The 72,089-nt window shown below is 43.7% G+C and overlaps 2 long non-coding RNA genes across 2 annotated transcripts; one reads left to right on the forward strand and one right to left on the reverse strand.

The window, feature by feature from the left end:
- The first annotated feature begins 26,800 nt into the window (after positions 1-26,800).
- LOC116637470 lies at positions 26,801-37,916 on the forward strand. The gene is made up of 4 exons (XR_004300485.1): positions 26,801-27,062; positions 36,216-36,276; positions 36,642-36,691; positions 37,271-37,916. It is a non-coding gene; the product is annotated as an uncharacterized LOC116637470 (long non-coding RNA).
- Positions 28,403-47,846, reverse strand: LOC116637471. Its single transcript, XR_004300486.1, has 3 exons — positions 47,504-47,846; positions 33,427-33,464; positions 28,403-30,013 (listed from the first exon to the last, which is right to left on the reverse strand). It is a non-coding gene; the product is annotated as an uncharacterized LOC116637471 (long non-coding RNA).
- Between the last annotated feature and the right edge of the window lie 24,243 nt (positions 47,847-72,089).

Below are 72,089 nucleotides of genomic sequence, written 5' to 3' on the forward strand. Positions count from 1 at the left end.
TCCCTACCTGTGGAAACTAAGACATGGGCACAGGACTCGAATGCAGCTAAGCTGGTCTTCACGCCGGGTTTCAAATCTCAGGAGAGTGGTGATGCCTAGGGGCAGGGACAGTTGCAGCTTTCATGGCCGCTCTGGCACCGTGGAGAGGACAGGAGAATGCTGGTAGTATCTAAGGTCGGGGCCGTTCATCACAGCGATGGTTGCCCAGTGGCGGTGTTCTTACCAGCGGCGGGCTGGCTGACATTGGGCCAGTGTGCAGACTACTCCGTGATTCTATCTGGGTTGTGTTTTGCCTCCTGTTGGTCCGGCTGAAGCTGAGTTGGGCAGCCCATGTATCAGTGCTATTGGCTACCTGAAATTCTTCCCCAAAATGTATTTTCCGCTTCAGTTAAGCAGAGTTGTCTTTTATTTTTTGCAGCCAAGGACCCATAACAAAGAATTTCCCTGAAAACCTAAGCTAAGGCAGCCACTCGCCTACCCTGGTTATTCTCTGCCTAGAGTATTCAGTTCTTTGTAGCATGTACTGCTATCTGAAATAATTAAATTGTGTATCTGTTTTTATCTGTTACTTGTGTATTCCCCCCACTCCCAAAATGTCAACTCCATGAGAACAAGAACTGTGTTTGTAACCCCTATATCAACTCGAAGATTTGGTACTGACAAATATTCATTTCATCGTGAGATAGACAGTAGAACGGATGGTAGATACAAGATTCGAAAAGAGCCAAGGACCAAAATCAATATGAAAAAATTTAACAGAGTAAATGTGAGAGCTGACTTTAAGTTGATCAATCAATTGTATAAGTACAAGATCTAGGAGAGCTTACTTTTTACAAATTTGAATGTTAAAAATGAAAACCCTATGGGTTGTGATAGATGGCAAGCTCAGTAAAACTTGACTTCTAAAGCGGGTCAAAGCATTCTTAGTCTACACTAATAGAAACACAGGAGGGATTGATGCTTCTGGCCAAGATGAATTAACAAAAACCAGATTTATCTTCCCACCTCAAATAACCAAAAGCACTGAACAGAATACGTGAAACAATTTTTTTGTTATATAACCAAATAACCAAAAGCACTAAGAATGCTTTGACCCGCTTTAGAAGTCAAGTTTTACTGAGCTTGCCATCTATCACAACCCATAGGGTTTTCATTTTTAACATTCAAATTTGTAAAAAGTAAGCTCTCCTAGATCTTGTACTTATACAATTGATTGATCAACTTAAAGTCAGCTCTCACATTTACTCTGTTAAATTTTTTCATATGGAAAAAGACTTTAAAATTCTCAATAAAATTTTAACAAATTGAATCCAATAATACATAGAAAGGATAATACATCATCGTCAAGTGGAGTTTATCCTAGGAATACAAAGTTGCTTTAACATACAAAAATTAATGTAATTCACACTATTGACAGACTTAGGAAGAAAGAAAGAAAGAAAGAAAGAAAGAAAGAAAGAAAGAAAGAAAGAAAGAAAGAAAGAAAGAAAAAAAAAGAAAGAAAGAAAGAAAGAGAAAGAACCATATGATCACCTAAATAGATGCATAAAAAGCATTGGACAAAATTCATTTCTAAAAAAAATTCTCAGCAGAATTCTCAACCTGATAAAAGGCATTTACAAAGAACCTACAGGTAAGACCATACTTTATGGTAAAAAAAGGATTGCTTTCCCCCTAGGATCAGGAATAAGACAATAACATCTGCTCTCACCCCTTCTATTCAGGATGGTGTTGGAGGTACTAGTTAGTGAAATAGGCAGATTGGGCAGGAAGAAGTAAAACTGTCTTTATTTGCCTACAACATAATCATCTATGTAGAAAATCCTTAGAAATAATTAAAAACCATATGCTTTTACTCATATGTAGAATTTAAGAAACAAAACAGATGAACATAGGGGAAGGGAAAGAAGAATAAAACAAGATAAAAACAGAGAGGGAGGCAAACCATAAGAGACTCTTCTATAAAGAACAAAACTGAGGGTTGCTGGTGGGGAGGTAGGTGGAGTGTGGGGTAATTGGGTGATGGGCATTAAGGAGGGCACTTGTGATGAGCACTGAGTGTTATATGCAAGTGATAAATCACTAAATTCTACCCCTGAAACTAATAATACACTATTATGTTAACTAAGTTGAATTTTAAATAAATAAATAAATAAATAAATAATTTAAAAAATTACTAGAACTAATGAGTGAGTTTGGCAAGTTTTAAGATATAACATTGAAGGTGCCTCGTTAGCGCAGTAGGTAGCGCGTCAGTCTCATAAGATACAACATTGATAAAAAATCAATTGCACTTTCATAGGTACTAGCAACAAACAATTAGAAGTTTAAAAAATGGTACCATTTACAAGAGTGTAAAAATACATACACTTTGGAATAAATTTGGCAATAGATGTGCAAGACCTGTACTCTTAAAAATATAAAATATTGCTGAAAGAAATTAAAGACTTAATGAAAGGAGAGAAATACTATGTGCATGGATTGAAAGAGTCAACATTACTAAGACATTAGTTATCCCCAAGTAGTCTAAATTTAATGCAATCTAAGTTAAATCCCAGCAAGCTTTCAAAAAACTAGAAATTGGCAACCTGGTTCTGAAACTTATACAAAAATGCAAAGGACCTACAATAACCAAAACAACTTTGAAAAATAAGGATTTAGTCTATATCATTTTAAGTCTCATTGTAAAGACAGCATAATTAAAATAGTGTGCTATAGGTATTAAAAAACATATAGATTGGGCATCTGGGTGGCTCAGTCGGTTAAGCGTCTGCCTTCGGCTCAGGTCATGATCCCAGTGTCCTGGGATCGAGCCCCGCATCGGGCTCCCTGCTCAGCGGGAAGCCTGCTTCTCCCTCTCCCACTTGTGTTCCCTCTCTCGCTGTCTCTCTCTCTCTCTGTCAATTACATAAATAAAGAAAATCTTAAAAAACAAACAAACATATAGATCAATAGAACAGAATATAGTCCAGAAATAAACCCACAATGGGCATTTAATTTTTGACAAATGTGCAAGGCAATTCAGTAGAGAAAGGCAACCTTTTCAATAAATGGTGACAGAACAATTGGATAACCATACACAAAGGGAAGAAATGAAATGAGAAAGGAAGGAAGGAAAGAGAAAGAAAGAAGAAAGAAAAGAAAAGGAAAAAGAAAAAAAGGAAGGAAGGAAGAAAGGACTAAAGAAAGAAAGGAAGGAAGAAAAACGGGGTGGGGGGAGGAGGAAGGAATTGAAACATTTCCTCACACCATATCTAAAAATTAACTTGAAATGGATGAGGGACATGGGCATAAGAGCCAAAACTGTAGAACCTCCAGACCAAATAGGAGAAAATCTTAGTAACCTTGGATTTGTGAAATATTTATTAAATAAGACACAAAATGTACAAAGTATAAAAGATAAAACAAATTAAGCTTTATTGAAATTTAAAACTTGTTCTTCAAAGTCACTATTACGAAAATTAAGGAGAAAGCCACAGACTTGGAGAAAACATTTGCAAGGCATATATCCAAGAAAGGACTTGTATTTGGAATATATAAAAGACCCTTATAACTCAATAAGAAGAAGAAAAGCAACCCAATAAAAAGAGGGCAAAGATTTGAATGGATATTTCTCAAAAGAGATTTTCAGACGGCAAATACGCTCAATATCATTACATTAGGGAAATGCTATTAAAACCATAATATGATACTCAATACACACACAGTAGAATGGCTAAAATTAAAAAGATGGATGATATGAAGTGTTTGAGGTGATAAAGAATGACTGTGAATAAAGAACAACTGTAAGAGAAGAATATCTTGCCATTTGCAACATGGACCTCGAGGGCATTATGCTAAATGAAATAAGTCAGACAGAGAAAGACAAATACTATTTCATTTCTCTTATATGCGGAATCTAAAAATAAATAAATAAAAACCAAAAACTAAATATGCAGATACAGAAAACAGATTGGTGGTTGCTAGAAGCAGGGGGTGGGGGTGAGGCAAATGGGTGAAAAGTGTCAAAAGGTACAAGCTTCCATAAAATATTTATAAAATAAGTAAGTCATGGGGATACAATATACAGCATGACTGACTATAGTTAACAATACTGTATTGTATATTTGAAAGTTGTTAAGAGAGTAGATCTTTAAAGTCCTCATAACAGGAACAAAAATTTGTTATATGTGTGGTAATAAATGTTAACTGTACTTACTGTGGTGATCATTTTGAAATTTATATAAATATTGAATCATTATGTTGTATACTTAAAATGAATATAATGGTATATGTCAATTATATCTCAATAAAAATATGCTTATACATGTGTGCATTAAAGAGTCTGAAAAGATATTTGCTAAACTGTTAACAGTATTTAAAAAAAAAAAAGAACCACTATAATTCTCATTCAGGGGTGCTGGCAATGTAAAATGATACAATCACTTTGGAAAACAGTTTGGCAGTTTCTTAAAAGAGTAAACATCTATCTATCACAGGACTCTTCCATTCCACTCCTAGATACTTACTCGATGGAGGCGAAAGACATGCCCACACAAAGATTTGTGCTCGAATGTTTCCAGGAGCTTTACTCGGAAGAGTCAGAAGCTGGAATCAAGCCACATGTCCGTCAACAGATGAATGAATAAACAAAATCTGCTCTATCCATACAATGGAATACTATTCAGCAGTAAAAAGAACAAAATGCTGATACACGCAATACCATGAATGAATCTCAAAATAATTATGCCATATGAAAAAGGCCAGGCAAAAGAGAATGAGTACATTTGATTCCATGTGTGCAAAATTCTGGAAGATGCAAACTAAGCAGAAAGGGCTTAACGACAGAAACTAAGTGACAGAAAGCAGATCAGAGGTTGCCTGGGGATGGGCTGGAGGATGAGAAGGTAGGGAAGGAGGAACTAAGAGTCATGAGGAAGCTTTTGGGAATGATGGATACTTTCATTATTTTGATTGTGAAGATTTCACAGATTTATACATATGTAAAAGCTAATCAAATTATACAATTAAAAATGTGCAGTGTACTGTACATAAATTATACATCAATATAACTGTGAAAAAGAAAAAAGCAATACAGCGTGCGAAGCAGGAAACTGGCGTCGTGGCGCCCCTCACAGGGAATCCTTGTCCAATCCCTCACATGAGGTATGCGCGCTTCCGAGTAGAGAACAGCAGGGCTAGGCTCGTGCGCAGGTGACTGAAAGTCCGCTACACTCACTCAGGGATTATTCCTGCACAAATGTCAACTCAATATTTGTTGAATGAGTGCATGGATGATAAATGAATGTACTCCTCCACTGAAACCTGTAGAATTCCAGTTTGTGCCTCAAGAAAAGTATGTCACGAAACTTCAAACAAATTCGAGAATGCGGATATAACTCCTCACATGGCAAGGGTCTACTGCGCTAACTTGTGGGCACCACAGTTTAGGAGGTTGACATCTACAAGAAAGAAGGGATGAAGAGTCTGGAAAATTATGTTATTTAAGAAACTGGTGATGTTTATTTGGGAGAAGTCTTAAGAGACCCGAACATTTTCTTTCTTCTTTTTTTTTTCTTAAAAGATTTTATTTATTTATTTGACAGAGAGAGAGAGAGAGTACAAGCAGGGGGAGAAGCAGACAGAGGGAGGGAGAGAAGCAGGCTCCCTACAGAGCAAGGAGCCCGACGTGGGGCTCGATCCCAGGACCCTGGGATCATAACCCAAGCTGGAGGCAGATGCTTAACCGACTGAGCCACCCAGGTGCCCCAAGAGCTGAACATTTTCTTCAACAGACAGGAGGAAAGTAAATTACACACATTTAGGGTAGTTCCAGAAGACAGAACTGGGACCAAGTTAATGATGGAAGATGGATTTTAACCCAGAAGTCAGCCACAAAGCTGGATTAGGTGCCCATCCTCTCTACTTCTCCACACACCCATAATACCCTGCACATGTTATTTTAACACTTAGTACACTGTGTTCCTAGTTCTCAAAAATGTTTTCCTGGCTAAACTGTGTACTTTTTGTTTTAGGATAACAAGACTAAATAATATAAAGATGTGAATTATCCCTAGAGTGCCTGGGTGACTCAGTTAGTTAAATGTCCAACTGCAGTTTGCAGTTCAGGTCATGATCTCAAAGTCGTGAGATCAAGCCTTTCATTGGGCTCCATGCTGGGCATGGAGCCTGCTTAACATTCTCTCTCTCCCTCTTCCTCTGCCCCTCCCCACGCCACCCCCCAGCTCATGCACATGCTCACTCTCTCTCTAAAACAAACAAAACTGAATTTCTCTAAATTCATCTATCATCTTAATACGATCCCATTCAAAACGTCACTAGGTTTTTCTCTTCCATCTTGTTACTGTTTTGAACTTGCAAAAAAAAAAAAAAATGTGTGTGAAATCAATTTGAAAGAAAAGATGTGATAATTCAAGAAAATTCTAAAAATGAAGGGGAAGAATAATTCTATCATATTAAAATGCATCTATATTAACTAAAATACTTTGATTCTGGGACCCAGATAGGCAGATCAATGGAACATAGTGGTGTCTAGATGAGTCAACTTAAAAGAATGAAATATATCAGTAAGTAGTTACTGATGTAATGTTCAAGACACTCAGTTATGCATAGTATAGTTGTTGGGTTTTTTTGAGGAAAAATACACAAATTACAAAGTGTGTGTGTGTGTGTGTGTGTGTGTGTGTGTGTGTAGAATATGGTGGGATTTATTAAAAAAAAAAAAAAAAACTGTCAGTGAGTGGTTTATTTCAATAAGAACCTGGGTGGGCCAGAACTGCAGTTAGGAAGTCAGAATGGATGAGATGGGCATTGTTACTTTTCACTTTATTCCCTTCTATATTTTTAAAAATATTTCTATATGTTACATGTATAATTTTTAATAAATTACAGAGAAAAAGAGAGCAGGGGAGAAAAGGAGAAAGAAAAGGGCACAGAATTAAAAATTGAATTATCATAGGATCCAGTAATTCCACTACTGGGTATTTACCCAAAGAAAATGAAAACATTAACTCAAAAAGATACATGCACTTCCATGTTTATTGCAGCGTTATTTACAATAGCCAAATTGTGAAAGCAACCCAAGTGTCCACCGATAGATGAATGGATAAAGAAGATGTAGTATATTTATGCAATGGAATCTTATTCAGCCATAAAAAGAATAACATCTTGCCATTTGCAACAACATGGATGGAGCTAGAGAGTATCATGCTAAACGAAATAAGTCAGCCAGAGAAGACAAGTACCATATGATTTGACTCATATTTGGAATTTAAGAAACAAATGAACAAAGAGAAAAAGAGACAAACAAAAAAACAGACTCCAAACTATAGAGAACAAACTGGTGGTTACCAGAAGGGAGGTGGGTGGGGGATGGGTGAAACACGTGAAGGGGATTAAGAGTACACTTATCATGATGAGTACTGAGTAATGTATAGAGCTGTTGAATCACTATATTGTATACCTGAAACTAATATAACACTGTATGTTAATTAGACTGGAATTAAACTTTTTTTAAATAAGGAAAAGAAAAGGTCACAGAAATAACAGAGAATGGGAGAGATCAAGGATAGGCTTTGAAGTCATAACGACAACTTATCTTTTCTCAGCCTCAGTTTCTTTTCTGTAAAATGAGGATCATAATGTCTCCTTCCAAGAGTAGTTTTAAGCATTTAATGAAATAATTTATGTAAAGGGCTTAGCCAATAATAAACAAGCATTATAAAAATCTGTAATAATTATTATTTGCTACTACTATTATTTATATTCCAAGGAATTTTCCAACAAATGTGCAATTGAAAAGTTAAAAGAACACCCACATTCGTTCACAATAACCCGAAGGGTAAGCTCAGGGAAGCATGGTGGTTATGAGATTATAACCAAGAGAGCTTCAATGTAATCAATTGCATCATGCTCTATCTGAAGGAAGAATGTGTTAACGGAAGTGTGTGTATGATCTGTGTGGAACCTGGGAGAGAGGCTATTAGGGAAAATGAGAGAGCCTTTCATCTGCTAGGAAATGAGTGTTGAAAAAAACCTTGGGATTAAATTTTAACTCCCTGGGTAGACTTTGCTATACAGCAAGAATACTCTGATTAACCAATACTTTGGCCTTTATATGTATTATTTTGGTGTAGATATCAACCTCTTTTGAGTTTGGTTGGTATGATAACCCTGACGGTCTGATCTCATCTGTGCAGGCAGAAAACATTGAGTCTTTGGATCTGAAAGCTGAGGTCCAGACCCTAGAATTTTATAATTCTCTATAAACAAACTTGCTCTAAGAGCCTGGTATGAATGGAGGGAAAGCAGTTTTCTGTTTTGGAAAACTAAAACTTCAACATGAATGGACCAGTGGATGGATGAATGAATAAATTAGCACTGGAAGGAGTTGCCACTGGAATTGTAAACTCTGTATCACTGTGTTGTTTGTACCTGTGAGATTGTGTTGTCCTTGTGTCTAGTTGACCATCCTATCCAGGTGATCAACAAAAGCCCACAGGAGCTGATCTTTGTTGATCTCTCCCTCTTATTCTTGCCATTTTCCCTCAACCCTGCACTCTAGCCTCTCTGGCTTTCCCATGTCAAAATGCAGTCCCCCTGGCTCCCTGCATGGTTCTCACCTTCCCCTAACTTTACACCCCAACCTCGCAGTCACTTCTTAGTGCCTAGGATCAATCTCACCAATGCCTTTTCCAACTGCCATATGTAAAGTAGTCACCACCACCCCCACCATCACCACCACATGACTCTCCATCCCAGCATCCAGCATCCTACGTAGAAGCCTAGATGGGATTCAACATGCAAGAGATTTCTTGGGGGAATTGCCTGTGGAGGATAAAGGGAGAGGGAGCAAGAGGAAGTGAGGAGAGCTAGGTCTGACATCTGTGAGGGGGAGAACAAAGGAAGGAAGGGGAGTTGGGGAGGAAGAGCCTCGAACTACAACACAGTTCAGGGAAAGTCTTAGCCAGGCCCATAGGGAATCGTTGAACCAAAGTAATCTATTGGAGGAATTGTGCATCTAGAAGGAGTGGGTCTTCATTAGTCCCCTGCCATGCTCAGTTATGGGTTGGGAGCCCACAGGTTTGGTCTTGGTGCAAGTCTAATAATGGTGGGTCCAGAAGGGAAGCAGCTGGGACCATTGGTCACTCATGCTCCCTGCAGTTAGTTAACTTAGAGGTGTGTTCTCATGGTTGTCAAATGTGATGGATTTTTGGGGTGCCTGGGTGGCTCGGTCGGTTGAGGGTCTGTCTTCAGCTCAGGTCATGATCCCAGCGTCCTGGGATCGAGCCCCGCATCGGGCTCCCTGCTCAGTGGGGAGTCTGCTTCTCCCTCTACTCCTCCCTCCTGCTCGTGTTTCTCTCTCTCTCAAATAAATAAATAAAATCTTTTTTAAAAAATCCATGGCATTTTTAAAAAAGATTTTATTTATTTATTTGAGAGAGAGAGGGCAAGGAGGGGCAGAGGAAGAGGGAGAGAACCCCAAGCAGGCTTCACACCCAGTGTGGAACCCGACGTGGGGCTTGATCTTACAACCTTGAGATCATGACCTGAGCTGAAATCAAGAGTCGACCCTGAGCTCATGACCTGAGGCTTAACTGACTGAGCCACCTAGGTATCTGAATGCTGTGGATGTTTGTGAATGTTTGTGTCCCTACCCAATTCACATGCTGAAGACTTGATCTGCAGTTTGATGGTATTTGGAAGTGGGACCTTTGGAAGGTATTAATTAGGTTTAGATGAGCTCATGAGGATGAAGCAGGAGCAGTGGACCAGGGAGCAGTAGATACGGATTTGCAGCATGGTGGAAATGCCACAGATATGCCAACAGAAATGAGGAGAGATAGAAACCCTATGGAAACATGTTTCTCCTGGGATTTCTGCCTTAACTATCAAGAGATTTCAAGTATTCTTCCCCCAAATTTCCTTTTTTTTTCTTAAAGAAGTTGGGATTGGATCTGTGGGTCCTACATACTATACTCTGGAGATGTTAGAACACAGGGTAGCTAGCAGCCACCTGGCCTTAGTTCTTTTAATACAGGGGGGCTGTGCTGAGGGGGGTTTATAGAACTAGAAGAAACAAGAAGAAACTTTTAGAAATGGCTAACCCCTGCACTCCAGCAGTCGGGCTGGATACAAAGGACAGAGGCCGGGGATCCTGCCTAAAAGAGGAGCCAGCAGGAGCCTCTCAATGCACATCAGCCTCCTTTGGGGAGCTGAAAGCATTGTTAGCACTCCAAGTTGCCTGGCTTAACGTGCCCTGTCCTGTCAGGCAGAGGGATTATCCAGTCACGGGAGGAGTCACGTGCTGTTTTTTCCACTGAAGACTTCTTGGGACACCACCTAAACCAGAGGATGTAAATTGACATTTGCAGGTGATTCTGTGATATAGTTATTCATCATGTATTAAGCATTGCTACGGTGAAATAAAGGAGGATCCAGTGAAAGGAAGAGAGTCTGGACCCCAATGAGCATAACAAACTGCTTGAGGTTTCCTCCAGAGGACAGGAGACGGGGGGAGTGGAATGCAATGGAAAGGAGAGTTCAGTAGAGTGGAATGATGAATGCGAGATCATTGCAGGTGGTGTGAATGGTGTCCAATGAGATACAAAGGCTAGAAACAGATGAAAGGGGCAGAAAGATACTCTATTTTTTCTAGATGGAGAAAAAGGAAAGAGAGACATATGTATGTATTTAACCATTCATCTTTATTCGCAAGGGTCTGTGAGCACCTACTCTAGCCAGGTACCCTTCAGGTATTGAGGGTACAGTGGCGAACACAGCAGGCAGAGGCTTTGCCTTCGCACAGTTGACTCTCTTGTGGACCTATTTGGGCAGAGCATAGCTTGTCACCACTCCCTCCCCGTGGTCAGCAGAGGGCTGATCTCACTAACACTCCAGCAGGCGGGCATACAGGTCTGTCTCCCAAGCCCCGATACCATCTTTAGAGAAGCACTGAATGTGGAGTGAGGGCTGGGATGGGCAGATACCACGGCATATTAGGGACTCCATCGTGAGGATAGAAGCAAGAGAACAAAGGAGAATGGCCTTTACACGGGCCCACCGTGGCAGAGAAGGCTAGCTAGCCACTGAAATTTGCCCTTCCCTCAAAGCAGAGAAGCAACTACTCAGCCAGAAACTACAGTCCTCCCTGTATCTGTGTGTAGCCATTGTGATGGTTACCACAGGAATATGAAGACCAGTGAGGTATGTTACTTCCAGGACAGGAGTTTTTAAAAAGTCAGAGGCTCATCTTTCATATTTTAACATTCTACATACTCTTATTTAATAATGCGCAGCTATATGACAGCAAGTTCATTCCACTACTAGTTACATGATGATGTAATAATTTCAAACAATTTTTCATACCTTTATTATATTAATTTTTACCATGAAATTGAGCATATATGTGTATTTTAAAATTGCTAACTACTTTCAGAAATAATATATAAATACTCATCCCTCAACTAACAAAGATGCATGGGATTCCAACAACAAAAGCAAACAACAATTGCCACTGAATAAACTCATATGCAAAAATGACAAATCACACAAAGCAACGATCCACTGTGAAAAAAAGAGTCAGCAGAAGCATCAAATAGGGACATGAGATCATGCAACAATCTGAAGGAGGCATAAATTAGCAACATTTAAAATTATGAAAGAGATAAGATATGGAATAAAAATCATAAAGAAAGAAAAGGACTTGGGGGGGACAAAGAATTAATAGGAAAGAAGGAAATGGAGAGAGGAGAAAGGGACATTTTTAGTTAGTTAATTCAAAAACTACCATCTTAGGGGCACCTGGATGGCTCAGTCAGCTGAGTGTCTGACTCTTGGTTTCGGCTCAGATCATGATCAGGGTCGTGGGATCGAGCCCGTTGTAGGACTCTGGACTCAGTGCCTAGTCTGCTTGAGATTCTCTTTTCCTTTCTTTCTGCCCCTCCCCCCACTCACGTATGTGCTCTCTCTCTCAAATAAATAAATATATATTTTTTAAAGTACCATCTTAGGTTCAGATAGAAAAATGAACAAGACATAAGAAGACAGGAAAATCAAAAAGTAAAGAGGGTGAGGGGATGAGGAAGATGGGGGGAGAAAATTCAGCACTAAGTTAAATTAGCAGCTAAGTCAAGAAGAGAAATACACTGGACTTATTGCCAAAAAGTAAAAGAAAAGATAATAGTTCACCAAGAAAGATGAATGGTTTCTGGCCCTGACACCTAAGAAAAATTTATTTGAAAGCATTTTTATATAAGGTGAATTGAGTAACATTGTGAACTCTGCCCTCAACAGTAGATTTACCAAAAATGCAGAGGGTTCTGCATTTGACTTTTGGTTGATTAGCTGTTGGTGAAGACTGAGGACATGACTTAAGTCATAAAAGAAATTCTCCAGAAAATAAGGATGATACGGCTTGCTATTAGGATGACAAAGCTTACTAGAAGAAAAAAAAGAAAACCTAAACACAATGACATGCTTGTACACAATACATAATTGTAATAATGTATATATTATGAAAATGCCATAAAATTTGGGAACAATAGAGAAAATATCACTTTAATTCTGGGTTTCTCAACCTTGGCTCCAGTGACATTTTGTACAGGACAATTTGTTGTCGAGAGCTGCCCTAGGCACTGTAGGATGATTAGTAGAGGTCCAGTAGAGGACCACCCCATACATCCCTTCCAGTTGGTTGCAACAACCAAAAATATATCTAGGTCTTGTCCAAAGTCCCTGGGGGCAAAAATTAACCCTAGGTGGGAACCACTGTTCTAATCATACCAAGTAAATACAATTTCATTCATATCTGAGTAGTCCATGGCAATCTTTTGTGTGTGTTCTATCTATGTGTATACATATATTGTATCCTGTGTTTTTCATTCAAAGAATGTTGTGGACGGCTAGAGCAGACTTCCAGCATCCGAGAAGGATCCCCAAGGCCTTTGTAAATCCCCAAATCAGTAAATACCACTTTAGTATATAACATCTCCCATAATTTTGCTTGAGAATAGAAAGAGGGGGTGAAACTGCTCCAAGGTTCAGACCATGAGCTGTTGGTGAGGTTCATTCAGCAGCTCAAGTATCTGGGTGTCCAGTTTCCAACCTTGCAGCTCACTTTAATCAAATTTGTCTCAGCTACACTATAAATCGGTATAAGTCAAGGGTCCCCAGGGTCTCTCTGGAGTAATTCAAGCAGTCAATCGAAACTCTTCAAACGCCAAGGGACCACTGTGGATCCCAGGGCCTGTGCTGCAGACATATAACAGTCCTGGGAAGAATGATGGAGGGCCATGAGCTCTTGCAGGGTAAAGCCTGATAGGGCATTCATTTATGTAAGATAAGGCCATAAGACCTATACATTTTTAAAGGGGTTTGTTTTATAGATAAAAATATTTCAAACTATGGGTAACAGGTAGAAGGGTGAGATTTAGAGGTTAGCATGCAAGCAGGACCCCCGTACTTGATGTTTTGCATCATCTCCAAGGCTCCTAAGACTTTGTCCAGTTATGGAGCGCCTCGGTGGCTCAGTCGGTTAAACCTCTGCCTTCGGCTCAGGTCATGATCCCAGGGTCCTGGGATCGAGCCTCGCATCGGGCTCCCTGCTCGGCGGGAAGCCTGCTTCTCCCTCTCCTTCCTGTTCGTGCTTTCTCTTGCTACTTCTGTCTCTCTCAAATAAATAAATAAAATCTTAAAAAAAAAAAAAAAAAAAGACTTTGTCCAGTTAGGACCCAGCTCTGGGGCTGCAGACCCAGCCTGGGAAATTCACTGACTGTGCAGAGGAAGGCTCTGCAAATCATTTCTGTTCAGGGAGGAGCTTGGTGGGCCGCTGAGATTCTGGACCTCAGAGACAATCTGAACATAATCTCAGGCAATGCCATACGTGAAAATACTCTGGTGTAGACAGAGCATGTTACAAAGGAGAAGAAAACAGGATTGGAGTAAGAAGATCTTTGTTCCAACAAGGGCTTTGCTCCTGACAACCTCGCCTCCCTGAACAGGTGTTTAACTCCTGCCAAGTCCAGGTTCACCTCGGACCCAATACTACCTGGGAAGTCTGCTGGGTTGTGAGAAAGAAATGAAAATAAAGAGCGTGAAAGCATTCTGAAGGCTTTGGAATGCAAGGCCTGTGTGGCAGATTGATGACATCGCTAACATCCCAGTGCTCCGAAGTCATAGAAAGTAGGTTCTGAAGGAGCTTTTCACAGGACGATGTAGCAGCTTGGCGTGCTGCTTCCCTCTTGAGTTCTAGAAGGCCAGAAGCAAGGGTGGCTTGCAGACCTGGGGATTAAATCAGAATGTGTTTGTCTTTGTACTCACACCCAGAGGGTAAAATAAGATGATGAAATATCAGGAAAGCTGTTCACAAACTTTTCACATCATTGAAGGCTTTCGTCCCTTCTTGTCCCCACTTCCCATCGCCCAACACTTGATGCGGAGGAAAGAGAAAACCACTGCATTTTGTGCCTCTCTGCCACACAAAAGGGGCCCCTCGCAGTCACCTCATGTCCCAGACCTCCAATCCCTCACTTGTCAAACTGGAAATTTGGGGCATGCCTACCTCCTACTGCTGCTGTGTGTATTCCATTCGATGGTATGTTTGCATGCCATCAAGTGTAAAGCCTTTTGCAAATATCAGGTATTATTTGGCAAATTTATTGTTCACTATGGGCTTCATTGCGACTTAGAATAAAAAGATGGGCAAGGAATGTCAGAGATACGAGTGAATAAAAAGGAACTCGAGAGTTGTCTATACATTTTCAAATTTTGTGCTGTTTTGTCTCTCTCACCATGAACTGAAGTTTAGCTGTAAGTTGAAGATCTATTTCACTGCCAGGAAAAAGAAATGTTTACACATCAAAATGGATGAATCCCGATATGTTTTGTGCATAAAAGAACGTCTCAAAAAAGGACACAGAATACAATTCCATTTATATAAAATTCAGGGACACGTGCACACCAATAACTGCTTAGTGGTATGCACTTCTGTGGTAAAATTAGAAATAAAAATGCAGGAGTGGGAACATGTTAGGGAGGGTATAAAGGGTATCTTAAAAGGTACAGAGATGTATTCCTTAATGTGGGATGGTGGGTACAAGTATGACCATTTTATTATTTTCTTTTAAACTTAGTTTAAATTGGGGCACCTGGGCGGCTCAGTCAGTTGAGTGTCTGCCTTCGGCTCAGGTCATGATCCTAGGGTCCTGGGATCGAGCCTTGCATCGGGCTCTCTGCTCTGCAGGGAGTCTGCTTCCCCCTCTCCCTCCGCCTGCCACTCCCCCTGCTTGTGCTCTCTCTCTCTCTCTCAAATAAATAAATAAAATATTTTTTTAAATATATAAACTTAGTTTATTTATTTTATTGTTTATTTTTTTAAGGTGTATTTATTTGAGAGAGAGAGAGTGCGAGGGCAAGCAAGGAGGGGTAAGGGAGGGGCAGAGGGAGAAGGAGAGAGAATCTCCAACAGCTGCCTGCTGAGTCCAGGGCCCCATGCCAAGGTCAGGTCCCCGAGCCAAAATCAAGAGCTGGAGGCTTAACTGACTAAGTCACCCAGGCGCCCCTAAACTTAGTTTAAATAACAATAGTTTAATAAGGATAATAGTTATTTAAATGGTACATATCAGCATATATGTATATACACACACACAGTATCTGTAGTATATTATATATATATACACTCAGTGTTTATGATATACATGATAAAAATTTTTTAAAAGATTCTCCCGCAATTTAAATTTTTAAAAGATTGGAGAATCTTTTTTTATACTATATTTTTATATTATTATTATCATTTACTATATTTTTATACTATAATGACTATTAAAGTATAATCATACTATAATAAAATATATAATATATATATTTTTATATATAATAATAAAGATAATATAATAAAATCTGATTGACATAATTCTTGTTTTTCCTCCTAGTTTGTTGTTCATGGCTCAGCTTGGGCCATAAGAAGCCTCATCTTGCACCAGTCCCCCCCTCCCCGTATACGCCCCACCCATTAGGGAGGCCTCAGCTTCTCGCATGGGCCCAGCACTTGCTGCCTACCCCAGGGACCTGGCACTGGCTTGGCACCTGGCTGCTGCCCGAGGGGCTCCCTACCCAGTCTCTCATCCTTTGGGTCTCAGTTAAACCGTCATTTCTTTGAGGAAGTCTTTCTGATTCCTCTGACGGCATTCGGTTCTCCTGTGACAAGCTTCCAGAGTTTCCTGCATGTCTCCTTCCTAATATTCATCACACTTGTAAATACTTAATTTATGTCTCTCCAACAGACTGTAAACCCTAGGAAAGCAACGCCACAACTGTTTGGCTTACTGCTGAATCAGTAGTGTCTAGTTAGTGAGCATCTAGCGAGCATGCTATAATATGTGTTGAATGAATGAATAATGAATGGATGGATGGATGGGTGGACGGATGGATGGATAAATGGCAAATCCAGAGGATTCCCACTGGCAGGTATGAATATGAGAGTATAAAATAAATTTTATCGGCTACACTTTGGGCATTGATTCATCTGCTCTTTTCTAGGAGCTCAATGAACAATTAGCACCAGCTCTAAACAGCTGAAAGAGTTGTCACCAAGATTTACCTTCATTGTATTTAATCGGGTCTAGCAGTTGCTTCTCACTGGTTGCAATGAGTTGGGGTTGGCATGGTGATGTCACTTTAAATGCCTCTGTGAGGTCTTTCTTTCACTGCTCTGTAAGAAAAAAAATAGCAGGTTCCTCTCAGAGAGGGGCACGGGATAATGTATTATCTGAGTTATCACTGTTCAATCAAAAAGTGCATGAAGGAGCCGCATAATTCATTTGGACAGCAATCACCACGGAGTTATGCAGGTCTCTCATGTAGGTGATGAAACAGCCAAATTCCCTGACAGTGGTGAATTACTCCTTGTGTCACTAATAGCAATGCCAAAAGAAGTGTCAAGGCTATAGACATGGAGCATGGGGGGCTCTTCAAACTGCACGAGTAAAAATGTGATATGTTTTATTGCTTTCTTTTAATCTTGATCATTGAGGTTTTAAAATGAAATTACAGGGATGCTAAGCCTAGCCAATGGGTAGGGTGATTCATTTCTACTTGGCAATGGTATTAGGATGGTGGCTCCTGTCCAGGCCAAACCTGGGCTGAAACCCCTGTGCCTCCCCATTCCGCCACCATCCCCATGGCTCAGCTAGCACCTCAGATCCTAACAAAGGGTGCGTCACATATGGGATTTTTTTTCCTTTTTCATCCATAGTCAAACAATTCAGCAAGTATGTCTCTTTCTCTCTTGCAGTTAAAATACTGACCCGATGTAATAAAATCTCTGATTTTTAAAAGCCTTGTAGTGTGAGAGAGAGAGAGGCTGACATGAATTTGAAATCTGGTGATCAGGGAGTGTTTTGAATGGCCTTGAGAACTGCAGGTAAAGCATTAAATTATACTAATATTCTTGTTTAGTTAAACTTTTTAATGTTTTAAAAAGCCCTTCATAATATTATGGATAAGTAAATTCTTGGGCCTGATTTCAATTTGAGTCAAATTCCAACTAATAATGTTACACCCATAAACCTTCTCCTTAACAGCCCATAACATTAAACTGAAAACAGAATTCTTAAAGCACGCTCTTATGCTGTCTATCCATGAAATAAGCATTATGGACTTTCAACAGATGTCTTTAATAGACATTGTTATTAAAAAGAATATTAAGCAAAATAAATTTAGACTGCTAGTCTAGCATAATTACTAAAGGAATACTGCTGCCTGTTCTGATAATCTCATCTATACTTAATTGGGAAAGAAAAAAGTTCTGTGGACATTCTTACCTTTTGGTAGTAGACACGTACTCATTTACCTACCTAGCTCATTATCCCAGATTAGGATTTGTTAGTGCCTTCTCGTATGCTCCAGCATAAGCCCTAATTTTCAGGAAATTAAAAGTTGGTCAGAAAAAAAAAAAAGAACTCCAGTTAACAAGCATCAGTCTAAGAGCAAATTCCTTATAAAAATCTTGGGGGAAAATTTCAGCTCTTTTTCAGTTATGAGTGCCAAAAAAAAAAAAAAGTTTTGTGGTTTCAGGCACTTTTAAGTTTTATAATTTGAAAATAAGTTAGGCTTTCAGCAGAAAAAAGAAAGTTCCAAGTCCATAATATGGATTAATGCCTCTGGTATGTTTTGAAGATGACACAAAGCTGGTAAGAACAACCAATCTATTTGCTGGGAAATATGCTGTATTGTGCATGAGTATTTCAAAATAACACTATCTGTGCCAGCATTGGATTTTGGTGTCTGCCTTCAGGCCTGTAATATGAAAAATATTATCCACTCTAGTTAATTAGGTAGTAACTGGAATTACATGACATCTCTCATTCTGGGGTATTAAACAAAGGGGAAAATGTCCACTCGTCTGGTCAATGGTCTGTGTCTTCAGTGGCAGGCTCTCAGGGAGGTGAAGTAGAGTAAATGGTTATGAAGATGGCCCTGGTATTGTCATTCTTTGTTAACAGAGGAAGAATGTGAAGGGGGCTCTTAACCAAGATTATACAGCATATCAAACAGGAAGCTCACGTCTTTCCCAGGTGAGAATATATTTGCAGTGTGGTAGGCTGTGGCTTCATCGTCTTTACTTAGATTCTCTGCATTGGGGCAGGTCTGCGAGAATGGGTGCATCAGTACTTATAATTGGGGCGGTCCTGTCAGTAGCTGAGCCTGCATTCGGGAGAAGAACGCGGGACTTGGATCAAACAAACCTCCATGTAATCCTTGTTCTGAAACCTATTGGTTAAGTGACTCTGGAAAGCTACCTGACCCTCTCTTCATTCATCTGTAAAATGAGAGGAAAAGAAACATATCCCTAATGAATAGTTGTAGGGGTTATGTAAGGAAGAGAGTAACAATCAATAAATGTGGGCCATTCTTCTTCCTCTCCCTTTCTTCTTCTTCCTCTTCTCCATTTCCTCCTCTTCCTCCGCCTCCTCCTTCTTCGTAAGTTCCAAATCTTGCTTCCCAATAACCTGTAAGTTACATTTCAGATGAACGATCTAAAAAGGTAGATCTTACTATTTTATATACATAGGAAATGGCAAGCAATGAGCCTTTACTTGCAAACATTTTATGAAAGCTGACCACAGAGTTCATTATGTAGGATTCAGAAAACCTGGTTTCTGACCCCAGCTCCACCATTTACAATCTAAGCAAGCTGCCTGAGCCTCTCTGAGCCTCACTTGTTTTTGTTTTTTATTTAATTGGCAACATTGGCTGATAAATCTTACCTACCTCACACAGTTCCTGTGAGGATTGACCGGGAAGATAGATGTGAATACATCTTGAAAACTATAAAACACTTAGTTGAAATAAAATAGAGTATTTTTATAATTTTCATCATGCTCAAAGTCACTTATGATGACAGATTTCTATATCCATAATTTTTCCCTGGAAGTTTACTCATATTTGGAACAATTGTTATTTATTACTCATTTATTAACAGACATAAAATTAGTTTTGATGACAGCCTTTTGCTAACAATAAACCAAAAATGGATTCAGGCTTTAGTAGTGCTGAAGAGCTTTTCTCCTTTTTTGAAAAGTTGAGACTTCACAATGTGTTAGAGCAAAGTTGTTGCTTAATAACTGTTCTACTAAAGTTCACCAAATCGTACTTGATGTTCTGGCTTTAATTGCTTACACAGAATATGTGCTTTCCACCTGGCCTTATTAAACACACACACACACACACACACACGCGCGCACGCACGGGCACACACAAAATTTGCTTTGACCAAAATGGTCATACTAGTATGGGGAGAATAACTATAGAGAAATTCAGTTTGTCTGGAACTTCAGGGCTTCAAGAGCTAATCCCAAGTGACAGAGCTATTGAGACATTTGACCAAGAGAAGAACCTTACCTTAGGAAAAGGACAAACATTTTGTGTAAACATACTGGTTCCTTCCGTTGGCAAGTTTGTTTATGCTTAGTCATCGGGAAAGTTTCAGCTGCACTTTGATCAACACGGCTCAGTAATTATCAAGACATTGACTACCTACAGCCAAGGTAGAAAACAAAAAGCTTGACCTACTTGCAGCACAGACACCGGAAGGAATAACTCAAGTTGATGAAATGCTTTCCTTGGGGGATGCCACCCCTTTATCTTATGATCACAACCTAGTACAGCCCCTCTGATATCAGGTCTGCTCTACCCAAGAAATAGGAATTTTGAAGGTAGAATAGACATATGATTCAGCTCTCCATGCATTATTCAATGCCATCCAAACTTCCATGGCTTAATACTCTCACTGTCCACTGATCTTCAAGGAAGCAAACAATGCACGCTGAAGTGTAATCACTGCCCAGTTAGGAAGGTATTGTCTCTCAACTTCACACCCACCCTCATGTATTTGGCTTTATGACGCTGGAGCTGGGACCCTGTAACCCACACTTCTCCTTTGCTAGCAGCTCCATGTTAGGCTCTGGAAATCAAGGGCACTGGAGGGAGCCTTCAAGGCTGGAGGAAAAGAGACTGACTCCTTCCCCTTTGCTCCCTGTTGGCTTGATGTCTGCTACCAGTGCTCAGAGCCCCGGCCCTGCAGCCCCACTTCCTCACTCAGCAGAAGCAGTTCTTTCCCACAGCAGTAAGGGAATCTGCTACTGAGTTTGCCCAACACTTGCAGAGCCTGCCTATGGTTTCTTTCTCCCAACTAGACCCTCACTGATACATCTGCTGACAACCTGAATTCATGGGTTGACATTCCCATATTTTCTCTTCCGTAGTAGCTTGTAGTCAACATCTATTGTATTTGGGTGCCCAGAAAACAATCATTTTATTTTGGCAAACCTCCCCAAACTTACTCCCTGCCGACGTAGTTTAGGTGGGACTGTCTCTACCCTTCGTTCCAGGGGGAGGCTGGTGGCTCAAGTGGAACACAGGAAATTATTACCTGTACCACCCAGAGTGATTGGTTTAGTGGGTGAACATGTGCTCCAGATGTACTTGAAATCAGTGTCGTCTTTTTAAACGTGCAAGTTACATAGAGCAATAAATTCTCATTCTTTAAAAAAGCTAGCCTAAGTTGTGTGTTTGTCACTGACAAGGTTAAACAAAAAGAGTGAATCTTTAACATTGGTACTTGAGCAGAAATTGGTGCATGTGTTGGTGGGTGGCAGACAACACTCTGTGGCCTTCAAAACATACACCAAAATGGAGCTAGTAATGGAGGTAGGTACACACCTCTCATGGTCCTCCCCAAGCCTGGAGGCTGGCTGGGACTTTAGCTGCCAACTTCCCCACAGGACTAATTGCATGTGACCATTTGCTGATGAATAGCCAAAGAGCCTTGGGGTAGTGGCTGAGGATTTGACATCTACAACATGAGACCAATAGAACTTTCTAGATGCCACATTCTAATTGATAATTTAGCTTACTTACCTTACATGGTGATGGAGACAAGACTAAAATACTTCCTCATAAGATCTCTAAATATGGCATATCTGAAACTGATAGCTAAGTTAAGACAGAACTAGGAAAAGAGTAGACATTTATTGAATGCCATTGTAGATAGATACTGGGCTAAGCAATTTCATTTTACAACCAACTCAGGAAATAATGTGTCATCACCAACTTTTCAAAGATGAGAAAAGTGAGGTTTGGGAAGGGTAAGCAACATGTTCAAGGTCACAAACTAATAGATTCAAATCTAGTTCCCTCTGACATTGGAGTTCACTCTCTCTCTCCACATCAGGAAGGGAAGTCAACATATAGTTTGAAGAGAAAAGATGATTGCTGAAAATGTCTTGTCTCCTACCTTTCTCCTTGTTTTTCCACACCTAAAGCCCTGAAGCAGAAAGGTAGCTGGAAACTTATTCTAAAGCATCACCACAAGTAGGAATTTACCCTGTGTATTGGGGGGAAGCAAATCCAAAAGCAATCGTACTTGGAATGTTAGAAAAGTCTTAGCTTGTTTCTAGTCTAGCCACAAATAAATAGAGGTTTATCTGGGCAAAATGATTTACTATCATTCATTAGTGTATTTTATACTTCACTGAACTTGGATAGGCAAATTATATAAACATTTTGCATACAAGCAAAACATGTCAGATGTCAGGACTCAAAATATGTATTTAATTAAAAAAATACATCTCTTAAAACCAAAGCCCTAAATACATATTAAATGATACCCTAATCTGAAGGTAAATGAGAGATGCCACCTAACAGGCATGAAGTGACCCACATATACGGGAATACCTCCATTAATGAGGCAAATGCATTCCACCAGCACACTTCAGTGTCAGAAACTTCATTAGTCGATGAAGCAATAACACAGAAGTCCTAAGGACCCATCCAAAGAGGACAGAGAAGAAGTGGGTATGGTGTGAAATTATTAAATATTAACCAAAATTATATCAAGTAGGCTGCCAGAAAACAAGATTCTGGAAGTTCTAAGCCAGAGAAAGGATTAAGAGGGAGCAGGACTCCAAGGGCTCATCTGCGCTGAGGCACAGAGGTGGGAAAAGGTTTGCAGGAGAAATCTGCAGAGCAGCGTGGACTCAGCCTGATTGGGTCACTCCAGCTGCCCCTGGAAGGGCCTTGAGGAGCTGGTGCGGAGCCCACCTGCACAAGTTCCTGCAAGGACACAGAGTATCTGGAGAAAAGAGATGACGGCCCCTCCGATCCCCCAAGAGCCCCCAGAGCCACCAAAGGCAAGCTCAGGGTTGGAGTCACATGCCCATGATTTCATTGCGTTCCATGTTATTGCCCTATCGACCCTCAAGGCCTTTTATAAAAGGGGATTCTCTAGGCTCCTAAGGGAGGTAAGATTTATCAGCCAATGCTGCCGATTAACATTCCTTATTCCATTAGAATTCAAAGACCAAGTACGTTCACCTGGTTGAGGTTCCGCATTGACTGAAAGAGTCGCTTATCAATGAATAAGACCACCAGTATATGAAAATGACACTAATCACACCTTTTTGTTTCCTCTCAAAGGCAAGGAGGCGGGGGGGCGGGGGGGGGTTGACATAGGGCAGCTGCAGGGACGGAGGAGGCAGCCACGGGGCTATGAGACTCAGAAACGAGAGGCTGGGGAACCCCTACATTTCTGCTGATTTCTTATTTATACCATAAACCATGCAGGACAAACACGCTCTATTCACTGAGGTATTTTTGTCCCGTGCAGCTGTGTGGCTTAGCAGGAGCTTTGCTGTCGAGCCATATGACTCATGCCAACTTGCTGCATATGATTTATGAAGACTTAAAGGGAAAGAAAACAGCCAGCTTTATTATGAAGGAGCGTCATTTCCAGAGTATTTGTTCATTGAGGATCAGGCCTTGCTTGTTCTCTGAGTGAGACAGTGAGTCGGCCTCAGCCAGGGTTGGGCTGGAGGACGCCCTCCTGCTCTCCTGCTCCCCACTTGCCCTAGTCCCAGCTCACGTGAGGACACCTCAAGTCCAAGAAGAGAACCGGTGTCCATAGCCAGAGCTTCTGTGGCCTTCAGCTGCCACAGGAGGCTTACTGACTCTGACTGGCCAAACCCCCCATCAGACGTGTCCCTTGGGGCTGAGACTGCTTCCCTCAAAGATGGAGTCTGCAGCCCAAGGCATGGGGAGGGGAGAAAGGTTGAAAAGGGACCATGTTTGGCTAGTTTGCAGGCTGGCCGCTCCTGTCAGGCTGCCTCCCTGCCTCGCCGATTAGGAGACCATTCCCGGCTGATTTTCTGAAATGCACCACTGAGAGCATTTCAACAAGGCATTTCCCCAGTCTTACCCCAGGCTTTCTACAGCAGGGGGTGGGGGGTCGGGGTTCAGAAAGGAAAGGGCTAGGATCTCTTACTCCCAAAGGTTTCTGACTCCTACCTTGGAAACTTTCCAAGCTGGATTTGATGGGTCTTGTCTTTTCTTACTTTCCCTCCCTGTTTCAGCTTTCCCTTTCAAACAAGGCCAGGCCCACATTTATTCCTTGAAAAATGGGAAAATCAGACCAGTTGATAGCCCGGCTTTGTGGCTGTAACACAGAACACTGCTTAGTGATAAGGTAGCTTGGCTAAGAAAGCAACTTTGGTAATATCCTGTTTATCTCCTTCCAGAAATGCTCTGTTACTCACCGATACCCTCACCACAATGGGGCAGAAAAAAAGTTCATAAGAATTTGTGAATAGGGGTGCCTGGGTGGCTCAGTTGTTAAGCGTCTGCCTTCGGCTCAGGTCATGCATGATCCTGGGGTCCTGGGATCCAGCCCCGCATCGGGCTCCCTGATCTGCAGGAAGCCTGCTTCTCCCTCTTCTACTCCCCCTGCTTGTGTTCCCTTTCTCGCTGTGTCTCTCTCTGTCAAATAAATAAATAAAATCTTAAAAAAAAAAAAAAAAGAATTTGTGAATAATAACATGGTCAAAGAGTTTGCACTCTAGATTCTTCGATTGTAAATTAAATTGTGAGAAGCTCAGGATAAAGTTTGTATTCATGTGGTCTAACTTGTTAATAAGATATATAGTTGATCTTATTCCCGTGCAAGAGGAGAATAAAGCAGATTTGGAAATTTTCTTTCTTTTTTTTTTTAAGATTTTATTTATTTATTTGACAGAGAGAGACACAGCGAGAGAGGGAACACAAGCAGGGGGAGTGGGAGAGGGAGAAGCAGGCTTCCCGCTGAGCAGGGAGCCCACGCGGCAGGGGGCGGGGGGGGGGGGGGGGGCTTGATTCAGGACCCTGGGATCATGACCTGAGCCAAAGGCAGACGCTTAACGACTGAGCCACCCAGGCGCCCCTAGATTTGGAAATTTTCTAAAAAGGAATATGAAATGATAAATTTTAAATATGGAAGGTATCTTCCAACTGCCTGCAAGGTTTTTATCTTAAACTGGAAAATTAAAAAAAATAAATAAAAGTTTTGGTACAATGCTTTCTTTTCCAGCAAAAGTGTCAAATATCCTCTCCTTTATTTCCCTTGGTTGTGGTCAGTTTGGGTACAGTGCTCCCGGTGTAGCTTTTGGTTTCTTTGTTTAATTTTTGTGTGGCCCGGTCCCTGCCCCCACCAACACACACACACCAAGGACCCGAACAATTGGTTACAGGTAGTTGCTGTAATCTCTCCCCCTGGAAGCTTTGAAGGTGCTTCCCGCTGCATCAAAGTCCTTGATGGCTCCCCGCATCTCTGCCCAACTTCAAAGCCTCCCTGCAGGAATTCGCAGTGTGGTATACTATGTAGTTCTCAAGGAGCTATTACTCTCTATTTATCGTGCAAATTTTTATGGAGATGCCCTGGTATCTTTCTTGACTCACTACTTAGTCTCATAGTAGCCGTGATTAAGAACTGTCTCGAAGGGGGTGCCTGGCTGGCTCAGTCGGTGAAGCACGTGACTCTTGATCCCAGGGTTGTAAGTTCGAGCCCCACGTTGGGTGTAGAGATTACTTAAAAATGAAATCTTAAAAAAAAGAACTGTCTCAGAAAATGATCTAAAGGAATAGGTTAGGGTCAGACTGCCTGAAACTAATCCTGCTGACTCTTGTCCTTTCAATGCGTGTGATACCACGCCTTGTTCAGGGCACTATAAGGTTCCACCGGCTCAGTAGCTGGGGAGCTTTCCCTTAGTGAGCCTAAAGAAAGCGAATTAGTTCTGACTCAAGTTGTGGTTAAAGACAAAAAAAGTTTTGCCTTTTACAAAAATCATCGGTAGAGGATTCTGAAAGGAACAGAAGGCCTGGGATATGAGAGCAAATAGATGCTGTGAGGGGGACAGCCTGTCTCATAGAAATGTCTGCAATCCTAGAAAGGTTCTGTAATTCTGTGCTGTCCAACACGGTAGCCCCTAGCTACACGTGGCTGCTGAGCCCTTGAAAGATTTCTAGAATGACTGAAGAATGGAATTTTCAGTTTTGTTTAATTTTAATTAATTTCCAGCGTTATAAATGGTCAGTGTCTATTGTATTGAACAACATAGTTCTAGGAGTGACCGCTGTGTGTTACGTGTGGGGGTAGAAAATCCAGGACTTCAGGTGGAGAGAAGAGGACAAGGAAGAAAAGGTATTGCCTCCTTGCATCTTCCGGGGAAAATCCTTTTGACCTGTTGCAGTAATAGCTCCACCCAGGCAATAAGGAGAGCTTAGCAATCAGACCTAAAAAGAATAGTGTCATCATCATTTATTTTCATTAATCATTAGGGAACAAGGCTGCGGTGCCCACATACAGACTGGCACTTCCCCGCATTCACGCCTACTGATTGATGGCATTTCAAGTAATCTTGTGGTAGGCAGTGGACAAGAGGGAAAGGTAATGAGATTGCCTCCTCATTTAGCAGCCCAAGCCAATAATGTGTCATTGTGCGTGGCTGTCACTCTTACCCATCCAGGGTGCTCTGTACCAGGTAGGACACCCGCTCTTTCAAAGCGACATAAATCGGGAGTTTGTACAAGTGGAGCGGGGTCATCAAGAGGCCACGGGAATCTCAGGCCTGTCCACTTGTCTGATCCGAGGCCTTGACATTGTTCCCTGAGCTGGCAAAAACTTGGGATTCGGAATCCTTTGCCAGGAGCGCCGAGCCCCATGGATGAGGCAGGTGACCTCCTCACAGGAGGGAGGAAGGAGACAGGAGAATGGCCACGTATGTGAGAGAAGGTCCCTGCTGGTGTGAGGCCCCGGAGTTTCCAAACACAGCAGCAGGGAAGACGGACCCCCAACCTCCAGTTCCCACCCCCCCCACCATGTTCACTTTCCTGCTATGTCCTAATTAGAAAACACAGAACGTATAAAAAACTAGACATTAATAAGTTTTTCTCCAAACAGGAAAAAAAAAAAAAAAACCGTTAATTAACCCACAATTCACTTCTGTAAAGTTGTCTTTTTTTTTTGCTTTGCCACACGAAGTGGCGTCTGGGCACAGCCTTTAGCAAAGGCACTGAAATGCGGCCCCGCCGCTGCAGGACTTTCCAGTCCGGAGAGATCTGCCTTTTTCCTCGTGAATTCTTTTGTTTTTCCCTGTGGTCAGCTGCTACAAAGATGCCGTCAGTTGAGATGAAACAGGCGGAGGAGTGCTATTCCCTGCGTCAGCCAGGCACGCTTCTCTAAATCCAGGGTTCGGCAGGTACAGTTTAAAAAAAAAAAAAAAAGTCCGGGGGCTGTTGACAGAGGGGCCCAGACTGTTGGTCCCCTGGGAACAAGAGCAGGGGTCCTGGGAGCGCAGAGCCGCTTCCCCGGCGGCGCGGGCAGCAGCGCGGCCCTTTCTTTCCGCCCGTCCTCACCCCTGTCCCGCTCCTCCCCTTTCCCGGCTGCACACGGGCTGCCGTCTCCATTGTTCCCTCCGCCCGGCAGCCAGCGTGCGGCCAGGCCCGGCGCAAGCCCCGCAGCCAGCAACTTCCTCTGAAGCCGCGGCGCGTCCTCACGAGCAGCTGCTCCGGGCTGTGGGCCGGCCAGCCCTGCGGCCAAGCGGCCTGAGAGCCCGAGCGCCAGGGAGCCACCGGCCTGCTCTCGGCAGCGGCCCGTTCTCCCTGGGAAGAAGGGGGAGCAGCCCTGCGCCCCTCTTCCGCGGGTCCGACAGGCAGTGGGTTCTCCGGTTCATAGGAAGGTGCCTGCTCTGTCACCTGCAGCTTCCCTTGCCCTGCCGGTCTATTGTGGGGGCTGGCGCCATCTCAAGCAGGAAGGGGGGGTTGGGGAGGGGTCCTAGGCCCCCCTTGGAGGGGGTGCGGGGCGGGGCGGCATTCGCACGAGGAACCCAGGCTTCTGGGGGGCATCCCAGCTGACAACAGTTCTCGGGAACATGCACAGAGACGGGGGCGGGAAACCTGCCCTGGCCTCAGCCAGCATGAGGCAACAAGACTCCCGATGTGGCTTTAAAGAAAATACCACTGGCAATCCAAACAAGGCTAACTTAACCTCTGTCAGGAGAGCAGTGTGTGGGCAAGGGAGCCGAGGATCTGCCCATTCCCCGCCTCGGAGCTGTGGGTTCATTTTGGGGCCTCAGTGATCTTTCAGGCTTGGCTACAAGTATGACTCTGATCCAAAATTAGGCTTTGAACGTGTAAGACAAGGCTCCCCGCCCCACCTACCGCCTCTCTCTGCCCTCTGCCGTTTCTTCCGAGCCTGGCTCTGCGCCAGATCTGGCCCTTCTCGCTCCTGGGGGAAGGGCACGGCAGGGTTCTGCATGCAGCCAGGGCGCTAGGGTGGGTGAGGGAGCACGGCACGATGCAGGGAAGAAAGGGAAGACTGATAGGCTTGGGAAGGGCACCCTAGCCTCCAATCCCCCACGCCATCGCGCCAAAGCTGGGGAAGACCACGCAGGTGGGAGGGCAGAGGTGCCACGTTGGCGGCCTGCGTGGCTTCTGCCCACCTGTGCCTTGCAGCTCGGGCTCCTAATGGGCCTCCGGCAGCAAGCGAGCCAAGCCGGGCCGGGCCAGCTGCTCTGTCGTGCCCAAGAGCAGCCTCGGAGGTGGGGAGCAGCTGGGAGTCTGCCGTTGAAAAGGAGCTGCTCATTTTCCAGGGCAATTTCCCAGGGATGCTGGCCCTAGCAGAAGCCGCTCAAGTGGGGCAGACAGGGAGCATCATTGAGAGGGTTCCTTCTTTCTGTCTGAGCGTCAGCAGCTGTCACGTTGGGGTTCCCCTTGGCAGATTTCTTTGTTTCGCTGTTTAAAAATCTCAGGAGAACTCTCTTTGCAGAGTGGTACCGTGCAGGGGATACTTCCTTGCAAGGAACTGTAATAGCAACCTGTGCCGGCCAAGGGCACGCCAAGGGCACGAGGAGACCCGAGGTCATCAATGAATGTGTGTAAACCACGGAGTTCGTGCCTCATCAACTGTAGCTTTTCTGTGTTTCTGCATCAGTCTCTGATGATCTTGGCAATTTAATTCCCCCTCCAAAAAGAAAGACCAGTTTAAAGTGCTCTTTTGGTGTTCAACCCCTGCTTTCCGTTCTGATTCTTAAGCCTGCATACACTTTAGAAGCACATACAAAGCAAACGCATGACTGTAATAGCATCACGATGCGGCTATTTCGGCCTGAGTATTACCTGTGCAGCTTGACTGGCTCCTCCACTTAGAGCAGTCTGGAGGTCCCAGTGACTCAGTAATGTGATTTTTGGCAGGTTTTTCTTCGGGCTTGCGATGAGGAACAGGCTTAACAAGCAAACAGATGTGTCTGGGTTCTCGCGTTGCCGCAACCCTTACTTGAGAGCATGGGGGATGAGCGTGTGGCCTCAGAGGGCCCCGCTCCCCCGAGAAGGAGTGTGCAGACAGACCCCTCCGCCCTGCTGTACCAGCAAGGAGGAAAAGAGACGCAGCAGAACAGCCATTGAACAAAGTTCAGCCTCCAGGATTATCCAAAATGAAGTTGAGAGGGACAAGCTCCAGGTTTTGAGACGAAAGACTTAGATTATTTTCACAACTCTGCCCCTAATTATCCGTGCGGACTTGGCAATCCACTCACTTCTCCTGGTTTAAGTTTTCTCATTAGTAAGGAAACGCATCCTGTGGGTGAAAAGTAACCTAGTAGGAATATTAACGGCCTTGTGCGCTCCTTGTACGTGCCTATGCTTATCTATTATTTAAAGGAAAATTGAGGTCCAGCCACTGAAGTGGGTTTCATGGAATACCATTCACTGATATGTGAAGAAATGCAAACACTTTTTCAGGGCAGAAGATCATCTTTTTGTTTAAAAAAGATATTTTCTGTAATGTTTAGACCATCAGATGGGGGTTTATTTTACTACCTAAAGGGAGGCATGAGTCTTTCAGGCTCCTTCTAGCATCTCCCAGGGCTTTACAAAGATGTTCATGACACGCTGAGAGCAAGGGATCATGTATCACTCTTTCCACCAACAGATGGAGAAACTGAAGCATAAAGAGGTGAAGCAAGGTCACTGAGGGAGCAGGTGATGGACTGGCTTCTGGTCTCTTGATCCAAACCCTGCTCCACTTTGTCTCTCTCGTAAACAGCCATCGATAACTTCATTTCCAGGCCCAACACAGCAAACGAGGGCCCATGGTGTGCAAAGCATTTGTGTGCAAACGGGATCTCCACTATCCTGGGCAGAACACAGAGCCCTGAACAGAAGTAGAGTGGAAAGAAACAATTGTTACCACGGGAGGCAGAACCTCCATCAAAGGCCAGTCTCACAGCAACAGGGCAGAAACAAGGAAGTAATGAGTGGGAAGCTCATTATCATCCATCAACCTACCACTAACATATCAAGATCATCCAAACCTAATGGCAGGACCTCCTAAACATTTACTTTATTTAAAAACCTGCCTTTGACACTATACTTCTACATCAAGATTTTCCTTCCTTAATAGCAGAACTGTGCAGAGAAACAGCCTGATGACAAAATATGAAAATTTCAGGCTAATGTTCATGTGTTGTGAGAATGCATATCATCATGTATCAGTCAGCCAAATGCTCAGGTTGACTGAACATTTCTATTTAAAGTTTAAGGTTGTGACCCATTTTCTTTTTACATCCTGTATACTCAAACACACACCTTACTGTTTCAGGTTTTCAGCCTGGCTCTGCCTCTCACTAGCTTTGTGATGAAGAGCTTTAGGCAAAAGCTCTGAGCCTCAGTTTCCTCCATGGTAAATGAAGCGATCATGCCAATCTCACATTTTTTTTTTTGCTAAGACAAATTGACTTCATGTTTATAAAAGTATTGAGCACAACTCCCAGTTCACAGAGAGTGCTTAGTAAATGCTATTTCCTTCTTCTTCATCTTTGAATATATTCCTTATAAAGCGTTTTAATTTTTGGAAGTCCTTTCCTATATATTGCACTTAATTCAGATGGTTAAGGAACATGTAGTGATCCCTTTCAAATATGTGAAAAAACTCGATCTCTGAGAGGTTAAGCGATTTGCTCAGAGTTGCACAGCAAATTGGTGCAGGACTAGAAGCCTGGCACCTAGTCCTGTGATCTTTCCAGAAACTTCTGTCTGTTGTAGCCATTGCCTCCACACGAATGAAAGCAGCTAGTGTATAGTCCACCCCAAACCAATTCCAGATCTTCGGTGACTCCTCCCGGCCCTCCCTTCCCTGAAGCCCCCGCTCCAATCCCATGTCACTCCTCAGGAACTTCCCTCTTCCCCCACCTGGGGCTGGATGTTCAGGGACTAATAATCTACATGGCATATGAGTTGAAACGAATTGGGAGGGAATGTTCTTTTAAATGAAAGAGTTGGATTAGACACCACCATACACATTATGTTGTTAAATATCTACAGCATGATAAAATCATCCCAAATGTCACCAATCCCTGGGGGACTTATTAATAATTAAGCATTTTTAGTTCACTTAGGAATGCAGATTCCATTTAACAAGAGAACGTACACTAAATATGTCCATTATATTGCAGCTTGCAACAGAATATGTTAGAGATCGCAGCTGGGTTTCTCCAGGACAGATGACAAAGTTAATGCAGGGATCAGTCTTTTCTAAAGGCAGCATGTAAGAGCCAAGAGTAGCATCCTGGATTGGTTTATAGGGTTTGTGTTTATTAGAAGTGTTTATTAGAATGACTAATAATGGAAGAGAGCCGACTTGGCAAGGGTTCGGGGAGAGCCAGGAGAAGCCCAAAGGAAATGGGATGATCTCGCAGAATATAGGGCAAAGCAGAGACCCAGGGCCGGCAGTGGCGTGAATCATCTACCCCCACACTGTCGTTGTTCAGGTTTTTAAGGACCGGAATAGGCAAAGAAGGTGTCCTTCTATATGTTCCACTTAATGGGAAGGCCATTTACGTTTTTATTTAGCTTATTCCCAAAAGATACATGGCCCTGGTCCTACACACACACACACACACACACACACACACACACACACACAACCACTTTTCTTTCAAAAGCAGTTTTCTTTATTTGTTTTGCTTTTAAAAGATATCTGATTCTCTCTTTTTTTTTTTTTCTTCTCTATTTCCTGGGCAAAGTCAGAATACTAAATATCTTGAAAGAAAAAAAGGGAAGCTTGCAAATAGGTTGCCAATCTTCTTTGTGTCTTTCAGAGATTAACTGGTTTGTTTTTTTTTCCCTAGGCCCACCAAAGACAGTCCCTTTTGAAGATGGTCAAGGGGGAGAGAGAGAGAGACAGAAACAGAGAGAGAATGAGAGAGAGAGAGAGAGAGAGAGAGAGGTGAAATCTGGGGAAATTGGTTGATCCAGCCTTTAGTCCTGGGGCTCTTCTAACTAGCTTTGCAATGTGTGATCTTTTGGGCATGTTATTTAAACTTTTTCTCTAGGCTCCTTTTCCTACCAATAGGAGTTTTCATGATCTAGAAAACCCTTCCAGCCTTAACATACCCGAAATCTAGGCTTGAAGCAGGGAGGAGCCTCCCTCTCAATGATACCTGAAGAATTTTGCAAACTTTTAGCAGAAAAGGATTGTGGATAAATTTTTCCATGTCCTTGTTTCCTGTATTGAGCTACATGCAAATCGTGCTGCTCCTTTACTCCCTCACTTAAAGCACCTGCCAACCTAATAAAAGAGCCATAAATTTAGTCATAAGGGCCCCAACAAAGAAGGATCCTCTCCTGACCAAGGGAGGTCACTGGGACAGGCTGTCACCAGGAAGCAGAAACCACAGGGAAGATTGTTGTCATGTCTATTGTAACCAACCCGGGTGCCGATGGACTCGGCAAAGCTGAGAAGCAGCAGGACTTAATATGGAGAGCGGACTTGGCTTGTTTTGCAGCCCCTTCACTTTCATCCTGACGTCACTAAGGTTCAAGGTGCAGCTAGGGGACTTCTGAGCTGAAAAAGGTGTGTGTATGTCTACAGGAATCATTCCCCAAGAGTCTCTAAAACCACTACTTCCTGTTGTTGGATATAGGGTCCAGGCAGGTGGGCTGTTGAATAGAGATTCCCACCCAACTTTCAGGAAAGAATGGACATGGACAGAGAGGAATGTGAGCAGGAATGGGGGAGAGAGCAGGGAGGGCACAGGATGCTATTTATCATAGAGCTAGCAGCCTTGGGAGAAGCAGAGGAGGAGGGGCTGAGTTTCAAAACAAGTTGTGGACTTAGAGACTGTAAAAATGGTGGAGAAAAGATGACTTAAAGGTTTTCTTTCGCCACTGGTTTACTCCTGCTAATAACCAGCTTGTCCCCAAATGCCAACGGTGTATATTCTATTCCACCATTTATAGTAGCAGATGGTAAGGTTTCACGTTTTCTGTCATAAACACACACACACACGCGCACACACACACACACACACACACACACACATCCCATCACCACAGACCTGATAGTCCGAGGAATTACTTTGGCTCTCTCTCTTTAAAAAAATCTAGAAAGCTCTTTGGGTATTGTCAAGGCTAATCAATCAGAATTATGCTTATAACCAAGGGGAACCCATGGTTCATAAGTTGCTTTAGATAGGGACTGAAGGGTCATATCCAATAGGGCATGGCCTTGCTCTTCAGCAGACGAAAAAATATATGTGTACATGCGTGTGTGGTGGGGGTTGTTACCTGGTTCAGCTGCTGTTAATGTCCCAATCTTCCAGCTCCTGGCAAAGAAAAGCATGTTTAAAATTTCTAGGGCTCTAAGCACAATCACAGATTTTCCAAGCTTATAGGGAGCCTAACCAATTCACCGCACAGATGATTAAATTGCGGCCCTGAGAAGTTAGTCAGATTAAGAACGGGTCACCCAGCTGGTTAGCCAGAGACCCAGAGAAGAAACATGGGCCTCCAGGCTCCTTGTCCTGTGCTCTTTCTATGCAGGGCAGATTCTAGAAGATCTGTTTTGCAGAATTTCCTTTCCACTTTGTAGTCATATGATGGGTTTATCATGCGAAGTCTTTCCCAGTCCTGCTGTCCCCAGCACTCCCCCTCCCCTGCTCGCACCTGCCCCTCGCAGGCCGCACATCTGCAAAGGGATGGGGCGGGAGCACTCTGCTCCCACAGGACGCTTGTTCTTTGGCATTAAGCCCTTTTTCTTTGTCCCGAGGTTAATTCCTCTTTTCCTGGCCTCAGTTTCTTTTTCATCTCTGTCTACTCACTTATAGTAGTTTGTATACCAACACTTCTATACGTTACCTTTAAATGAGGGAGATACAAAATAGAGCTAAGTGCAACCCACGGTACCTAAAAAATAATCTAAGATTGTGTAACATTTCTTATGTTCTCCCTTTGTGATCATGTGATGGGTGGGACTTCTGAGTCATATCAGTATCAAATCTCTCCTTCTGGAAATGAGCTTAAGTGACTTGCCCAAGAACAGTAGGCAGAGCTGGAAACAAAACAGTCCCCACAGAGTCACTGACTTTTCTTCTTTCTATTATCCACCACACCGACCTGCCCAAATCGCATTTTACATCCTCTTTTCACTCTTGTCCAACCCCTGGCGGAGATACTCACGGGCAACAAGCCACGGGAACAGACAGGATATGAAGAGGACAGACTGAGGCCTAAACAACGAAGTCTGCACCGTTCAACACATTAGCCCCACGCCATAATTGGGTAGTTTCATTAAAATGAAATGAAATTAAAAATTTAGTTCTTCAGTTGCACTGGCCACCTTCCAAGTGCTGACTAGCCACAGGTAGCTAGTGGCTACCATAGTGGGCAACCCAGGGAGCATTTCTCTCATCACAGAAACTTCTATCAGACACCTCTGCCAGACCGTCGGCCATCAGGGACTAATAACAACATTTATGGAGCCCCAACAGAATACCAGGCACAACTGTTGGTGTTTTATGCCTATTATTTTATTAATTTTCATAAAATTCATGAAGTATTATTATTTGCATCTGACAGAGGAAAGAACTGGTATTAAACATTCTCAATAATCTGCCCTTCGTGTTCAGTAGTAAATGGCAGAAATATGAGCAGGGACCGGTTAATGGCAAACTATCATATGAACTCCAGTTTCCTGTGAGGGGCCTTAAAGACTGACAATAGAGCTAACATTTATTAAGCACCTACTACTAGGTGCCGGGTAGTGTTCTCATAAGTAACATACATAAACGGCAGGGACTAACCTGTGGCTTCCAATTCCAATCTTTGTTTGCAGGGCCAGTTGCTCTTTCTAGATGGGCTCTCTCTGGGAGCCAGCTGTCCGATGTCTCTGCTCAGAAGGATCAGCTCCACTTCACCTTGTGGTTGGCCAGCAAGGTCTGGTGCTTTCTTGGCCAAACTGTCGTCACTAGAAGTCATCACAAAGGTCATGCTCGAGCAGATCTTGAAAGGAGTCCTTTGGAGTTGTCCCACCTCAGCTCATCACAGGGCAACTTTAAGAGCATGCTATTGACATTCCTTTCTTGACATTTGGTTGGCCCAGTAGAGATCCCTTCAGTCCTGGTGAGCTGGCTGCATTCCAGGCATGTTAGTGAATCTGTCTTATCCCTTAATATGACGCAGGTCTAGTAGGTGAACCTCACGAGCTGGCTCAAGAAGTTGGGTGTGATATTTGCGGTGGTGGTCTATAGATTTTTTTAGTCTGGTCTAGAACGAAGTGCCATATAAATACCATACTCTACCTGCCAGCCTCATTAAGATAGCCTTAATTTTTTTTGGCTTGTTTTTCTACTTCTTTGATACTTTTAGAGCATTACTGCTATCTGAGAAGCAAAATCCAATGGAGGTTTTCTCTTTTACTTTTCCGGTGAAATTCTTTTGACTACCAATAGGATTTCATTGCATGGGTTAGCATTTAATCCTGGTCAGCTCTTTGACTTTTCACACCCTTAGCAGTATTATAACTCTGCAATATGGTCCAAAATCCTTTGAAGACTGTTTCAGGTAGGGTAGCTTAGCAGTCACCATATCACTTCGTAAATGGCTTTCAGAGAGAGTGGCCTATGGGTTGTCAAGTTGGACGTACCTCTGTAACACCTTGAAATGTAGGTTTCTTGATGTACTCTGGAACAAATACCCAACCCAGCCAAACTATTAGTGGTGTAGACTGGCTGTGGGGAATATTTTCAAATAAGTGGCAGAATCTTTATGGAATCCCATTGAGTTTCTATAGTCAGATCAATAATAGGCCATGGGTAAGTCAACTCACATTATCAAAGACTCTTGTAAACTTGGTGGATACATGTACTTCCTCTCCCTGAGGCACCACAAACACCACAGGAAAGTCACTCCCACCTCACCACTCTAGCCCAAACACACAACTGTCTTTCAAGGGTACAACTGACCTTATTGTGCAATTGTTGGTTTGCTAGGACACCGACATGAATTTTGCTACAATAGAAAAGTGTGGCAAGTTCACAAGGGCTGTCTTATCATTCTCATATTTTTTTTTCTCCTAGAAAAGAATGATGAACTTGAAATCCTGCTGTATGTCCTTGGCACTCCACATAATAAAGAAAGGTAAATACAGCTATCTAAGTAGCTTCTTACATTTCAACTTGAAAATTTCCTCAGGTGCAGGCCCGTGACTACAATTCATGATTCCAGTTCCAGTTTCCTTGTTGGAACAAATTCATATTTTTTAACCTAAACTGGCATGGATACTCTGAGACAGAGTACATTCCCTCTCGTGGAGAGACTCAAGTACAAGGTGATTGGCTATTTAGAGGGAGTATTGTGAAGGGGATTTAAAAACTGGTCGGGTGGCCAGACTAAATTACCCAATCAAAACCTGACAAGCTATGATTTAGCATGTTCCCTAGTCTGCAAATTTCTATATCCAGAATGTTCTACTCTTTAAACACATCACGCTTTTTTCGTCTCAGGGTCTTTGCCCACACTGTGTTTTTTCCTGGAATATCAACACATGGCTAGAGTGAGTATGTTGAACAATTTATTGTTCAGATGTTGATTTAAATGTTTTCTTCTTAGAAAAGTCATTACTAATCCCCCTATCTATGCAGGCACGCCATGTTATTCTCTATCTCTGAATCCATTTAGATTTTCCCCCAGAATGTACGCAGTTGTGAGTCTACTTAGAATTGTTTGTGGGTTGATTGCCAGTAGACTCATAAGGAGGGATCCATGTCTGTTTTATTCATTAATATATATCTGTGCTTAGTATAGAATAGACATTTAAACAATTGTTGAATGTGTGACTGAATGAATAAATATTAAAATCAGATTAAATTTATTTATGGAATCTAAGCTACAGAATTTTTGAGCTGGCAGACATGTTTAGAGACACTCCACTCCATCGTTTATCAGCGAAACATAAATACCCTCAGTTTCTTCTTTCCTTTGCCCTTTAAGATTGGTAGCTATGTAAATTTCTAAGCACTATGTAATAGCTATTTTTGATTAGGTTACACACTGGGCCTTGTGTACTGTCCAATCAGAAATCCCAGCAAAAGAAAAAAAAAAGTGTTGTGTTTGTTTGTTAAACAATATCCAGGGCTTGGATGATACCGATAGTCCACCAGTTCCTTCCCAGTTCATATGAAACAACCTTATCATCCTTCGGACTCCACATACCTCCAGCTTGTCTGACCGGAGTGGGTGGATCCTTGAAGTCTCCCTCTGCTCCTGTGGGTGGACAAGGACCCTGCCCGTCTGACTCGTGGTCACCATGGTGACCTCTCCAGGTGGGGGCTGGTCACATTAAATATGATAGGACCAAAGTAGAAGGCACCAGTGACCAGATGCATCAGGAACAAAGAGGGAGGAAAACAGGGTCCTGAAAATAGAAATCACATCAAAAAATAGATGACGAGTTGATAATGCCTCGAGGCCTTTGTTCAGGAACACTCTGGCACTATAAAGGGAAGAATGACAGCACCATATTCTTCTGTGCAGCATGAGTTGGTTTTTCTTCAAGAGTTCTTCCCAAAGAAGGCCTTGTGGGCTGTGGCGAACTCTGTTTTCCATTTTTATCTAGATTTGTTCTTTAACGCAAATGTTATTCTTTTTCCAAGGATTGCTGTATCATCACATTAACAATAAGACAAACAAACTTGACAAAAATTCACTGGAAACAATAAGTGTGGTAATTGCATATTCTTGTCTTAGGTATTCCTTTCTTGTTCTCAATTAAAAGCAGTTCCAGCAGTTGTGTATGCTGTATCATTTGTTCACCTTAAATAAATACTTTTGAATCTAAAAATATAGCAGAAATAAAACTTTCTGAAAAAAATAAAAAACTGAAACTTAGAATCACATCAAAAATAAGAAATGGATTTTGAGGGGATCAGGATGGCTTTCAAGAGGTGGAGGTTTCCTGACACGCCAACACTGTTAGGGCCCTAGATCTAGGGAGTGTAAGGATTTGTACGAAACAGCCTCAGACCTCTGAACGGTAGAGATGCCCAGTCAGATATTGGGATTTGCTTAGACTTAGCAAAATTATAAGTTCACTATACTCACTGGCAGGTATTTCATGAAAGAACAGGATCTCAAGTTGCATTTGGTCAGCTCAAGGCTATTACCTAGTAAATCACTGTAATTCATTCTGCTGAAATGAAACATGTGATTCCTAACGATGACTAACAGTGGAAAAGTATGAGACCCCTACTAGGCAGAGTCGGGGCACAAGACTGAGTCTGCCACTTAGGGGCACGGCCTCAGCCACACGTTTCTGTCTACAGATAACTGACAGAAATGACCAGGAGACTTCAGGAAGAAGCAAAGTGACCTGACCACTGGAACTTTCATAGTTACATGAAGAGCCTGGTTCCACACCCCTCAGGACATGGTAACCTGTCTTTTCCCACCCGACCTACAGGCTACTCAGCAGCAGGCTTCTAACATGAAGAGTGAAAGATCTGACACAGCTTCCTTTTCTGTGCTCACATTCCCCCCGCGACACGCTACAACCAGCACAGCAGAACAGACACACTCATAATAAGACCAAAAAGCAGCGACAGTGCTGGCGATTTTATACCTGGGCCAAGTGCCAGAACCGGCCATGGGGAGGAGGGGCAGGGAGGGGAGGGAATGCCCTACCCTCAACCCTTCTCAAAAACAAAGGTTAAGGCTACTAGTAACTCAGTCCTGCTGGGAGACTCTAGCTTGAGCTTTCCCCCCAGATCCTTTGGAGGTAAGGGGGCCTTCCGATGAGGTCAACGAAGGGCTTTTAGACTCAGACATGTCTATGGAACTGTATTCACAGAAATGAGGGGGCAGGACCCTCACTACCGGCCCTACCTTAGCCGATGGAAACCCTATGGCTCTCCTGAATGTTGCTGAATTAGTCATCTAGTACTAATACATCTAATACAACATCTCTACCCTTCAAATAAGCCTAAATTTTTATTTATTTATTTATTTATTTTATCTCACACAGTTTTTCTGTGAGTCAGGAATTCAGGGATGGCTTAACTGTGTGGTTTTGGTTCAGGGTCTCTCATGTGGCCAAGATGTGAGCCAAGACTGCAGTCATCTGAAGGCTTGATTGGGGTGAGAGGATCTACTTCATCCAAGATGATGCCCTCACATGGCTGGCAAGCTGGTGCTGGCTGATGGCAAAAGGCCTGTTCCTTGCTACATGGAGCACTCCATATAGCTGCTTGAGTATTCTCATGACATAGTGGTCAGCTTTCCCCACAGTGAGTGATAGAAGAGAGAGCCAAGTAGAAGTCACAATGTGCTTTCTGTGCTAGCCTTGGAAGTCACACACTGTCATTTTATAATACTCACTTGGGTTACACAAGTCAGCCCTGTTTAATATAGGAGGAGACTACACCAGGACATGAGTATCAGGAGGCAAGGTTTGGGGGCCATCTTGAAAGCTGCCTATTGGCCGTACCACTGCCCATGGGAATTGGTCCACCCGTTGACTGAGCTTCTCCCAAGAGCTATACAATTCTGATGCTCATGGGAATGCCCAAGTGTCCTTTTAGAGAAGGGTCAACAGCTCCTGACCTCCCACCTGTCTCAGGCAGGAGGTGGCTGCGTGCCACACCCTAGCCACCACACTTCTGCTTTGGTAGCAGCACACATGTGGTCGGTACTAAGGAGTCACCAAGGCACCAATGAGCCCGGCACATACCACGGCTTAGAATGCAACTTTAAAGCAAGACCTATCCCTAAAGAACATTCCAGCTGGAGTATCGCTCTAAAATGGGCATCGGGTGGCCCCAAAGAGTTTGCAAGCCTATTTAAGTGTCTGAATTATACCTGTGAGGCTCTGAGGAGAATGTGCCCTCACTGGATTTCTGCTCTTTTCCTGGAGGGGAAATAAGCTTTGCTGACTCAGATGGGAGTAGAGAAGCTAATTGTTAGCGGTTGCTGGGTTCACCTTTGCTGAATGGCTGTGGAAATTCCAGTGAACTTCCATTATAGTCTGCAAGACAATCTAACCTAATTTCAACTGTAAAATGGAAAATTTTTAATTTACTGAAGAGATAGTCCATGATAGGCAGTTTATGTACACCATCTCCATTAGTCTTCACAGAAACCCTGTGAGGTAAGAATCAGACCAACATTTTTAGAGGAGCAAACTGAAGCTCAGGGACCTTAAATGACCTGCCCAGTTTCACAGCTAGCAAATGAGGGATCCAGGATTCCTACCTGGGTGTGTTCTGACTCCAAAAACCCATGTGATATGCTCTCTCAGAACTCTCCGAAGGAGGAGAGGGCATAAAACCAGTGAGAATGTATATCCAGGGAGAGGAAGAAGAGAACCTAACATTAGCCACAGCCCAGCCTCAGCGGCAGGAGGAGGGCCTCCGGCTGAGGACACAGAGAGATCCATGGCATCTTCTGCTAGAAGTGGCCAGTCTGAAGACCTTCCCTTGGCTCTCCTCTTCCAACCCTTCTCCTGTCTAGCAATAATGACGCCAGATCTGTCTCAAGGGCAGCAAACTGTGCATCTCCCTCCCCCTCCAAGGAGAGTCAGGTTGTTAATAATAATAGTTACTGCAGCCAGGCCTCCTGCTAAGTTAAGTACCACTTTTAAAAAATCCTCACAACATTCCTATGAGGTAAGTATTATTGCCGCATTTTATAGCTAGGGAGATGGAAGATTGGGGAGTTTAGGAACAGCCCCAAGGTCACAAAGCCCCAGGTGTTAATGCTCACGTTTCAACCCAGGCCTCTGACTTTAGGGCCATCAGGAATCTTAACACCATGTTCTACTAGACAGAGGTTGGGGGTCGTACGACCGCGTGGCCGGTTCATCGCCGCGTGAACTGCCAGCGCCACAGCCCCCAACGCAGGAGGGGCAGGGTCTGTCGGCTCCTCTCCGAAGGAGGCCTGCTGATGGCGCCAGCCGGGCCCAGGCACCCACAGGGGACCCCCCTGCTCCGGGGCTCGGCCGGACCCCGTTGGTGGGGACCCGGCGCCGCGGGCAGGTCGTGCCTCCAGGCGCTTGCCTGGGCAGTCCCCGAGTCGGAAGGCAGCCCCACGCTCGGCTGGACAGAGTTTCGGGTGGTGCACCGGGGCTCCGAAGCCCGGGATGGCTGAGCCGGGGAGGGAGGCGGCCAGGCTTTGGCGAGCGGCGGCACCGCGGCGCGTGGGGCTCCGCACCCAGATCACCATTTTCCTCCCAGTGGTCGGTTCGCTCTTTTGGCGGGAGCCAGGGCCCCGGGGCGAGGCGGGGGGAGGGAAGAGAGGAGGCGCCCTGCTCCCGAGTAGCGAGACCCCGGAGCCTTTGTGTATTCGGAACCGGATTCCCCACCTCCCCTCCCCGCCTCCCATTCCCGCTTTCTTTCCCCCTAACCCAAGTCTCAGTAGAGTATCCAGCAATTAGCACGTGAGGAGGGGGTGGAAGACGGCGGGCGGGCGGAGGTGGGGGCGGCGGGACCCCTGCTCCCCTCTCCCCGCCGAGCCCGGATCAGCCCCGCGTTCCCGCCTGCGCTGCCTTCGTGCGCCACCTACCGGCTGCTTGGGGCCACTGCGAGCCCGCCAGAGCTGTTCCTAGGCAGATCTTGATCTCCGTGGACAATAGACAATGGAATTTTTTTTTTTTTTCTGAACAATGATTTATTTTGGGGGGTGGGGATAAGGAGGAAGGAGGGAGGGAGGAAGCAGCAGTGTGTTTGTCATCGATTTAGAAAATATCTCTGTTCTGTCATTGTTTCTGCATATCCATTATATTGAGGACAAAAGAATCCCGTTCTGGAACAACAAAGCCAAGGGAAATGTTTTCTGTGGCTGACATTTAATTGTGTGCACAAGGTGCTACATTATCATGCGGAGAGATTGTAGAAAGGAATAGGGCACAGCTTCAGTTCAAAAGCCTGACTTTTCTGCTTTAAGGTGTGGACTTTCTTACACGAGTCCCATTTTATATTGCCTCATAGACCTCCATGCATGGTATACACTGCACACAATTCTATGTTTCTGTATGGTTTTCCAACCCATCACAAGGCTTCCTTGCGGGTGATTTTCACACCACTTCCCAGGTCTATTCTTTTACAGCTAACAGGGATAATCATACTTTGCCTCACAACCTCTTTACATGGTCCCTACCAAGACAATCTTAATTTTTAGGAGCTATTAGCTTGGGGAACACTTAGTCTAACCTCTGGTTTTACAGATTAATGAGGGAGAATGCGTTGACCAAAGTCACACAAATAATTAGAGATAGAGGCAGGACCAGAACCCTTGTGTCCTGAACCCTGATTTCTATTATGATCTACTGTTTGATGTCCTGATGCCCAACACCCCTGACTTGCTCACCCTCATGGCCTCTTTTCCCTGGGGGGGGGGGGGGAGAAGCCCACACACAGTGAGCTGTGTTGCACAAAGATGGGTGATAAGTTGGGGTGGTCGTGGGGGGATGGACAGAAGTATAAACATCCTTGCTTGGCAGTCTCTTTCACTCCCCCTCTTTACTCCTCCTTTCTCTCTGTACAATGAAGCAGGGGGCAATGTGGATATAAATTCATTTGTTTATTTCATTATTTTGCTGTAAGTTAATATATAAAACCCACGGTAATTATCCAAAACTCTCCAGAAAATGATTTTCCTTGGTTTCATGAAGGTCTTGAACCCCCAACCTGACCCAGGTCTAAACTGGTTACTGGGAACACAAGATATGTTTTCCATCTTTGAAAACTGCTCAGTGGTCTCTTGGCAAGAGTGATTCGCCCTTGGGAACCTGAATAATACAGATTTCCTTCTAAGGTTCATGAAAAATCCTTGGGGAGATACAGATACCTGATCATGCTGTAGAACAGAGGCATTTTTCTTCTGCCACCTTCTAAAACATGCTACGACAGACGGCGCACCCCTTTAAACCCCTAACTGTGTCACGCTGAGAGAAGAATCAAGTCTTAGATGAGAAGCTCAGTAAACATCTTTGCACATCCAAAATGAGGCAGCCCGTCATAGAAGTCTGCTTATTTTAGAGGTTGTTCAGTCTGTTTAAAGCAAATAGACCAATCTCACAGTCTGCAGACAAGGAGACAACAAGCAGAGGAAGTTTCAAAACAAAAGGCCAGAACATTCCCTAACTCTCTTTAAACTGTCTTCTGAAAGCATAGAGAAGAAGAAAACACACTTAGCTTGCAAGCTGGGTTTTGGCACTTTAAGAACTTGGGTTTATATGGGGGCCACGCAAAATGTTAACAGGGAGCTTAGATCTCCAAATCCCCTAGTTTTCATTTGTTTGTTCCTTTTTTCCCTTCCCACAGCGATTCATCCTGTCTCTACAAAAAGCCCCACGGTTCAATGATATTTTAATATGCCAACCACACACTTACAAACACCTTGCCTCGAGGATTTTGTGAGAATCAATGTGCTTAAATGAGATGATGTAGGTGAAAGGACTTTTAAAAGTCTAAGGTACTCTTCAGATGTGAAGTGTTATTCCCATATATGTGAGGTTCTCAAAGTATTGAACTTATTCATTGGAGCAGCAGCCTAACTATTCTGCAAAGTCGTGATTCGGCCCATTTTTCCGAACTTACGGTTACACGTCTCGGGGAGGGGGGGGTTGGTGGTGGAAGCTTCATGCATGTGGCATCTCTCTTTAGAATGTCCAAATCTCATTTTAAAGAATACCCTCACAGCATGTTGGAATCTGGTGAGTGCCAGAACACTGGTGACTCACTGCTTCCCCCATGTCCTTATTTGGTAGCATGCAAATAAAAATGATCATTTTCAGATTTAGATTTTCTCAGAGCATGGTGTGAGCAGCTATTTTTGCTTTTGCTCCAGTCACCATTCTCTGTAGTAGAAAGTGCATTTAGAGTTGTAAAAACTGTTTTTCCATTTGCAGCCTAAATTTAAATAGGGAATAGAGCAGCTCAAGTACTCCCTTGATTAGATACAGGAGTCACCACGATGCAATCCAGTAGTTCCGGCACATGGCCCTCATTTCCACCCATGCAAGGCCTTCACGTTGCTACTTCACAAGATGACTTCTGTGTCACCTATGCACGTGGCATCTCTCTTTAGGACACCTCAAGCGATTTGCAGGTGTTTGGTAACTCATTCTCTTAATATCTGTATTGGAGAGATAGGGATCGATTGCAATGATGCTCAATTTGTGGAAAGTGAAACCTAAAGCAGTCAGCGGGCTTCTATATCACAGACCCATGAGGTGCATAGCCCTGTGCTGAAGAAATAAATGATTGATGCCACCCAAGATGAGCACATCTTGGAACCCCAATTTCCCTAATAGTTGCTGTCCTGTCTTACTAAAACCAAGCCTGCTATCGAGTTTCTCCAGAGGTCAATGTCCAAATTTACTTCCTGCTCATGAGGATGGCCACTGGACCCGTTACCTGATGTAACCCCAGGCCCCACACAGCCCGCATCTTGGACCTGACTCAGCAGCCCGAGTCACGACCAGCTTCCTGTGAGCAGGCCTTCAGATGTTAGTGTCGATGATGCCCCTTCCAGGATAACCCGTCCAGGCTGGCGAGCTGCAAGGCTGATTTCAAGCTGGTTTCAGTTAAACCACATTCCGGTGTCTATTTCCTTTCTCTTTTAAAAGGAAACCTTCCGTGGCTCCTTGGGGCCAGGCTGGCAGCCCTAACTTCTTGGAAGCTTCTGTTTATGGGCTTTGGGGGGCAGGTAGATGAACATCATCTTGTTCTCCTTGTGCCTCCTTCACCGCCCTGGCCGCTGTCTCTCGTTCCAGATCTTGGGGCGGACCAGAATCTGACACCAAATCCGGATGAAACACAGGACAGGGTATTGCCACCAAAATTGCTCCAATTGCAGGTGGCTAGAGGTGGGACAGAAAGAGGATGCTGGCAGGTGTTGCACCTTAGGCAGCTTGGGTGTGCTGTCCACGCCTAAAGCCACCTGCCTTCCCCAGCCGTCCCCGCCTGGGGCTTGGCCACTGGGGCCCCCGCCCTGGAGGAGGAGCTGGGCATGTGGCTGCTCACTCTTCCTCCTTTCCCCTCCAGCTCTACCATCCGTACTGGGGACTTCTGTCCCTGTAAATTCCTGCAATGTAGGAAGTGCCCAGTGGAAATGCAAAAATAATCATGTCATCTTTCACACATTTATGGTATTTTGGCAATGTTTCTAATAGCCGCTAAGGGACAAGAGTTTATCTTTTTATCTTACGTCTCATAAATCTTTTCTTTTTCTCCCATCACTAGCGTAAATTGTGCTTAGTCCAATAACAAGGTTAAAATTATAGTGCTTTTCATCATTACAGAGATGCTCTTGCCTCTGATGGGGACAACGGCTACATCTAAAGCTTAGCAAATTTATTTTTTCCCTTTGCCTGCAACGGGATGTCATCTGGAAGACAAGATTTTCACTTAGCTGTGCATGGGCTTTGGTCAAGGCCTCTGTTTGTGAGTGTACACACTTATGGGAGAGGCCTGTAACCTGCAGGAGAGTCAGTTATGTGCCTCCGGTCTTCCCCTGAGTGTCTTTTTCAGACCAAAAAACAAAACAAAACAAAACAAAACAAAAAATGGGAGAGAGTCACCTGAGGTGTCTGGCAGTGTTGAGGAACCCAGGCTATACATATAAACAAGCTATTTAACCTCTCTGAGCCTCGGTCTCCTCATCTGGGGATAATAATAGTGCCTCTTAAGTTTAGTATGAGGATTTAAAGGAACAGAATGCGTAAAGAGCTTAGTACGGCGCCTGGCACATAATAAGCACTCAGTAAGTATTTGCCAGCATCATCATCATGACTGTTTCTACCCTCCTGCTTCCACGTGACAGCCTTCTGCCCTGCAGGACCCTAGAGCTGCCAGAAAAATCCATGTCCCATTGCTATCTTGTACCTGTGGCTGTGGCGTCATGACTCCCCATTTCGGCTTCTGCTTCCCCAGGCAGAGAACATTCCTGGGCAGAACTGGCGACAAGCTCGTGGAAACTTGAATCCCAGGCAGGAACGAGGTCCTCACAGAGTCAGCCTCTCCTCTCCACTAGTGACGGCTCCTTCTCCCCATGCAGGTGGTCATGCTGCTCTCCTTGCCAGCCCACACGCCCACCACGTAGGGGTCTGTCACAGAGGCCACCTGTGGGAGATGCTCTTTCCACCCTCTGCCAAGCACTTCAGCCCCGTAGATGCTTTCCTCCTGCCCACGTAGCTCCAGGAGGCCCAGACCCAGGTGCGCAAATCACCCCCACGTTCGGGCTGTGATAAGATGTTTATTAGCAAGCTTCCCTCCAGTTTTTCCTCATATCTGAGCTGAGGTTTCATCTTGTCCCCTTTTCCAGAAGTACGTCCTCATCGATCACTTTCTGCAGTTTTCTGTGGTTCTCCTGGAGGCCAGCGTCCATTGCCAACTGTCTAGAAGACACCTCCCTCCCATTTCCATCACATGCCTAGTTTTTGACTGAGGGTTAGGTTAAGATGTTTTCTGCATCTCTCTGAAGAAGACAATCCATCTAATCAGGCTGTCATCCCTAACGGAGGCACTAGCTCTTCTCTCTGGAATACAAGGCCAAGGCCATGCCGACCTCTCTCTCATTTGAGCTCATTACTCCAAGTTCCTTATTTCCAAACTTGGTCAGACATTCATTCACTGTAGAAGCGGAAGAGCCCTTTCGATGATGTCTGAGTTGGAGCACAGCTCTCTCTCTCCTGAGTTCCAGGGTCTGCTTTCTCTTCTCTTTCTGAGTAATTCCCAAGCCTCAAGAATAGCTTGCCTTTTCCTCTCTTAGGAAGCGAGCCCAGTGTGGAAACTATAGTTCAGGTTTGGTTTTTTGAAATGATGGATCATATGGACTGACCATTGGTTAAAGTCCTCTTCCCTCGTGTCTGGTCCATTGTAATCGTATTCAAACAGCTCTATCTACTTCACATCTTTTCTCTTTAAACATCATCCTAAAACTGCCGTCTTGTTAAAACACTTAATCTTGTTAAAACACTGCTTTCTCCAAACTGCACTGACTCCCAATCCTCCAATTTCCCTGCAGGACAATGTCTCAAATTCTCGTGGCATGGCATTAAAACCACCCCCAGAGGCAGGTCTCCAACTTACTCATCTACTTCCCACCTTTCTCTATTAACCCCCACCCCTCCTGATCTAAAACACACTCGTGCCATTCCCATTCTTGGACACACCTTTCCTTTTCCTTTCTGCTTTTCCAAATCTTCCCCCGTCTTAGAGAGGGGGCTCAAATGGACTCCCAGCTTGAAATGATCACTCCCCTCAGAATATCCTGAGATGTTGTTTGCATGATTATTCACACATGAAACAAATACTTTCTCTTGACTTTTCTCCTCATGTTTTGAATTGCTCCCCAATTTTCATGTGCTTACCTCTCCTAGCATGTCCTGGGTAGTGAACTTCTTGCAGACGGTTGAATTGTATTCCAAGTTTCTTCTAAAGTATCTTGCCCAAGCCTTGCACTAAGTAGGCATTCAAGAATATTGGACGTACTGCACAGAAGAAAGAGCAGCTGAAAAGGAAAACAAATCAGTCGAGCCATTTTCATCACCGGCACGGAAATGACAGGTCCAGAGTTTTGTTCCTGTGCATGTCGAATTTGAGGGGGATGATAGAGAATCTGTTTTTCAAAGTATCCAGAATCTTGTGAGGCCACCTTGCCCAATTTCCTGGCTCTATGCCATCTAAGACAAAGAGATCTGTCCTATGCTTCAGGACCCCAGAGTGAGAATACTTCTTGGCTCTTTTCCATAGCTAAGTGTCTGCCTTCGGCTCAGGTCACGATCCCAGGGCCCTGGGGTCGAGCCCCGCGTCAGGCTCCCTGCCCAGCGGGGAGCCTGCTTCTCCCTCTCCTCCCCGCTCTTGCTCTCTCTCTCTCACTGTCTCTGTCACTCTCTCTGTCTCTCTCCCTCTCAAATAAATAAAATCTTCAAAAAAGTTAGTTGCCCATGCTCATCTCAAAGAATAACATTCAGTCATTTGGGAGTGGGGGCACATGAATCTGATAATTCTGATACGGGTGGTCTGGTGAACACACTGTGAAAGAAGAAAACTACTCTGATTTAATATTTTTTTAAAAAAAATTAGTTTAGGCCTATTACTTCTAGGACCATTTTCTGCAAACCTTAAAAAAACAGCTGATTAATAGTTTTTCTTAATAATTGAGTGTCCTTCTAGGAGTATTTTTAACCTCATCTATATTAAGCTCCGAGAAACATTTGCTGTTCCACACATATTTATTGAGCACCAGTGTGCCAGGCATCATGGTTATAAAGATGAATGAATTAAGTAATAAAGAAGGTAGATCCTCATTCTTAGGAAGCTCCTGGTATAGTGAGTGGGAAAAGGAAACACTGATAGGGATGGTGCTGACCTATCACCTTTCATCAGTTTGTAGACATTATATATGTCTGTGGCAGTTCAGCAGGGGCAGAAACTTGGGATCCATTGTGCATAACACTTGCCAAAAAGTCTATATAATATGTCCCCTTGCTTGCTCCTGACTCTGTGCCCCTGGGGCAAATGAAAAGAAAATGCCATCACCCCACCACTCCAACCACTTTCCAGAGGGGATGAGCCTTATTCGTCAGTCAGTCAACCATGCCTTATTAAACATTTAGAATGACTAGCACTCTGTAAGACATCTGGAAAGGGCATTGTTCCTCCTTCCCCCTGCCCTCGACTTTGCCATAATTGTGTTACAGTTCTTCTCCATTCATTTGGGGCCCTTTGATTTCACTGCCACCAACACTAAAGGCTGAGTGTTCACTCCATTCATGAAATAAATATTTAGTGGGTATTCCAACGGGTAAGGCACTTGCTATATGATGTGATGACTATAAAGAGGAATCAAACACAGGTCCTACTCTGAAAGAACTTGCATCTAGTATAGAGATACATCGTGTACATAAATACCTTGTCACAAAGTCAAATATAAGCAAATATACCACAGGGTTCCTTCCAGCAGTATTGGGATGGAGAAGACTTGGAGAATGGGAGGGACGGGGAGTGAGTGGGTTGTGCCTAGGGGAGGCAAGTTCAGGTTTGGGTGTGTCAAGCTGGAGGTGTTGAGGGGCATCCTGGGGAAGATGACCAGTGTAGTTAGAAAACGTGTGCCCAGTGCATGGAAAGAGGTAGAGGCAAGAGACACTAGTGGCATATGAAACTACAAGACTAGGTTTTATTATGAAGAGGCTTGCAGGAGGGAAAGGGGGAATTGAAACATAAGAGGTATGTCTCAGACATAGCATATTTTCTTAGTAGACAGCACTGTAATCGCTGAGAGGTTGAACTTGTAAAATCTGAAAGATGAGTTTAAATACTTTATTTACTCATATAACTAATAAAATACATTTGATTTTTAACCCTTTTTTTTTTCCCTCGGGAGATGAGCTTAAAATATTTTCATGTAGTTTGACCAATTTCTCTACCAAATCTGTGAGGGGGAGACAATTTAGTATCAGATGAATACCTTTGTGTTTATTTGACTCGGGAGAAAATGGAAGGAAGGAGACATGGCATAAAAAAGAGACGAGAACAGGATCTCTGTCTCATGGCCCCTATATTTATTAACGACTGAGGAAAATATCATGTATTCTGATTGTGATGTGACTGGGATTATATGCTTTTTAGAAGGCTGGGTTTAGTCTCAGGGTCTCAAATGCTGGATATCGAAAACCCCTTATCTTTGACCTATTGAGTTAAAACTGTGATCTCCAAAAATCTGCCCCACAGTCCTCATGAGCTTTGCTTTTGGCTCTATCTTCTTTCTTGTCTTTTTATATCCTCTTCTATCTTTATTTCTGATAAGGAGTGTCGGGTAGCAGAGTGATAGGAGCAGAGGAAAGTGGGGAAAATAGCCATTAGAGAACAACACCAAAGCGTTGATTTGAGAACTCCCTTAGAGTAACTGTTACAGGCACATGCGAATTAAAGCCACGTGCGTAATCCTGTTTGAATGCATGTGCCTTCAAAAGATCCCATGCAGCTGGATGCTGTCCTCGGAGGAGATCCTAGCGGGGGATCCTTGCCAGAGTAACCAGTAGATTTTCAAAGACCTTGAGACTTCCGTTTAGTTTCTTGACATCAAGTTCCCCTGAGGAAAATGAGCCCTTGTCTTCCACAACTTAATTGAGGACCATCGGTGCTGCGGAGCCCACAACCACGCTGCACAGGAAGCCGACTGGAATGTGCTAATGCAGAGCTGAGGGAGGGGCTGGCGCTGAGCAGGGCACTCTGCATTCTAGATCTGCTCGCAGAAGCTCCCACTGAGCCACTCGCTGAGCAGCTGGGGGTGAGAGGTGAGCTCATCGCTTCTGAAACTCCCCACTTGGCCAAGCCGGCCTTTGTTTGCGATGACTCTGGGAGTAAAAGCAGGTTATCATCGCTGTACCGGGTGGTCTGACAGAGCAAACGGAAGAGCTCCGTGAGGTGAGGAGAGGTGAAGAGAAAATTAGCGAGGCTCAAATGGGATAATTGGAAAAGCAGAGGGAAGCCAGTAAATTATGCCTCTTTGGCCTGGTTTAGTTATCATATCGCAAGAATGGATGAAGTGGGTCGGCGACCCGCAGATGAAAAGAAAGACGAGGAAGGGTCTCGGGGTGAAGGGAGGCCTGAGCTCTGAGCGCCCCGCCAAGGGCCAGCCCACACGTGCCACTGGAGCACCACGCTCAGAAAGACAAACAGGATGCGGTAAGTAAACAGCTTTCTCTGATGATCCGGAGGCCTTTTTCATGTGGTTGGAGCCTAGACCTGTCAGTAGGAAGCAGGTTGGAAAAAGAGGTCTCACAAATGACGTGAATCAAGAAAGGGAGTGGTAATGGTTCCTGCCGGTTCTGGGTGGCTTATGGTCCACCTCCACCCCCATGGGCATCCTTGTTCTGTGACCTTGGGAAGTTATGTAGCCTCTCTGTGCCTCAGTTTCCTCGCGTGTGATAAGGAATAATTATGCCAATCACGTCATACGTATACGGTTCTTAGAACCCTTAGAAAACACTCACAAGGCTAGCTGATTAACACTTGAGAGCATGGTTTTCAAGGCTCTGGAGGGCATGTTGGAAATTTGGGGAAGCCTTTTGGGGTTGTTACAAGGTAGGGGGTACTACTGCCATTTAGTGGGTGGGGGCCAACAACAACAAAACTATCTTGCATCCCACATGACTTCTGAGTGTTCCACGGGATAGTTCCATACATGAAAAACTTGACGAACATTCTGGTAACTTAGAACTTGACTCAGTTTTCAAAATTTACAAGAGGTCTTTTTGCATTGTTTTAGTATACACTGAATTTTATACAACCATATAAATCAAGAAGATGATTACACTCTGCTTTGTTCAGAGAATTGTCAAGAGTTGTTCATCATTTCAGAAAATCCCGTCTACACGGCTATGTGGACAAACAGCCACCTTTGTGGCATTTGTAACTCTCACGCTCTTGGGGCCTCTCGGCATGGGCGAAGCCTCATGGCTTGCCGTGGCTTCCAATGCCACAGCGCACAGTGGCTGAGCGTTCACACATTGAAATACCCGTTATTTTATGATAGCGGTGTGTTTTTCTTTTGTGTCCATTGAGGCATTGCATTGCTATCTTTCTGAAATGTGTGAAGATGAGTTATGTTATTAATTTTATTCTGGATATTAAAGGGGCATTACGAAACAGTTGCTATAATAAAGAGGTGCTAGCTCTGATAGGTTTCAAAACCACAGGTTTTTAGAGCCAAGCTCAGCACAACTATAACCATTGTACTTCCCAGCAATTGGCCCCAGAGACAAGGAAATCGGAACCCAAATAGAGGGCATTGCACTTGCTCTGAATTACCCCTGTCCTCTCTCCGTTAAGGACTTAATGCTTGTTTGGAGGTCAGAACATTTTGGTGTTCTGCCTACACTTGCCATCTTCTTGCCTTCTTGCCTTCATGATTAAGATGGGGTGATCTGTTGAGTTTCTGTAGAATACTTACCTTCAGAAGAAAAGACCATCTTTTCTTCTCCACATGTGACTTTTCTCTACTTCCTCATTGTGGGAGCTAGATCACTCCAGAAGACCTCTTCCTGGGCGTTCTGTCCCCCTTCCCTTTGGAAAGAGCAAGTCAGGCCAGCAGGAAGGACTGGAGGACCCCCTTTTACTATGGCGCCTCTTGATTTGTCAAGAGCTATCTCCCCACCTGAATAACAGTCCCAGTTCCCTCTGGGTAGGCCTAATCAAATCAATTCAGAGTTGCTTTCTCTGACTTGACCACTGTAAGGCTTGTCATAAGGGGAGGGAGTGGATCTGGTTACTCCCTGACATGGGCAAAGACAAAGAGGAGCACTTGCAGGAAAACTCTACGGTGGAGAATGTGTTATACATACCGAGAATATGGTTGTGTTGCCAGACAACCATAGGGAAGATGGCAAGTGGAGTGAGTTTTCTGAGGGTAGGTCCTGATTGCAGTTTCTTTCTATTAATATATTAGAATATGTTAGTGGTGAAGGTGTTTGAGTCTAGTCTGTTGAAATCAAGAAAAAATAAAGAGCCATTATAAATATTTCAAGGTGTATTCTGTGATTAAGCTGTATGCAGAGGTGTACTGTTTCCCAAAGATTAAGTTTTCCTGTGTCTAGGTATTATAAGAAAACAAAAAGGACGAGAGGGAGGAAGAGTCAGAGGGAGGGAGGAAATCTTTGAGAAAAACTATTAATTAGGATTGAGGAGATCTATTAAGTCTCTGCCTGGGGCTGGTTGTATTTCCCAAGATGGCCGCAAAAATATCTCCCATCCCACAAGCTCTTCTGCAAAAAAGTAAAATCTAACCCCCTTCTCCCTTGAATTGGGCCCACCATGAGAGCAAAACACCACCTTCTGCTGGAGGAGAGAAAAAGTAAAGATTTCTATGGTGAACAAGAGGATTATGTGACACCAAACCCAGACTATGCCCACTGGACCTGGGGATCAGCTTACAAAAATGGATCTTTGACACAAATTGGCAAAGATGCTCAAGAGACAGTGGGAACAAGAGTGAGCTAGGAGGCAGCAAACATGTAAGCAAGGAGAAGAAGCCCTCAGGGACCAGGGAGGCTTGGGGAGCAGTTGACCGAAACTAGAGATCTGACCAGGTTGGGGCCTTACAAAGAAAGACTATCTGTTATTGGACAAGGTGACATCAGTGTAGTCAGAATAGATGTCCGTGGCTGAGACCTTCGAGAAGCTGACAATGACCTTGGGCGGAGGATGGATGTGTGCAGGGTCCTGGAGACACCACATAGAGCTGAGTGCAAATAGTTTCACAGGGTTACTTCCGTGCACATTTTCCTGGCTGTTTTCCTCAGGTCTGTTTCTTGCTCTTTCCCTATCCTGTTCTGAATCAAAGGGTCTGACCCTTGTCGGTTGCTTTTCCAAGACTGGAGGATGGGAGGCATGGACAGGCGAAGGTGGAGGGTGAGGAGAGGGAGACAGAAACAGGAATTTCTTCCCTTCGCTCTCTGCAGCTGCTCAGCCCCTCTGGTTCCAGTTGTTGCCAGGCAGGTCCTGTCCACTATGGTTCCAGCCTCCAGCCAGCGACAATGCCCCTGAGCTCCAGAACTCCCTCCCCTCTTCCCACTGCCCTGTGGCTATGTCAGCTTCCGGTCTTTCGGTCTTTACGGTCTCTGGATTCCTCACTGCCCCCTCTCTGGCCTCTTGGCTCTCCCATCCTTGTATAACCAACCCCTACATCCAAGCCCTTCTGTTTCAAATTCTCTAGTGGTTTCTGTTTTCCTGTTGGATCCTGACTGACACACTGGTCTCAGGAGCTGGTCAGCTCCGATTCACAGTGAGCGCTGCTCAGGACCTGCAAGAGAACACCTTGCTGGAAGAGATCTGTTGGAAAGTGCTCGGTCTTCAGGACTGCGAGGGTTGTACCTGCCTCTCCAGAACCACATCAGCTGCTGCCTTTAGAGACTTTAACAGAGGAATGAGTGGGGAAGAGAGGCTAGCTAAAAACTTCACCCAAATAGAAGCACCAAGGGTACCAGCAACAGGAGAAAACTTATGTCAACTCAGTTTAGAAATAACCAAGGTGCTCTGGAGGGGGCTCATGAATTACTGAATTACCGTGGCCTCCTTGGGCCCCATATATTTGTATCTTGAGTCTCGTTTCAAATAGAACAGAGAATAATGTTGAGCGCCTCTAATTTAATATTCTGATAATATTTCCTCCATATCAAATTCCCACTAGGACAAATGTATACAAATGAATCATTACAATCTACCCCCCTTACCCCAGACAAGTCACTTGGGCCCCTGCTAAGAAATGATGATAAAAGTGATGAAAACAAAACAAAGCATACATTAAAATGTCACTTAAAAAATAAAAGATTTCGAAGAGATCCTTTGTTGTACTGGAAGAGCACAGGTTGCCTTTTTAAATGACTTTTTTGTTTTCGCTTTTGGATAATCAGAGAGAAAAATGCAACTGAAATAACGCTCGGCTGCTGCTGAGGTCACCCTCGAGTTCCTGCTGACCTGTTGACCGGTCAGAGAGCCCAGGGTCTCCGAGGGGTAAGTGCAGCCCTGTGAGAGGAGGCGTCATTCAGAGAACAGAAGCATTACTGTTTGAATCGGGTTGTACAGGACCCGGTCGCCACGCCGGGGACGAGGACAGAGCATACCTGTGCCCCAGGCACGCTGGGGACGAGGACCACAGTGGGAGAGAGAAATGCCATGTGAGACTGTATCCTTGGGGGATATGATTTTTCATGCTGTGTAATGAGCCTGCAGTAGGGAAGGGCATTTCATTGTGGGTTTTACTGCACTAGGCAATTCTGACAGGTATATGGATACTTATTCCAACTCGCAGTCATGAGATGAAGACAGTAGTGCGGGGAAGCTGTCTGGCTTGCAATGATATATTTGGAGAGAGGACATAACATCAAAAGTTCAGTTCAGAGAATAACAGAGTAAAATTATAAAGTCCTAGGGTCATTTGCTTATGTCTTCTACTCCCTTCACTAGAAACAGCGCTGCAGCCAAATATCACGTGGTAGTTTGAAAACATGGCCAGTAAATTCTTTGGCATTCCTCCCATTAAGATATGGGATCCATATGTTGTCCCTTGGAACTGGGTTGGGGGGCTTGTAAGTGCTTTCACCAATGGAGCACAGCAGAAATGACAAAATGGGACTTCTGGGGTGGGGTCAAAAAGGCCAAGTTAGCCTTTCACCCTGTTAGCTGCAACACTCTTCCTTAGGGCCCTAAGCTGCCATGTAAGGAGTCTGACTGCCCTGAGGCCACCCCATGGAGAGGCCACCTCATGGAGAGGCCACAGGCAGAAAGCCACAGGAAGGATCTCGAGTTGACAGTCCCAGTGGGGACCCACCTTCAAGCCATTCCAGCAAGGTGTCAGACGTATGAATACATTAATCTCTTGCCCAGATAAATACCGTTGAGGAGCTTCAATCAATACCTCAGGTAACAGAAGATCAACCTGCTAAGCCCTGTCCAAATTCCTGACTCACAAAATCATGAAATATAATGAAATGGTTGTTACTTTAAGCCACTAAATTTTGGCGCAATTTGTTATGTAGCAATAGCTAACTACAACATATTCCTACCTAGACCAGTCTCTAATCTAGTCCCAAATGTATACTTACTAGGTATATTTGACCACTTAGTAGTGCTTCAGTGTCAAATAACCATCAGCATCTTTAACTGAGCGCCTGCTGCAAACCCCAGTGGTGTACAGGATATGACGTGGAGGGGTCAGTTTCTGACCTAAAGGATTTGATAAAATAATAATTATGGGATATCATTTATTGAGCGATTCCTATGAATTAGGCTATTAATTCTCAAAGTTGGTACTGAAATATCAGTGTCAGCATCACCTTGGAATTTGTTAGAAATGCAAATTCTCAGGTCCTACCCCAGACTTATTGAATCAGAAACTCTGGGAGTGGGCCTGGCAACAGGTGTTTTAGTCAGTCCGCCAGGTGATTCCAGTGTGTGCTACAGTCTGAGAATCACTTCAGGAAGCATGTGACTTACTTTATCTCACCGAATCCTCACTGAATCCTAGGTTTCTCACCCTTGCCAGGACTGACATTTCGGGCGAGAGAATCTTACTGTGGGTAACCTGTGCATTGTAGGATATTTGACAGTATTCAGGCCTCTACCCACTAAGTGCCAATAACACCTCTCACCCCAGTTGTGATAACTAAGAGTGTCACCAGGTGTTGCCATATGTCCCCTGAGGGTCAGAAATCACCTCCAGTTGAGAACCATTACCTTAACCCTATGGGTAGTGTTTGAAAATGTACCAGAATTGATTTTAATTGGGTATGGTAAGACAGGCAGACATGGAAAGGACTGTCATAAAGAAAGAAGTTTTTGTTCACTGTTCCCTAGAAACAGGAGGTGGTATGACACATCATGGGGAGGCTACACGGTGGAGCACCTGGGTCAGTAAGGAGGCAGAGGGAGCAGGGGAAATCGAGGGGAAAGAGCCTTTATTATGGCTTCTGTGCAAAGGAATGGATGAGGCATGGTAAGTGGGCAGAGGCGTAGGATTGGCTGGTTTGAATCATTTTAGCAGGCTCTGGGGCCAAGGTTCTATTCCTAGTTGCTCTGGGGTAAATAGGACATGGGCTAGTGGCCAGAATATGAGACCCCAATAAAAGAGGTGGTTGGGGGTATGGGGTTTGGATCAGTTGGCTCACACATGAAAAGTATGCTTGCAGGCTGGTCCCTTGCCAATTCTAAGAATTAGCTAGCCCTGAGAGGGGCAGTCTCCTAGAAGTCAGCAAGGCCCCAGATGTCAAAGCATCAGAATAAAAAGGCATGCTTGATACACGTAGATACAGTTGCCCTACTTTATAGATGGCAAAGCTGAAGTCCAGAGAGGTAACCTGTCATAAGTCATCTCTCCCCCAAGGGGAGGACCTATTTTGAAACCTAAGTCTAAGTACCCCTCGAACCATGCTGTTACCTGTGCGCTATCCTGCTATTCATCTAGCTAATTAAACATACATGTTTGCATCTATAACTATATAAAAAGATAACTGATGCAGCAAAGGAGGATGTTGAATCATTTCTACATGAAATAATTACACGAAGCAATGAGGAGAAGAGATGGCTTGTAGTGGTTGAAAAGGCTTTGTGGAAAATATGCCATTCTGACTGCCGGTACTATTATGCTTGCTGGAAGGTCTTGAAAGTTGGAGAAACTGAAGCTAGGCAAAACTGTGGAGAAAGAATATTCTGAAAAGATGGGAAATGATGTGATCACAGGCTCAAAGGCTCCTGGGAATGTGCAAGTTCTGATGAAAACACCAAGTGTTAATAGGCTGCTTTAGTAACTTGAAAGTAGATTAGAAGGAAAGAGAAGAAAAGGGGGTTGCAGCTGGATGCCACCCACTTTAATAAGCTAAATCCATCAGAAGCAGTGCATGGATGCACAAAATATTCAGCAAGATGAACTAAACATCGACCAAAAAATCCCCACTGAAAAGTAGTACCGTAATTCCAATACCTGGGCTCAACGAAATTTAGAGTAAGAATCAAGCTGGAAATTTCTACTCTGACATCTTGCAAGATAATAAGTCAGGCTGGGAATCTGTGACCAACAGAGAACACAACAAAGAAAGTTCTTTCCACTGAGACTGAACAGAGCGTCAAAGATTTTGGGAAGTGGAGTTGCCAGCCATTCATTTATTTAGAGGTTTCTGAGTGCCGATGCTGTGCCAGGCACTGCGCTGGATGATAGGGAGTTATAAATCATGAGTCGTGTCACTAAAACAGGATTTCTGCCACTGGGGGACTAACAAAGTGGTGAGCTCATGGTTGCTGTAGCACTAGGCAGAGCAGAGGAGGTTTCTGCACAGCTGGGTGTTGGAGAGGTACACAATGATTGGGCACCTGTCCATCTCGTGGACTTTCGAGAGGCACCTCCCAAGATCAAACTTCCCCCAGGTCGGCCGCTCTCCCCCGAGGCAGTTGTACCTGCCATCATCCCTCTCTCGATTTCAGAAGGTCTGAGTCGCCAGGGGAGTTTAACGGTGCACGCTATCGCGGGGCCCGCCCCCCCAAGAGGTGCTGATTCCCTGGGTGACAAAGGGAGCACTACCTTCAGTCCTTGATAACTCCATCAATACCTGTGTTATCAGTTGACATCTCCGCAGCAGGAATTAGCAAGAATTTAACTGGAATGCAAGCTCCCGATGGGCCGAGATATTTGTTTCGTTCATTGCCATTTCCAGAGTGCTTGGCCCCTATTAGGTACTCAGTAAGTCTTTCTTGAATGAAGGGATTGGACACATACACACGGTGGAGGTAGGGGAAGGGAAGAAGTCAAGAACAAACAACAAGAAAGGGGTACTTTTAATAAGGAAGGTGCAACGGTATGAAGTAAGAACTTGGCTTTTACCAAAGCTCTACTGTGTTTGGGGAGACGACTCTGGTCTTCACTCTGCTGAACTAGAATTATGAATTGAATGGCTCCTCCTAAACAGTCATCCTAAGAAACACTGTGTTTATGGAAAAATAACCAGCCAATGCCTTTCAAATCCTGTAAAGGCTCCTGTCTGTGACTATTGCTAACCCTCAGCCTGTGCCACATTCAGAGGACACAACGCCAAACATTTCTGAGCTGTAAGAATTCTCCGATGGGACTCTGCATGCTCATTGCTCATATCCACCAGCTCATGTGGACTCAGGCCCCAGGAACAGCCCAGGAGCACCCTGCCATCACCCTCCTTCCTGAGGCCAGTGAGCCAGCTGGAAAGCACAGATCTCAGAAACGGTGGAGGAGAAAAATCAGGACATCCCACCAAGTTAAGCAAACACCTACTCAAATGTCTGGGTGCAAGGATTGTGTTACCAGATTTTTATAAAATTATTTTCAATGGGAAAAGCTGTTTTGCTCCATATGTACCAAACATTAGGTTTTCAATAGCCCCCCATGCCCCCACCCAACCCCCCACCCCTGCCAAGTCCTCTAAAAAATTCTCAATACTGGTTTTGACTTGAATTCACTCCTTCTATTTACATATCTTCTTGGGAAAAATATTCTTTCTTTATACACCTTTTCTCCTTTCTTTTCTCACTTATCATTTCTGTATTTGGCCGAGTTCTTTTACTTCGGGCCAACAATGGGTGGGCCTCTAGAGGCAGGCAGAAAGGGAGTGGGTCTCTTTAACAGAACCAAGCATATCACAAAATGTCTGTCAAAGGAACACGTCTGCCTCAAGCTTCCCACACTGATGGGCTCAGTGCCGAGCTCTGATTTGCTCTAGTTAAAAAAAAAAAAAAAAATTCCCCTAATTTTACTGTCAAGATTTTGAGAAGCATTCTCATGGTTTTAAAGAGATTATTGCATAATTTGTTCATGTTTAAAGAATTATATTGTTAAATAAATTTAGCTCTCCAGATTCTAAATGACAAAAACAAGTGAAGTTACATCATTTGAATTATGAAGTGATAATGTCTTCCAATTCTGCCCCAATCAAAAGTGTAACAGTTTAAAGCTTATAATAATCATGTTCAAACATATTCAGATTATAATTACTTTTCTTCTGATAATGATAGCCCGTCTGATTGGATGATTACCTATTTGACTTTGATAAGTCTCAGAGGTCAAAAAAGGGATAATTGCAGACATCTGTTTTCTATGGAAAATATAATCTCAGAAAATAGTGTTTAAAGTGACATCTGCAAATATGTGTTTTAGAAAGAAACTCGTTGCACATTTAAAATCACAGGGAAAAGAAGCAATTCCTAAGCTACTATGTATCACACTGTCTATGTAAATAGATGAACAAGTTTAACTTACTAGTATTCATGTATGCATAAGTAATTACAAGCAGGCATGATTATATTTTGTGCAGGTAGAATTAGAGATGGAAATAGACTATGAGAAAGGAATTTGAAAGGGTCTATGATATGGAATGATACAGAAGCTTTTTCTCTTTACTTTTGTTTAATTCAGTCATATATAAAGGCGCAACCGTTTTCCTGGTTGTTTTTAATTTGCAGCTGGAAGATTTTGTCCCCTGGCTATCTCTTTGTAGACAGCCTTCTCCACTTAGGAGATGGCTCTTAGTGGGGGAAAAGGTTCATTCATGGCCGCCATGATTCTCTCTGCAGAGGAGATCCCAGTTTCTCCCTCTGCAGGTGCATCACCTTTCCAGCCCTTAGGGAGATGCCAAGAATCTCTCCCCCCCTCCAGCCAACAGCTGCATTTTGCAATAAAAAGGGAAAAGTTTCTTTAATATTCCTTTCCACACATGCTAAAACTCCCTTGGTTTTAAATCATGAACTTGGAATCTTTTCTAATTCATATAAGACCTGGGTAATCACTTTTGCCAGACTAAGCTTCCTAAAATAAAACTTTCACCATAGATTTTCCTTCTCAAAAGCCTTCCATGGCTCCCCAGTGTCTATAGAAGGAATTCCAAACTTCACAGCAATTCACAAACCTTCATCATCTGACCTTAACCTATTTTTCTCAACTTTATCTTCTACGTGAGACTCTTTTGTTAAGTCCATCTAACACCAACGGGTGTTAAACTTTCTTGCCTCTAGTCTAAATTTCCCCCTCTACATCATCTTTGCTTATTAATCTTTTGTTGGTGGTGGTTCTTTGGTTTTTGCACCTCAAGTGCACAGAACTAGATAAATCATAAACTCTGGTTCATAACATACTAGTATGATTGGCCTATGCAAGAGCCTCTTTTGTATTTATTCCTGCATATCACAATTTTCCCAAGTGTGCCTTAAATCCTGTCTTTCCAGTAAGGTCTTCCTCTATACACATAGGGATGATCACTCTGCCAAGAGAGCTCTTTCTCTCCTCTGAACAATTACAGCATCTGTTACCTAGAGTCTAGACCTCCATTTGCATATCACATGCAGCATAGCACCATTGTTGTGTCTAGACACATCTGCAGCTGGAATTAGCTGTGTCCTGCTATGTGGTATGTGCTTAGGAGTTTGTCAGAGCTCTATAATAGCTCTTACCAACTTGTGTTGTATTTTATCTGTGCCTGTCTTCTCCACAAAAGAGTTAGTTCCTTGAGGCCAGACTCAGTTTCTCATTCATCTGAGCACCCCAAGCACCAACCATAGTGCCTGACAAGTTCTGTTTAGTAAGCAGCCATTGAGTATTTTAGGGAAATTACCTTATAAACTCCTAGGAAGCAATGAAGGAGCCACAGAATTTCAGGCAAGGGAAGGACCTCCTGAGTCCTATTCCTTCCGAACTCTCACTGTGCCTAGCGGGGTACTGAGCAGATGTAAGTATTCCGTGAATACCAGTGATTGACTGGTACTTAAACTTCTTCGGAAAATTAATATATTAGGGAGGGTGGCCAACTTATCTCAGTTTCCCCCTAACTGTCCTGGTTTTAAAATGAGAAGTTCCATGTCTGGGAATTACTCTTGGGCCTGGGTAAACCAGAACAGTTGGGCAGCCCAGTTAGAGTCTCACACACACACCAACAACATAAATGCTAGTAATTACTCTCTCTCCTAGTTAAAGACTTTTGAGGACCACTTTTGCAAACTTAACTGGAATTTCTGTATATTTGAAAGTGACTTAAAAAAAGTTTCTTGAAGATTAAGTCTAAAATTCAGGCTCTTAGAGAGGGAAACAAATCACAAGAGATTCTTAACTATAGAGAACAAACTGGGGTTGATGGAGCGAGGTGGGGGGAGGATGGGTTAGATGGGTGATAGGTATTAAGGAGTGCACTTGTTGTGATGAGCACTGGGTGTTTATGTAAGTGATGAATCACTGAATTCCATTCCTGAAAACAATATTGCACTATATGTTAACTAACTAGACTTTAAGTAAAAATAAAAAATAAAATAAAATTCAGGCTCTTCAGAATTAAACACTTTTAAATGTATTGTTATTCCCCTACTCTAAATGAGTAAGATTTCTTTTCTTTTTTTTTTTTTTTAAGATTTTACTTATTTATTTGAGAGAGAGAGAGAGAGAGAGCATGTGTGAGAGAGCACAAAGGGTGGAGAGGGAGAAACAGGCTACTCGTGGAGCAGGGAGCCAGATGCTGAGCTCCATCCCAGGACCCTGGGATCATGACTTGAGTTGAAGGCAGACGCTTAACCGACTGAGCCACCCAGATGCCCCAAATGAGTAAGATTTTAAAGGTAACTGGGACATTTCATTGCTGAGTGGGGGTTCTCTTTTGAGAGCATAAAGACACAGGGCTCAACAGAGATTCAAGTGTATGCCTTTTCGGCCAAGAAAGAATCAGGTGAGCCCCTCACCTTCTCGCAGAGGCCACACCCCACTAGGCTGCAGACCTCTCCCAGTGGGGGGCGCTGTTGCAAGTCAACCAGTCCCTTTTGTGTAAGACCAGCTTCCTTGGATCCTCTCGGAAATCTTTTATTAAATCTCTACGAATTTTCATATTCTCCACACTGTTCCATTTTTATTCCATTCCACACCCATGGTTATTGAGGGAGTATTTACTTGCTATTGAAGGAAATCATGTGGGATGTGTAGTCAATAATTTCATCAAGGAATAACTTTTCTTTGTGCTTTTGGTGGAAAAGGGAGGGAAATAGTTTCACTCCAAGTAGCTTATGAGCTTTTGAAGAATATTTACAAAGAGATATTTTTAGACAGACAAAGAGATTATTATTTTCCCATTTTAGTAGAAAAGCAGTATAAAAACAAACAAAGCCTGAAACAAAACAAAACAGTAGAGACATAACCAGAGAATGTGATGGCCACTGATTTCTGTATTAGTCACTTAACAAATACAACCCATGGAGTGTACATGCTTGTTTCTAGGGAAAGGCTCAAATGAGAATTATCCTGGATGTAACTTATATGATTAAAGATTTTCTGGCTTTCTAAGGAGAGGGAGAAGGTAAAACAAATACAAAATTTAAAAAACAAACAAACAGCCTTTTTATTTTGTCAAAAGTGAGAAAACTTTTAGCAAAAGCAAATTTTTGCAATAGTGGGATTTGAACTGCGGCACTTACAATTGACATGATTTACATAATTCCATGGTTTTATTTTTGCTTCTCTTGAGATGTCTATGTGAACTGAGTCTAGCTAGCCAAAGGTATGATTCTCTTTTATGCCAGGAAAACTGACTTCCAGCTAACAACCATCTTCATTCTGTGACATAACTCTGGTCCTAATGGTCATCATTTCTTGCCTGGGCAACTGCGATGATTTCTTTCCTGTATTCACTCTGCACACCCACACCATCTGTACTTCACAATCCAGACAGAATCAATGTTCATTTGCATATATGATCATGTCATCCTTCTCCTCCCCCCCCCCCCCCCCCCCCCCCCCCCCCGCCCCATTCTCTGCTTCAATCCTTATTTTGGTATGAAGTACTCTGATGTTGAAGACCAAGATCCTTAACATGGTCTTGAAGACCCTGTGTAGTTTGGCCTCATGTGCCTCTCCATTTCTTCATGCACCAGTCTTTCCCTGTCTCCCTGCACTTCAGCAAGCCCTTCATCCAGTACACCTGCCATGTTGCCCCCCCCCAACCACAGGGCCTTTGCACATTTTGTTGCTTCTACGAGGAACATTCTGTCTCTCCCATTCTCCACTTAGTTAAATCCTTTTATTCCTTCAGAGTGCATGTCCTCAGGAAAGACTTCCCAGCAACCCTTATCCAGGTCAGATTCCTTTGAGAATACTGAACACTGGATTTAAACAAACTTACTCAATGGCCCTGTATTCAAGCAGACCATCTTGTCCCCTCCCTACGAGGAAGTGCCTTTCCTGAAGGAGGAGAGCAGAACATGCTTCCAGGAGACAACTTGTTCTCAAGAAAGAGAGGAGGGAGAGGCTAGCTGACACTTAGTCAGCTTCTTCCAAAGCCCCCGTTTTATTAAATCACTCTTCCCTGGGGCAAAATAAAAGGAGTGGGGAGGCCAGGAGCTTCATGCTAATGATTCTCTTTCCATAGGTATAGGGAAGAAGGGTTTTCCCCTAACAATAAAGAATGAAAAATTATTTCTGGTAATGAGTTCCTCATTTCTCTACTGCTTGAAAGAACAGGTTAAGCTAGATAAGCTCCAAAGACTTCTGCAGGCCCCAAATTTATGAAACAATTCCAACTACAATATTCATGGCTTCAAATGTTGGTTATTTGAGTTATATGGGAAGCTGCCACAGGCAGTGCTGTATCTCCTGCTTTTTAGCCCATCTTTGTCACCCTGGGTCCCAGAGAACTTGCCTCTGCCTTGTCAGTCCCTTGTCCACTTAGCTAGAGCTAAGAAGCAGGTGGCCTTCCCCATGTCTCCACCTTAGGACCACTTCAGACAGGGGGACTGTGGGAAGCTTCACTTGAACACTCTCCCTGCTCCCCTAATCAGTTTACTTAGGAAAAGCAGGACAAATAGGAAATGGGAGGGTTGGAAATTAAGCCCCTTGAGCAACTGAGAAGTCTCTGGGAAACTGGGGGTCCCATCTCCAACCTCAGTTATACCTGCTCTATGGTGAACAGTGCATTTTCTTGTCTTGAGATCTAAAATGTATCCCTTGCAAATGGTAAGGAAATCGAGTGTCCTATATACATATAAATAGCATGCTTAATCATCATCAACCACATGCACTGTGCCCTCCTTATGATGTTGCAGGAAAACAACCAGGGCATTCCCATGGCCTTTAGAGGGATTTTCCTTGATTCTGTAAAGCCTTGAGTAATACTGAAGCTCTATAATAACACTGAGCTACTTTTGCATTTATTCTCGTCTAAGGCTTGAACATTACAATTTTAGTTGTTTAAATTTTCATAGATTTCAAGGTTAAGAAGAGTTCTGGGGGAGTCATTTAAATTCATCCCCCTGTAGGTCTCTAGGTAGAGCTGCAACTTGGCTAACAAAGACAAATGGTTTTCTATCTGATTTGGAAAGGTCTCCAGGGGAAGATTCTGTAACCAACCACAGTAATCACAGATCACTAACATGAGTGTGCCCTCACGTTAAGAAAACCCGACGTGTGACGCCTAAGTGGCAGGATAATTTATTGAGATGTTAATCTGTGCTTTGTTCTTTGTAATTTGCCTCTCCTGCCCTGTCTCCCTACCTTGTGGAGGTAGGCAGTTCTATTTCCCTTCTCTGGGAGGTGATAGAATTTACGTGTGCCACATCCCTATTGCTTTAGTAGACAGGAGCATGGAAAAATGGGGTGCACTTGCCCATGTGCTAATCCTAAAGTCAGAGTCCAACTCCTCAAGTGTTGGTGGAGAGAGGCATGCTCCTTCGAGAGAGCAGCACTGCCGAGGAGACAGAGGCAGGTAGCTAGAAGCTCTTAGAAAATGGTTTTTATCTCTTTGACCTCTGTTTGATCATCTGTAAAATGAGAGGCTGATTTAATGACATTTATATACTTCTCCGCTCTTGATTCCATGGGATGATCAGTCTGTTAAGCTGCACTGTCCTAGGACCCCTGTGGTGCATTTGTTTCAAGGCTTTTGGGGCAGGGTGGACAGCTTTGGCAAATCAAAGAGTATATGCAATATTTGAGACATACTAAAAAATTATTTGTTGTTCATCTAAAATTCACATTTAATTGGGCATCCTATAGTCGACCTCATAACCCTATTTGGAGGCACCTGTGTTTGGGAGATAGGAGGCTGGGGGTGGAAGAAGCTGACGTCTATCCCACCAGACCGCCCCCAGTGTTCAGGAAGCAGGTGTGTGTGTTTTCTTTCCCTGTGAGTATGCCTATTTATTTTTAAGTTTAGAAGCAGACATTTTGAATGAGAACTATCCTGGGACAGTTTTCTTCAAAATCTTCAAAAAGAACACTTAATAGGAAAAATATAATTGGGATCTGCAGGGTGCCTGGGTGGCTCAGTCGGTTAAGTGTCTGACTTTGGCTCAGGTCATGATCCCAGGGTCCTGGGATCAAGACCCACATTGGGCTCTCTGCTCAGTGGGGAATGTGCTTCTCCCTCTCCCTCTGACTGCAGCTCCCCATGCTTGTGCTCTCTCTTTCTCTCTCTCTGCCAAATAGATAAATCTTTGAAGAAAATAAATGGGATCTGCCCATTTAGTGAAGACCCAAATTTTTAAACTTTATAGAAATTAGAAACCAGACCAAAGAACCCTAAAGCAAGGAGAAGCCAACTGCTCAAATGCTCAAAATGAGGGAAGTTCTGCCACATCACCTTTCCCAGGGAGGACATGACAGGTGTTATCAGGAGGAGTTATATTTTTCGGCTGCCCTCAAAATCTCTATGAAACAGGGAAGCAAACGGAGTCAAGGTTCCCATTGCCTTTTCTACAGCACAGTACGCTTTTTAAAAAATGTGCTTTTGAACTTTCCATTCTTTATTTTGGAATTGCATTTAATATCATTCTATGATTGAAGGAAATCATCTGTGAATTGAGCCAACCTTGATGGCACAGGTTGGGCTGCCTGTGATTTCTTGACACAAAACAGGTCAGGATCTAAAACCAAATGTGGAAAGAAACCTGATTTATATTTCATCCAATTAGTGCATATATGACCTTCGTGTGAAAGGAACGTGGCCTTGGGTAAAAAGACTCTCTCATTGACTTATCCCATTTTTAATCAAAGAAAGGTATACCAACACACACAGGATGCAGTAACTCACAATCTCAAGACTGGATGCTGTAAAAATTTGCAGGAAATTTAGCATCGAATATATCCTCACCCATAACAAGGAGATCACTCTGTTAGTGAGTAAGTCTGTACACAAAATTAGAAGTCTACATCTAGTTTTAATAATTTGGTGGAATCTGAAGCTTTGTGAGTGAGGATGACTGCCCCCTAATGCCTTGAGGGCAACTGTGTTGAGTTGAGATTAACATAAGTATGATCTTCAGGAAATAGTTACCCTTTAAATGGGTGTGTGTGTGTGTGTGTGTGTGTGTGTGTGAGAGAGAGAGAGAGAGAGAGAGAGAGAGAGGGAGAGAGAGAGAGACAGACAGACAGACAGAGAGCCAGAGAGCCAGAGAGAGAATTTGAGAGACTGCATGAAAACAACTCATTTATCAATGTTCAATTTTCTCGGTGTCAACCTGATCTCTCTTTTCATACTTTACAATCTAGAAATACGTTTGCTTTGAGTCATAGGAAGTGCCAAAATCCCCCATCTATTACTCCTAGTTTGTTTTGTCAGGAGATTTTGCTTTACTTGGACTCACAGGAAGGGCACATGGAAAGCATTTCGGGGCCATTAGGCTGGGAAATACATGGGCATAGTCTGGATTCAGGAACCTTCTTCTAAAATGCATTTCAGAACAACTTAACACGCTCATGCATTTTCCAAGGGGCAGGACTATCCTGCAAAATAGACAAAATGGTCCAACTTCAAGTAGGTAGACAACTGTTTAATTTTAAAAGAGAATTTTAAGGATGCTTAGCCTTGGCAAAGTTCTGATGCTAAACAGGGGTGGAGGGTCTAGGGCAGGGCTGTCCCCACCCCAGGGGGAACAGAGGCTGGGTTGAAAGTGGAGAGAACTTGGATCAGATGTGATGTTGCTTAATCAAGGTTAAGCCTTAGGCTGTTACCAAGGAGAGGAAGAGTCAGTGAATCTGACTACATAATTGTTATTTACCTCTCTCTCTCTTAAAAAAAAAAAAACTGGGAAAGAAGAGGAAGGAAGGGACACGCTTAGACCCTGTAGGTTATTTCTGAATAATGGAAATACTTTAAATTCTTGTTGTAATTAATCAAATCTATGTTCTTTCAGAGTAGAAAACTAAATGGATGCATCATTAATGGCTTAGTGTAAAAGTACAATCATGCAAATTTAACATGGCCTTTTCTTCATTCCAACTGAAGACTAATGATAACAGTTAACATCTTGAGCTTTCACTGTGTTCGAGACAGACATCCGTGTTGCAAGCTCTGCAATGCATTATTTTCCTCCAACCACAGATGAGGAAACTGAGGCTTACGGAATCAAAGCGAATTGCCACATCTCAAAGTTTGTATATGGTGCAGACAGGACTGGAATCTCGGCGGTCCTACTCCAAAGTTGTGATCATAGCCATTGTGCTAGATTTCATCCCCTGCCTGCCCGCAACAGACCCATCCTTGCAATCAGGGACAGGTTTTTCTTAAGGAGCCAATTTAGATGATAGGAGGAAAATTGTGGCGGAGCACACCCCTGTCACAGATAGCTCTTTGAAAATCCCAGGTGACTGAACTGAAATAAATGGAAACAATGTCCTTATGGGATGCAGGGCATGGTTTACCGCTGTAGTAGAGTTGCAACAGGCAAGACAGACTAATGCTGAAGCCAGCAGGAAAGGAGCTCTCCGTCAGCGGTGTAAAAAGCTGGGGCATTCTGTGGGTGTCCCTAGATTTTAATTTTTGTTGTTTGACTTACGGAGATAAAAAGAGAAACAATATGGAAATAGGGTTTTTCCAAATTTCAGAACTTTAGATGGGAATGTCGCATTTCCCTTGTAAGAAAGGTGGGGTAGGGAAGGAGCCTCTCCTGCTTTCAGCGGACCAAGACAACGCTGAGCACTAAGTACCATGTGAATGGCCCCACGTGAAAGCCACACAGTGGGGAGTGCCAGACAGACCTGGCTTCCCACTCTTGCTGCTCCACGCAGGCAGGCCCCTTAACCTCCCAGACTCAGTTTCCTTATCTGGGAATTCGTTTCCTTATCCACGGGACTAGGATGCTTATCTAAGTTGTCATGAGGATCGGCGATCACGTGCAGTTGTACCTGGCACAGAGTAGGTGCTTGCTAAGTGGTTGTTATTACAGGTCCACAGTTTTTACTGAGTGGGTGAGAGAAGGCTAAACCAAGAAAGGAAAACATTGTAAATATAGGCTGAAAAAGAAAAAGAGGGAGGGAAGGGCCGATGGCATCTGGCCTGAGGGCCCCGCTGTTGCCCCTCCCTAACTCTGTCCTTTTAATGAGCCATATGCAGCTTCCGATAGATGAGATCTGGTGTCTGCAAAGGCAAAACAGAGCCAAAAGGCGATGTAACATGGAATTATAGACCACATTTCCCTCTAATGAGCCAGCCTGCTCGTTAAGAATGCAGTGCTGCTAGGAGCCCAGATTGGGTGGTGTGTACAGTTGTGCGCCGGCCCCCTCCCAGCACATGCGCATGGGTGGTTTGAGCACACGAGCGTGACTGCCAATATCACGGCTGGTTAGTCCCCAGCCCAGCACTGGGCGGTGTGATGTATGCAGGAGGCGGGGTGCTGAAGCCTGCTTGTTAAGGACAACTATGGGAGTCACGCGGCCTTCGAGCTACTTGGGAAATGGCCTCTCCTCGGACAGTGATGCTCTCAAGATCTGGCTGAGGGAACAGGTACTCTGGAAGTGAGAAGAAGAAGAGGCACTAGCTGTTCCTGCAAAGGGCTTCCTGCTCAGCTGCAAGACCACACACACCCCACGTAGGTACACACACCCCACGTGCACTCACACAACACACATATGCAGACCACGTACAGACCACACACACATACGCCGTGCACCACACGTGTGCACATCCCACATGCACTAAATACGTGTATACACAGGCATACCATACCCACGCACACACCCAACACACATGTCCTCTGCATATACCACAAATGTATCCACACATCACACACGTACCTATCACATACAGACTGCAGACACACACACACGACTTAGCACACACACTTGCACATACCACATGCACCACACATTACACACGTGTATACACACGTACCAAGCATATGCACACACACTACACCATGCCACATACAAGCACGCCACACACAGCACATATACATATATCCATCTATATCATTACGTACATACACACCCACCCCACACTATCCTCATGCACATATACCACACACAGCACACATTTGTACACATACTATATACATAGATACCACACGTGCGCACAAATCACCTATACCCCTACACTTATATCACATATACCCCCAGGTACATACATGTACTACTCCCCAGAATTACACATATACTATGTGCATGTAAACATGTACAGCACGTAAACACAAACACATACCACACATCACACATACGTACCACACTCACAGCAACACTTGTAATACATACACACACCACACAAACACCCCACACATAACACACCGATGTAGCCACACCACACACATAAAACCACATTCCCATATGCGACACATATACCTACACACTATACACACACACAACACATATTTATGCCTTAAATGCACACCACACATGTATAGCAATCCTTCCACACCCCACATACATCACATACGTCCATATCACAAACACGAACACACATGCCCCATCCATACCACCCATATAGTACTTAAGCATAACACATACCACACATGTGTGCATACATACATATCCACCTACACATAGCACACAAAATACAAATGCCATGTACAATACAACTGACCATACCCCCCCACACAACACATACACACACTACCACACACACGTGTTACCTTTCACAAATCCCATAAACACACATGACAAGCACATACAGAATGGGCCTTGCTGTGTCCTCTTGCAAGAGTATGCCCCCCTGGGGACCAGGACACTAGACCCGCAGAGTACAGAGAGGCGGGGACAGGAAGCACAAATCGAGGCAGGAAGTGATTGGGACTGGCAGACTCTGGGTGATGTGGTATGTGATACAATGAGGGATCCCATGGGTCCATCCCCTTTTTTCTTCACTGTGAGGTGGGTCCTCTGTGGGATGCTACGTTGTTAGGGATTCTGAGACTGTGGATCAAACACACTACAACACCCTGGATAGTGTGCTGACTGAGGCTCTGTGGGCAGGAAAGACAAATTCATTTTGTGAAGGGGAGCTGCTGATCCTTCAAAGATGGGAGAGGCCCAATGTAGGAGACTTGTTACCAAATGGACCACTGGTCTCCTTGAGGAGTGCCATATCAGGGCCTCCATATTGATCTTTGTCGCCGACAGGCTGGGCATTCCAAAGGCAGCATCTAGGTCAGCCTCCTTAAGTGGAAGTCAACACTGTTGGGTCCATCCATGGTCTCCGTCTCTGTCCTTGTGGCCATTCCTTTAATGTGGCCATTATGCCAGTTCCGAGAGAGCTGATGACGAAGAATGCCTAACACCAACTGGCAAGTCATATTGTCTACTTGGTTATTCAGTACCTCTTCTGTGAGGATGCTTTTTTAGTGTGTATTAAAGTGTAATACAACAATCTTGACATTTAATGCTCAACCCCCTATGTCCACCCCAAGACTGCTCACCAATCTTCCAGTTCTTTCACTCCCAAGCTCTGGCTAGCCCAGGAACCTCTGTACAATCGACCCTTGAACGACACTAGTTTGGACTGTGCAGGTCTACTTATATGTGGATTTTTTTTTTTGACATGGTACAGGACTGTATTTTCTCGTCCTTATGATTTACTTAGTAACATCTTTTCTCTAGCTGATTTTAGTGTAAGGATATAGTATACAATACATACAATATATAAAATATATAATAATCAACTCTTTATGTTATTGCTAAAGCTTCTGATCAACAATAGGCTGTTAGTAGTTAAGTTTGGGGGGAGTCGAAAGTTATATGCAGATTTTCAATTGCACTGGGGTTCAGGGTCTCTAATCCCTGCATTGTTCATGGTTCAACTGTATATTCTCACCTCAGGTCACAAAATGGATGATCAGGTGCAATGCTCACTGCTCTGCCCATTGGAAAGCTTTTTCTTTTCCACTATATTTCAGCGTTACCCCCTGAATATGGCTGTACTAGAGCTGCCATTCATCTTTGGCTTACATCCCATATTGAGCCATGTAAGAGACAATTCTCCATGGGTCTCTTATTTCTGCATGTTTGCAAGGAGAAGCACTGACTACCCTTTTTCCAGATTGTCTTTTCCAGGATGTTTGTATAGTGAATGGACTTGGAAAACAAAGACAGAGTCTTCCTCCAAAGCAAAAAACGGGCATGCTTATTGTCCATTATAGAAGACTTGGGTTTTGTAAGTTCAAGGTTTCTCTCCTATAATGCAACCTACTACATGTGCAGGTGTAACTTAG

Source organism: Phoca vitulina, unplaced genomic scaffold (assembly GCF_004348235.1).
Source record: "Phoca vitulina isolate PV1807 unplaced genomic scaffold, GSC_HSeal_1.0 scaffold14, whole genome shotgun sequence".
In the NCBI taxonomy this organism is placed as follows: Eukaryota; Metazoa; Chordata; class Mammalia; order Carnivora; family Phocidae; genus Phoca; species Phoca vitulina.